The sequence below is a fragment of the Ammospiza nelsoni genome, chromosome 1, assembly GCF_027579445.1.
Source record: "Ammospiza nelsoni isolate bAmmNel1 chromosome 1, bAmmNel1.pri, whole genome shotgun sequence".
Lineage (NCBI taxonomy): Eukaryota > Metazoa > Chordata > Aves > Passeriformes > Passerellidae > Ammospiza > Ammospiza nelsoni.
In genome coordinates, this window is record NC_080633.1 from 128,833,945 (window position 1) to 128,894,056 (window position 60,112).

The window sequence follows — 60,112 nt, forward strand, 5'->3', positions numbered from 1 at the left end:
GGAGAATTGATGAGGAAAAAAGAGCAAGGATGGCAAAAAGGAAGTGCATTTAGCAGGAAGTAAAATGAAACTGAAGTGACTATACCTAACCGATCAGTAAAAACATAATAATGTTGCAAAGAAAAGTACAGGAGGAAAAAAAATCATATGCTGATATTGTCAGTGCCTGATAATTCTTGCTGAAGCTGCCTCAGTAACTTCATGTGCCAACCTAAAGCATCAGACAGAAGAATAACTGCCTGTAACAGCAATCTTGATTTGGTTCAAGGTGAAGCATGTGTGCTTTCTTTTATCTTCACCTGCCTTCAAATACAAAAGAAAGATGCCGTCAACATCTGTGCCAGCATTAAAAATTATTCCTAGTAATAAACTTCTATTAGTCATCTTCAGATAACAGTACAGAGAAAAATCCAAACAAAAATGCAGCCATGATTAGAATTTCATGTACATAAAGTTATGACTGTGATTTACAACATACTTTTCAGGCACAGGAGTAATGATATTCTCCCAAAACATCAAAGAGATTAAGAAAGCTCTCAGCAGAGACCAAAAAGAGTAGCAAAAAAATGCCAAAAATTAATAAGACTTTTTATTTGGCTAGGAAAGAAGTTTGTAGATGTGGTGGACCTTCTAAGGGCATTGTGTGAGTAGATGTTGGTGACATCCTGAGTGTTTTATCAGGACTACTAACATATTTTCTTCCCTGGACTTGGAAGATACAGCTCATCTCATATGCAGGCAAACTGTTCTTGCAGTTCTGTTGTTTTTTTTCTTTAGATGATCATTTTGGTATCTCACCATTAATTTGCCAAGCTCATTTAGTACTGTACTGAGGCAAGGCTATTTTGCATATTAGTCTTCACTCTGCATCTTTAAGAAGGATGTTGGAATTAAGCCCCTGATGCCAGGGGTAGATGCTCTGCTCTCTGTCATGAATGATCAACCTGGGTACATGGTAAAGCGCAGCCACTTGTTTGTGGAGTAGGCTGAAAGAAGTTTTGCCAACAGAGATATTTGAGTTGTTTGGAATTGCATTTATTCTTAAAAGATAATTAGTGTTGTCTTCTTTTTTATGCAACTAAAATCTATGGAAAGAGAATCATATCACACCCCTGTTTCAGCTGTAATTACTGTGGAAGGGTTAGAAGTCCCTGCATGTTCATAGGTTTTGTGTGGTGTCTGTTCATAAAAGCAGTAATGCCTCTCTCAGAAGCTACAGACCAGACCTCCTGAGCATCCCTTCAGTGCACCCTTGTTAATAATTAAAAATAAATAAGAAATGGGATAGAGTGCATGAAATAAAGACTACCTGAGGTTTCACTGAAATAGTTAGCCAGACTTGTGAGTAAAAAGAAACCTAAAAGATTGTTGACCAAGCTGCTGTGAGTGCTTTACATATTTTTATAAAACTATAGGCTGTGTATTCTTCTTCCATGAAATGCTAATTTTGTGTGCAAATTCATGGCTTTGGAGAGATGAACACTCATACGTTCAAACAGTGAGTAAAGGCCAATGTACTGAAGACCGATCCATTAAGAACTGTTAAATGCAATGATGCCACCTCAGGGTGTTTCTGGACCACAACTTCCCAGACTTGGAAAGAATTCATGCTTGGCTGGTTTCCCTTCCTTCTTTCATGACAATTATTGATGCTGAATTTTCATCCCAATGCTCACCCTTGAACAAACATCTCCTCCTTTTCAAATGAGACATCCCCCAACATATTTCTCTTCCTTCCCAAATAGATGGGGATTTGGAAACAAATGCAGGAGAAATCACAGAACAATAAATGAAGGAAAGTGACATCAAGTTGTGACAGAAAAAGTTACTGTGTACTAGGAAACATTTCTTCACAGAAAGGCTTGTCAGGCACTGTAACAGGCAAGTAATTGACTCTCCATTCCTGGAGGTATTTAAAGGATTTGTAGATGTGGCATGTGGGCACGTGGTTTAGTAGTGGACTTGGCAATGCTATATTTACAGTTGAACTCAATGATTTTAAGGGTGTTTTCCTACCAAAATGATTTCATGATTCTATAAAAAATTGAGATGAATGAGAAGAATAGCATAGAGTGCTCTCCATAGCAATGACCACTTGTGGAGCAAGAACTCCGGTCTGACTCAACACGTCTGCTTTCAAGGTGTAGTTGTAAAGCCTTACCAAAGTAAGTTTTGCTTTCCTCAGGAATGGCAATACTTTGTTATTCCAAAAATATGGTTCTAGTGGAACAGGGTCAATAAGCACTTCTCATGGTCTGCAACAGGCATGGCAAAATTAAAGCAAAAAATCAAAATTGCGCTGTGAATCCCAATTGCTTTTGGCAACAGCTAATTATGCAGCAGGAAAACAGGAACTGTTATCGAACAGGAAGTGTCACAAGGAATTTATATGGGATCCATAATTTTGCATGTACAGTTGTGCTTTTTGTGCTCCCACGGTAATTTTTCGGTCTCACTGCTGAAATGCAGATTTGGAGGTCAGAAGCACAGCAGCCGCCAGCTGCCAGAGTACCCCTGTGCTTTACAGACTGCGCTTGGATTCAGGCAGTTTTAGTCAGGGCGGAGAGCCAGGGCACTCAAACACGCACTGGGGTGTCCCGTGTGGGCCGGGGATCGGGGCTGCTCAGCCGCCGGCACATTCACTCTCCCTCCTCCGGATGCGGCCCCAGCCCCCGCGGCTGGCGGCGGCTGCCTCGCTGGGACGGGGCGGGCCGAAACTCGGCGGCGGCTGTCCCGACGGGGTGGGCGGGGAGGGAGGAGGTGCCGAAGGAGGAGCCGGAGGAGCGGGCAGGGCGGCGCTAAGCCGAGCGCCGCGGCTCGGGCCCGCCCCCGCCGTCTGGGGGCGAGGCTCCGCCCCGCTCGCCCGCCCGGCCCGCGGCTGCCGGGAGCGGCTCCATGCGCTCGTGCCGGCAGTGCGCAGCCGCGGCGGAGCCCAGCCGGGAGGAGGAAGCGGCGCGCGGGGAGGGAGGCCGAGGCCGGCGGCGGTGGCGGCTCATGGCTCGGCGGACGGGCGGGCGGCCGAGGCGTGCGGGCCGCTAGCGCTCCCCGAGGCGGCGGGCGAGGGGGCGAGGCGCCGCCGGCCCCTCCTGCGGCGGCGGCAGCTCCGGCTCCGTGTCGGGGGCGCGGCGGTGGCAGCTCCGGCTCCGCGCCGCCTCCCCGCGGGCAGGTGTTATGGCCCCTTGGGGGAGCGCAGAGGGCTCCCCGGCTTGGAGGTCAGCGCAACTCCTGCTCCTCGTCGTCTCCTGCTGCGGTAGGTACCGGGCAGTGACGCCGCCCGTCCGCCGCCGGCTCGCGGGCCGGGAGGCGGCCGCGGGGGAGGGGGAACAAAGCGGCCTTTCTCCCGGCCGGCCGGCCGCGGCGGGGTCCCTGGAGCCGCTCAGGACCGCCGGCACGGCCGGCTGCTGACCCCGTACTTCCCTTCTCTGCCCCCAGCCCCGTCTCCTCCTTCGAACTCGACTGCTCCAAAATACGCTCCGGGGGTTTTTGTTTGTTTTGTTTGGGGTTTTTTGTGTGTTGTTAATTTATTTAATTATTTATTATTTGTGGGGATGGACGGAAATCTCCTCTGGGAAGTCCTTTAAACTGCGGCCGGGATTCTGGGATTTGGCCCAGCTGCCCTGGGCTTGCTCTCCCGCAGATGTGCGGTGCCGGGAACTCCGGAGTTGGCGCGGGGCCGCACAAACAAGCCAGCCCCAAATCCTCTGAGTCACGAGTAATCGCTGCCTGTGGATAATAGGGATGGGTGCTTGGGAGATGTTCCACGTCCGGCCGGGGCGGACGAGGCCTGGTGTCGGGGGCAGGGCGGCCCCTCCGGGCCGCGGAGTCGGGGGCTGGCACTGGTGATGAGTTTGTGACACATCAGCACAGGCCCGCAAGACCTTCCAGGGACCTTTGCTTCTGCTCAGCCTATCCGCAGTTCATAACCGAAGAGGATTTCATTCCTGGATATAAACCCATCTTTAAAGCAGAACTGCTAATGAAAAATATTAGTATAAATGTACTGAGGTTGGTTTTTACAGTGTAAAGGTGGCCCAGTAACACATGACGGATCAAAAACACAGATGCTTGACAAAGAGAGTCGTCTCATGTTTTCTCAGGGAGTTGTGTTTGTTTTATGAAGTGGAGCATAGGTTGTGTCCATGGGCCTCCAGCAGGAGAAGCAGCCTTTGGCACAGAGCTGGGCATGTGCCTTGCCCTGAGGAGGACAGCAGCAAGGGCCCTGCTTCAGCAGTTCCTGAAGTGGATGCCTTTGCCCTAAACAAACGATTGAACATCAGAAATTGGAATCTCTTTCACTGTTAAAAAAGCAAGCTTGTATTTGGAACGTCAAGATATTTCAGATTTGCCTTTGCAAAGTGTTATGTCCAGGACATGCCTGTGCTGTAAAAATCAGTCCAAACTCTAAAAATGTAGATGTACTACATAATCTTGTAGGATTGTTTCCCATTTCATATTTACATGAGCAGAAGAGTAAGGAAGGTTTCTTCAGACAGAGCTACAGCTATGCCAGTACCTGTAACCAAATAGATAAACTGGTAGAGTTTAATTTTTGAGTGGGTATATTTGCATGAACAAAGTGGGGTACTGACTAGTCTTAAATGCATATTAAGTAAAGCAAAAGAATTTCATGTCAAAAGGTAAACTACAAACACAACTGAAAGGGAGTTAGCTAATGGTGGAGGAGGAAGTGGTAGCAAAAATCTCAAGTTTCGATATATTAAGCTGTTCTTCTGTTTGCATACTTAATGTACTTAAAAAATTAATTCCTGTGAAAAGATTTTTTAACAAACTCAGTGTTCTGGTTTTATTATATTCATCACAGAATTGAAATTAAAAGTCAAAATTATAAGTGTGATATTCCTCATCAGCCTGACCTAAGTAAAAAGTTTCGAACTGTGATACTGTAACTTAGGTGTTAGTCAGCATTTCCCTTACAAAAACTTAAATCACAAACATAATCTTTGGTTAGAGAAAAACCAGCCAAATTAAATTTTTTCTGGATAACGCTATTCACAGACCTTTAATCAAGACTTTTGAAAGTTCAGCCAAGCAGGCTTCATAAGTTTCTTCTGCCTTGCTAAGAAACACATCACCATCCATTAGTGCCCCTGCCAGGAAGGAGAAGGTGCTTCTGGTTTTGATCAGCATACTGTGTCACTTCATCCTCATGAGGAATTAGTTTCTCTTAACAGGTTTTGTTTAAAATGTCCTAAATTCTTCACTGCTCAAAGGAAAGGAGCTTTAACGTCCCTAGGCTATAGTATCTGAAACAAAAGCAAGCATTTATTGTGTAGCTTTCTCTAGCTTTCACTTTTATTTCAGCCATTTATTTATTTTGAGAGAAAAAAGTGAGACTGGGAGCTATGTCCTATTAAGCTTTTTGACTTCCTGTACAACTGCTTTTTGCTCTTCGAAACTGATTTAGTATTGACATGAATTTGATCCAGACTGCTGTCAGCATAGCTCTGGACTGTAATGTTGATGCTGAGCAGAGCCTTGCAGGTATCATTATGTTAAGGCTTTGAATGCAGTAGGCAGTACCCAAGGTAAATTCATGCCTGGGAAAGCAATGGTGCATCACTTCAGTTGCCTTCCATTATGTAGTTGCACAGCTAAAATGTCTAGAATTTTCTGCTAATTAAAATACTAAATTCACCAAGGTTGTTATGTGGGCATTGAGCTCTCCAGAGAATGTTTCTGTTTCCCTGTAGTTGGTGAATTTTTCAAACCTTCTTTCTGATGATGACTGTAATTATAAAAATTTGAGAAGGAGGAATACTGATGAGTGAAATATTGGAATAGCACTGACTAACAAGAATTACAGCTTGTTAGGGCATTGGGCAACAGTATTTTTTTGGTTTATATTTCCTGCCTTCCTGTTGGCCTTGAGAGTTTTATATCCAAGAAGTAATTGATTTTATGTGTCTCTATATAATCCTGGCCTAGCTTTTACTGGGACAAATATTAAGGCATTTCTGCTTATCTCAAAGGCCATAACAGTTATCTGAGTTTAAAATAGAACCATATGTTGTGCAAGTAATTATTTTAGGGGAAAAAGTACTGCTTTAGAAATCAGTCCTGTTCTTGAGGGAAGTATTTTTCAAACCAAAGTTCCATGATTGATTAGCTGTAAATTAAGTAAATCTTGGAATCATAGAATCATGTAGGTTAGAATAGACCTTCAAGATCATAGAATCCAACTGCAAATCCAGCACTGCCAAGTCCATCACTAAACCACGTCCCTGAATGACACATCTACATGTGTTTGAAGTCCCTCCAGGCATGCTCATCTTATTTCTTTTTTTTGCTGTAACACGAGCTTCAGTTAGAGAATTGAATTTGTAATGTTACCACTTTGTTTGATTTTTATTTAATTCTTGACAGGATGGTGGTTCATATCTGATTGTACTGTGATGGGGCACTTTCAGGACCAGTTTGTGAGGGATTGGTGTTCAGAGCAGAGGCTGAGTTATGAAAACTCTCTTAGCTGGTATAGTGCAGAAGTTAGGACATGCCTTCCTTTGGAATTGAGTCTGGAAACATGGATATTTGGCTTCTTCAGCTTTCTGGAAATTCAAACTTTATATAGTCTTGACTATATTTGTCACCCAGATATATTAATTTGAATTTCTGTCACAGTGAGCAGAAGACTACGGGCAATTTCTATAAAGTTTTGTACAGTTGGTAGCAGTCAGTGCAGCGGTACAGTAGATGAATCTCCCTGCTTCTGACTTCCAGGTGTGAATGTTAGTCAAAAAAATATTTACAGTAGTAGGACAGGGACACTAAAAGAGTTCCAAGGTAGAAATGGCATCAGAGAAGGTCAGTCTTAATTATCCTTATCTCTAGGTTGGTCTTTGGTTTGGTGGGTTCCCTTGGAAGCACTAATGACTGAACATTAGTAGAGATCATAAAGGAATTATTCCCCAAAATTGTGATTGAAACAATGTTTTATGTTAGACTACTGAGACTACAGTGCTACTGATATTATTTTACCCTGTTTAAGAAAAACACCTATATCAGCTTTAAAACATTTAATTTTGGATTAGAACCATTCCAGGTTTCTGTACTACAGATGTTGCTGAAAGGGATAACTATACTGTGTATATAACTCATACTTCATTTGGTTCTTAGGGAAGACCAAATTCTTCTTAGGAAGAAGTAGAATTGTCATAAAAGTTCACTTGTCAGGACCCAAACTTTACTTGCGTGTCAGTTTGTTAATGATGGTGTGAATGAGGAAGAATAAATAGTTTTTTGAGTTCATTCACCTTGTTTGAAATAACAGCCTGAATCATGTAAGCAATTAAAGTCTGCCAGCCAGTTTATTCAACTTTCTAAAGAAGTTGAACTCTAAAGCCAGAACAGACTGTCCTAAAGGAATCACTTGACTTAATAAATTATTATATCTTAAACTCTTGACTTTCAGTCTTTAGTGATATTTTGTGATATACTGAACAGATATTTTGCTAAGCTGTAAATCTTATTATTGGCAAAACCACTGCATTTAATTTATTAGAACAGTTTTGTAGGCTTTTAAGAGAACATGTCCTAATTTTAACACTGTAGAAATTTATGTTGTCTAATAAGTTAATCATATGTCAACTTGTTCAAGTATGTACACATTCAACTGACTGTTCAGAGCCAATATTGCATCTATAGTCAAAATGTCTGTGAGGTCATGTGGATAATATTTAAAGCAACTTTCAATCAAGAGGAGAAAAAACCCCCATATCCTAAACAACTTCATAGCAAAAAGTTTGAAAATTGAATATAAGGTAGTCGGTGTAATTGTTATTATGCAGTAAATGAGAATACTGTCAGCCAGAGAAAGAGCAGAGGTGTACTTGTAACCAGAATCATGACAGAAGCCATCTGACTCCATTCCTGTCATCAGAGCAGAGCATGTAATGAGGATGGCTTTTTCATCTGTTCTGTCACTGCTAGGAGAGGAAGAGCTCTACTGCATTGGTGTTGGAAGGACCCTACAGGTGAACTTATTTGATTCATTTACTTCAGTCACTGCTGTTTTAATATCAAATAGATGTAAATTGTGTCAGTATTATTTTCAACTAAGCACTAAATATTTATTGTTTTGTACTTGGTCTGGCTAAAACTTAAAATTATTATCAGTGTTGTGATTTGTTAGCAGATCTCAAATTTTTAAACTTTGTGCCTTTGGTATATTAGGTACGTTCCTTCACACAAAATATACCTTTGACCAAATTCTTCAAGTTTCCCAAGGTGTAGACATTATTTCCATACTTACTAAGTATAATTCACTAATTTCCTTACAGGTTTTTGAAAAATTCATGGGTACTGTTTGTACTGTGTAAATAGTGTGGTTTTGTTTACTTAGATGTCTCTGCATTTTCTAGTTTTAGTGTTCCATTTATACTGTCCCAGATAGTTAATGATTATGTTAAAATACTGGAACAGCTGAGATATCTAGCTAGGCAGTAATTGAGAGAGTGTGATTTGTTGACACCCTGGGATGTTTTTAGCTTGTATGCATTTCAGAATTACTAGCTGTGGTGTTTTTGCAGTGCCAGTTATTACTTGAGGTGTTTGTTGGTTGACAAAATTGAGCCTCCATAGTTTACGTGGTTTTAAGAAAACACTGAGTACCAGTGCATTGGGTACTAAAAAATTTGGTTGTAGATTTGAGTTCCTGTGTTTATCCCCTCAGTAGAAATAAATGCTCAGACTGGTTTATAGGAGGCTGTATGATACCATACTCTGAAGTATTGCAAAGTATTTGTGTTGTTCTGTGTTACTTTTTTGTTCCCTATAGTTGATTTTTTGATGCAGTTGTTACTTCACTGATGATTCATTATGCAAAGCTTTACAATTACTTTGAAATATACGCTATTGATTCTTGTGAGTATCTAAGTTAAAACTACTGAATTCAGCATAATTGGCAGATCAGTGCAAACGCTTCAAAAACGCCCTAAGTTGTGGTTTGGACTTGTTTCTCTGAACAGCTGCTTTAAATTAGGACATACTGTTAACTTTTGATACATTGTAATCATGGTAGTGGTGTCTTCTTATCAAGGCTAGCATATTTAATAGCTATGTACTAGATTTTTTTTTTCCTGCTATTCTATTTGACACTGAATTTTAGGTTATGAGGGAATTTCAGTATATCTTTCTCAGCTATTTAGTGAGGAGCAACTTTTTGTAACCAGTCAGGAAGTTAGCAAGCAAAATTAGAGCCTCCCCAAAATTAAGAAAGCTTACAAGTAGAGCATGTTTCAAAGGGGGGAAGGGAGTCACACAAAACAGTTTGGTTTAGTACCTTGAAGAATCAAGGTGGTCTCTCACTTAAGCATCTTGTGAGTTTTGGTACTTACAGGACTTTCCCAGGTACATTTATTTGGTCACGGAATTTTTTGTTGTGCAAGAAAGCTCAATGTGGTTACACTCAGTAAATCATAGATTCCGCAAAGCAATGAAAGTGAACTCTCCTGGACACTGTTTCTCTGTGAGGGGAAAGTACATTTGAACTATATACATTGAAACTGCATGTTTCACCCATGTGATTGTGTGTGATTCATGACTACCCTTTGCTTAACCTTGCAGGTGTTTCCTCTGCGAAGTGGAAGCCCCTGGGACTGGCTGTGGGTAACCAGAGCAGACATGCAAAGTCAGTTGTAGCCATATAACAGTAGAGTGATCCTCTAACAAGCAGTGTGAGCGCACTTTGGCACGTAGTAAAAGTGTCTGTAATGAAGTTCCTTGTATTTAAAAGTTAAGAAAAAATTAGTCTGCTAGAGAGTCCTGTATCTTGGTTTTATTACTCCAGCTTTGTATGCATGTATTGGGAGATAGAGATAAGTCCCTCTGTAAGTACAGAAGGATTGTGAGAATGTGGAAAAAATAATGTTTTCTTCTAATTTATATCTAGTGTTACTAGAAATAATTTTGTTCTAGTCAATAGTGTATCTTGAAAATTTAATGATCCTACTCATTTAAGGAGCTGCTTCTTTAGAAAGAACTTTTCAATAACTGAAGGCAAGCAGTGTACCACAGAAAATTGAAATCTTGTTTGATGTGCCTTGTAGTGAGAAGGCACACACATTCATATGCTCTGACTTCTAGATTTTAGCTGTATAAGAATTTTAATAAGACTTTGCTTAATATCTTTTTTCCTATACTTCACAAAGTGTATTATCATTCAATGAATTAGTATTCTCTGGTAGGGTGTTTTCCTTCCAGAAAATTGTATGGAATAGCTCAAATAAAAGCTTCCATTAGGGATATTGTAGTAACTAGGGCTGAGATAATGAATACATCACATGCAGTAAACAAATCCATATATATGTGCTTCTCTTATCACATAGATTTAAGTGGAGAATTTAACCTTCCCTTTCTTTATTTCCTGCACATAGAGTTCAACAGAGTAATTTTCAAACAAAGATTCATTTTAGAGTCCTAATTAAGGTGGGTTTTTTGTTTGTAATGTTGTTGTATTTACTTATAGTAAATACAACAATATTACAAACAAAGAAAGCACCTTCATTTTACCAAAGAATTGCATTTTTCCATTTGCTGTGTTCTAGATAAGTGCTTAGGGAGAGTGCAGAGGAATTTAACTCAAAATGTGTGTTTAAACAACTTTGAAATATTTGTAGCTGGAGTTGAGAGAAGACATATTTCATTTTTTCCAATTTTTAGTTTTTTAAAGGTATGGAGGAAGAACATATGTCCTTTCCATGATCTAAACATCAGTTAAAGTTACCTGAGAGAGATGTCTACTCCTAAGTCAGGAAGATGAATGACATCAGACACATGACTCTTGATCACAGCAACTTGCAGCTGGAAGCATTGACGGGGATGGATTTGGGTGATTGTATAATTAGCAGAAATAGCTTCGTTGTCAGGGCACCTCCCATTTGTCATGTTTCCTATCTAAAGGTACTGAACAACCAGTCAGTTCCATGGCTAAAGTTCAACTGGTGTCTGTGGTTGGAGAGATTCATGATGACAGAAGAGCTGGCATGGCAAGGGAGGGAAAGATTGGGGTATCTTGTTAAGGCACATTCACAGCTAAAGGTGGCAGAAATGTTTTTCAGAGTGGAATAGGAGGCCAAGATGTCTACAAGAACAGCTGTTTTTTAAGAGGTTGGGCAAATAGAGGGAAGGAAAGGAACCATTCTTTTATTTTGAGGGTATTATGGTGCCTGAGTGAGCATCTAATCAGTCTAAAAGCTTACTCTTATGGGCAAGGAAAGAAAAGGTTTTGAATGCAGAAAGAGCTTGGAAATTGCTTGAGATCTTGATCTCTGGCTGTCCAAGTATTCTCAGGCAGAGGGGTATTACAGGAACATTAGATTCCTGCATTTGACCTGTACTTTAGCAAATAAGTGAATAAACAACTAGTAGAGATCTTTGAACATTTTGTAATTCAGCAAATGGTTTTTGCCAATATTTTTAAACTTCCATTTTTGTGATCCCTTTTCTGGCTGATACTGGCATTTGGCATTTCTGCACTCCAGCAGCTTTACTGGAGGATGTGCCTGGGAGCTGCATGTTTATAGAGTCCAGTTACTAATAACCTACCTCCCTGTTGTTGCTCATCCAGCTAATGCTGTTTCCAGTGCCTGTTGCCTAGGTGTCGTGTAGTTTGTCTCACTTCAATTCCAGATTTTAAATTGTCTGTTGTGTCTGTCATCTATGCATACAGTAACAAAGCCTCAGTGGATTCACAGTTCTCATGCACATGACAATCCAATATACCACAGCTGAGAGATAATGTTACTAACCTCTTTTTAGGTACTCAATATTAGCTTTCCAGTTTTCCTCATCTGTTGTGGAAATGTGGGATAGTACAGAGGCTGTTTGCCTTTACACTGTAGATGAGTAAGGCCTGAGGGAAAGAACTATGCCTTTGTTGTCTTGCCATACTGAGGAGCAGAGTCCACTTTCCCCACTGTCAGTTGGAATTGCAAAGCTTGTGTGTAGAGCTGTAGTGGGCTGATTCTGACTGAGTACCAGGCACCCACAAAAGCCACTCTTTAGCTCCCTTCTTCAACTGGACAGGGTCATAGACCAAACAGACTTGAGTTAGAGATATTAACTGCATTTAACAAAATTAGAGCAGGAAAATGAGAAGTAAAAACAGACCTTAAAACACCATCCCCCACCCTTCCCTCTTTATTAGCTCTGCCTCGTCTCAACCAGTGGCACAGGGAGGCAGGGAATAGGGCTTAGGTCAGTTCATCCCAGTTCATGCCTGCTGCTGCTCAGGGAGAGGAGTCCTCCTTCTGCCTCAGGGTAGGGCTCCTTGCACGAGAGACAGTTCTCCATGAACTTCTCCACTTCTCCACAGGCAATAGTGGGAACTGCTGCATCATGGGCCATTCTTCATTAGGATGCAGTCCTTAAAGAGCTGCCTTCTCCAGTGTGAGCTTCTCTCTTCATGGGGTTGCAGATCCCTGCCAGGAGCCTGCTCCAGCATGGGCCTCTCATGGTGTCACAGACTCCTCTGAACATCCACCTGCTGCAGTGTGGGTCTCCTCCACCAGTGCAGGTGGATCTCTGCATCCCTGTGCTCCTCCATGGGCTGCAGGGGCACAGCTGCCTCACCACGGGCTGGCTGCACCGTGATCTGCTGAGGAATCTCCCGGCTCTCCTGGACACAGTGGAAGCTTCCAGCAGATCTTGTGGAAAGCCAACTTCTGTAACCAACCCCCTGTTACCAAAACTTGGCCATGTAAACCCAATATAGGTGCTTTCAAGGTTCATGAAGAGTTTTCCTGGAATAAGCTATCCTAATCGTGCAGATTAGTAGGAGCAGCAGTGCAACTGTCCTACACAGTGATGACATCCTTGAAGTCAAATCTGCCCAGAGAGTAACGTTAAAGTCATTGCTGGGGAGTTGAGAGACATCCCTCACTCCTACAGAACAGAAAGTTTTATTGGTGCTTGATAGTGACTTTTTTTGAATTAATATCTTGAAATATTCAGCTGTACATCAGTCTTAACATTTTAAGTAACAGCATGGGAGCCAGGAATATGTATGTGAAAATTAGGTTAATAGGTCTGTGTTTGACTTCCTTTCACTAGTTTTCTGAAACCATCTGTATTTTGAAGCTTTGCAAAGGAGGTCTAGCTGAAGTCTGAGATAGCAGTTTAAGTGTTGGTCATGAAGGAATTCGGCATAAAATATAAAAGCTTTCAGAAATGATTGATGATTAAAATAAAGCTGAGTTTAAGTTTTTAATCTGAAGTCTTACTGACCATACTGCCCACTTGAGAGCCAATAAAGTGCTTAAAGTATCTAATTTGAAATAAACGTGCAGTTTCTCAGGCACGTGTGTTGCTCAGCTAAAATGATCACATCAAACAATTTTTTTGAGGGAGATGAGTTACTGTGGTTGCAAGGTCTGAACTAGCTTTAAACTTGTTTGAATGTGGTGTATAAATTACTGAACATAAGGATCATGGCGTTAGATTCTTACTAAGCAACTCCTTTAAGCCTGTACAGAAATACATTGTACTTTGATGTATTTTTGAAGGGTCCTGATGATACTTAAATTTATTTAGACAGGTAATCAGAGTTTGATTTGCACTTTAGAGTTCCATTGTCCTGGGAGTGCTTTTCTCCCAGATCTGGAAATCTGCTCTTAAACAGGAATGATATGTACTTAAATTAGCAATATACTTCATTATATAAAGGCAGATAAATAGGAATTTGAACATGTAGGCATTATGTCTGACATTGATCTTGTACTTGTCACCATACTGTGTCACATTTTTTGCTATTTTAAAATACAGTGCCTCCCTTTAAAAAGGCTGTAGGGGCAAGTGCTGAATTTTGTTATCAGGTTGGCTTTTAATAGAGTGAAATGTATGTAAAATGAAAGTATTTTTTACCCTTTATTTTACAGCTGAATTAATGCATTGAAACCTCCTCTCCCAGCTACATTTCCTAAAAAGGAAAGCCATAGCTGTTGGAACCTTAGAACTGTTCAGATGCAGAATAAAGTATCACCTGTTGTGGCATTCAAAAAACCCAAAGCATTTGTGACACCTATACAGTGGTGAGGACAAAGGCCAACAGAAATGTCATCTGCGTGGCTGCCTTTAGGCACAGTAAGCCTAACCAGTTACCTTCTGGGGACTGAACCAGCTCAAGTACTTTGAATGAATACACAAATGTCTTGAGAAATCACATTGTCTTGGTGCCCTAACACTGATTATGGCAGATTCCATCTAAAAGTTACCATGTAATGTCAGTGCTGAGCCTCTGAGTACTTCTGTAGATGATCCAGAAAGAAAAGGGGGTAAATAGTCAAGTCGATAACAATCAGAGTGAAGTATGAACAGTGTAAGAATTTGCAAGTATGCTGTCTTCACAACATCTGCTTTATCACAAATAAGCCTTACTCTTCCGTTTTGTAATCTCTATCAACTTGAAATTTCTCCCTAATTTTAGAAAGTTGTATATGTATCTACCATCAATAACAGATAAAGAATTAAAAATTCTGGTACAATGAAATATTCCATGTTTTCTTTATACTTGTTTCCCAGAACTGAACCTCTTCTTGAGATACCCTTTTTGTTTCTCAAAGAGCCAACACACAGCAAAGCCAATGCCCTTAAACTGTGATTTACTATTGTTATTCATTAGACAAAGTTACCAGTAAGGAATTGTAAGGGATGTAATCTGCTTTCATCAATGCAAAAGTGTAACAATTCTTTTCATGTGCATTGAAAACACTCTACATCCAAAAGAATACAACTGCCTGTCAAGTTTGGTAAATGGTATTAACATAAGAAAGTAATGTATTTTTCAGTTAGCTCTTTTTCCAAAGCATTCTTCATCTCTTTCTTCAAAAAAACACTCTTTTTTTTTTCTTTTTTTTTTTTAGTCTAACACAGGTTGAATGTGTCCCAACAAATGGCTGTTGTTTCTTTCCCTAGCTGGCTGTTAACTTCTCATGTGATCTCTCTTTATAAAGGAGTATGTATGTACCTAGTGGTGACTTGCTGGTACTGAGCTTTCTTCTCAAAAACAGGCTTACTCCAAAAGCATGCTATAAACTTCACTTACATGTGAATTTACTGTGCTCCAAGATGTGACAGAGTTGGTAGCAAACCTTCAGTAAATATTTTTGGTTTGATATATTCTTTGCATAATCTTCTAAAAGCCCTTTACTGTCTAAATAATTAAGATAGACTAATACTGACAGTATTCCTGTAAAGTATGTTGAGCACGGTAGAAATGAAGCACAAAAAATAAGTAGCTGTTTCATGGTTGTGTGTGCATAGAGTTTGTTACTCCACATTTCTGATCCTGTACTGATTCTGTGCGAGTGAACCAGGGAATCTTGATTTGGTGTAATTTAAGGCAGAGTCAGTGTGGGAAAATACAGGCTTATTAAAGGAATGCGAGGCAACGGGAGCATGACTTAATGATCTGAACTCCTCTGCAGAGAAGTCTCAATTCTCAGTGTAGGAAGATTAGTCTGGCCCTTAGAGGGAAGATAGAGAATGAAGAGTTGTCCTATATTATTTAAATGCCAACAGCATCCTTCTGGGAAATACCCAGTTGCTGAGTTTTGTTATGGAAGTGGAAATAGGTTACTTTCAGAGCAGTGTCTGTTGTACTTTATTTAAAACTCCAGCTCTTATCCTTGTCTGGTTTTACAGTTGTTACTAACAACTGATTTCTTCTCATCTGCTTGTTAGAAACACAGTCTATTGTATAGTTCAGCTGTGTTTAAGTGAGTGGATGCAGAGTGCTTTAAGAGTTCTAGTGATGATCTGCTGCTGCCGCTTAAAGAGCTCCTTCAGACCACATACATTTTCTTGGAAGCAGAGGTAGAACTTTATCATGGATTAGTGTATTCTTTGTGGAATTTGTTACACTTAATAACAAATCAACAATGAATCCCTATATGTTGGAATACATATAGAAATGTTTTGCCAAACGTAGAAATAGTCCAAAGTGTTTGGAAGTTGTGGGGAGTGTGCAGATATGCACAGCTGAGTGATCCACAGGAAGTGAAGCTTGAATGGATAGTTAAATTGTTGGGTAACAGTGAATATACTCTAATTAAACAACTGAAGTGTCTCTTGCAGGATGAGGTGAACTGGATGGATAAAGGAGCAAGCAGTTATTATGTAACTTGACATTCAGTCGTCTGGTGTTTATCAGAATTCTGCGTGTCAGGGTTATCCACAGAGAGAGTTAATTTTTTTTTTTTTATATTATCCCATATATTTTAATAAGTTCTTTTTAGGAAGCTGGATTGCAGAAAGAAATGGTTGTTTTAAAATACCCTTAGGAAGTTAATGACTTGTGTAAACAAGTAGTGAGAATGTTTTTTGATCAAGAAAAGCATAGATCTGAACAGCTTGTGTCAAAGAGGTGAGGCGTACTAGGTGTAGGGATAGCATACTGGAAGGTAATTATAAATATGAATGTAAGGGTATGTGGTGATAAGCATTTTGGAAATACCTGTTAGATGGCATTCTCTTCTCCAAGGTGTTCATTCCTCTTACTGTGTTTAAACCTCACTTCCTATTTGTGCTTTTGTCGTTGGAAGCCTGCCCTAGAGCAAATGTGTGCGTGTTTGTTTGCGTGTGTGTGTGTGTGTTTGTTATTCCTGGCTGCCTGCTTCCCCCCCGCCCCGAGGAACTGATGGTTTGGTACGGTTTTTCAGAACACTGCAGAATGGTGCTCTTTGGTTTTCCCAGTGCTCATCCCCAGTAGGCAAGTTTCTTTGAGCCTCCTTTCCTAGTTCTGCTGGTGGGATAGGCATGTGGGTGAGCCTGAGAACAGGAGTATTAGAAATGGGCAGCCTCGTGCTGGCCTTGTTGAAGCTGAGGGAGATGATATGGTTCCAAGTATGGCTGTGTTTCAGTGAAAGGAGGAAGCTTATTTCTTTGTCATTCATCTCCATAGGCTTTTCCGTGAAAAAGGGAGAGTGGGCCAATTCACACCTCTGTAAACCTATTTCAGCTATCTGACTCCTGAAAACCTCTTTGCTCTTTTGAATTGCAGTGAAATTGCCTCTAAAACATGATGGTTCAGTGTGCAATGTACCACCATATTTGAGTTAATTTGACTCTGAGATAAACATGTAACATGAATTTTATAGATGTTTCCAGTTCTTTGCAAAGCACTTTGATAGAAATTATGGTTCTGCTGCCCAGGACTACATGGATGTAGTTGACAGACAGATGGGAATATCTGTGCATATTTAAGAAGGAAATCTGGATGTAGTTCAAATTTCATGTTACAGAAAAGAATGAAAGATTCTTGAAGGCTTAGAGCTACTGTAATATAATAAAATTTGGGGGTTTGTGGCCAATAAAATGTGAGACTTTCGCTTACCAACTACTGAGAGTAGGCACAGAAAGTGCCTTTAGGGTCATACAAACAAGCCTTCATTTGTAAGCGGTGGCATCTGTGAGTAATTGTGATCCTTAAGTTTCTGTGACAAATACTTGCTATGTAAAAAGCCAAAACCAGAATCCATATAGCAAATTACTTGTATGTCTACTTTAACACAGTTAGAGATTTTCAGGGGTAATTTGTGAGTCTCAGGAATGTAGTTTGATAATGGAAAATTACGTACTTAAGTGTTTTGAAACAGTCTTTGTTGTGTTCTCTTCAACCAATGTTAGGTATACTATGGCTGTCTTGAGCTTGAGCAGTACTCTACTGAACTGCAGTAGAATACAGCTCAAACTGTCTATCTAGTCAGATGCTTATCTAGCTCTACAGAAAGGATTTTATTTTTCTTTATTTTGCAGTTGTGGAGTCGTACTATCCAACACTCATGTTTGTAGTGACTAATAATAGAAGATTATATTTATCTTTTCTAACTACTGGGAACCCCCATGGCAAGAGGCTGTGGTACCCTACAGTCCTGTGCAATAAGAGAAACAGTATTCTGGCAGCCAGAAGTGCACTTGTTTCTAGTGCGTGTAAAGGTGGTAATGTTAACTGTGCTTATCTTAGAATTACTGTATTGGAAGTGTTTTCACGTACTCTCTCTTGTCTCTGTTACTACCTCCAGGACAATCAATGTAATTCAGGATTTCCAAACGTTTCATGAAAGGGACAAGCCTTTCGCTTTGGTGCTCAGAATTTTGTACTTTTTTCTCAGTGACTTGGGAGAGAGTGGGAAGGTGTAGCGCAATGAGGGGATGGTTGTTAGTACAGGATAGCTGTGTGTCAGTTCTGTTTCACTTGGTTTTACTCTGCTGTTGTTCTGTATTTCTTTAGTCCCAATAGCTTTATCACTTATGAACATTACTCAAAGCTAGTCATTCTTTCCTTTGTGCTTCCCATCACCTGGGTAGTTCTGTCCATGGGAAACACAAAGTCATCATATGTGCTTTCTTTAACCCCACCTATCTCTGCTGTGCTTCCTGTAAAGCACAGTGATTTGATTATGTTTTGGAACATGGTGGGCTGAGATTTCCAGTTTTTACAGAGCAATGAGGGCTGTGGAGCAAGAGTTGTTTTTCTTGTTTGTGCAGTTCCTGACACAATAAAGCTATAATAATGAGAAAAGCTTATTTGTACTGTTACAGGAAAAATAGCCATGCAGTGATATGTTACTCTATCATGAGCCAAGTAAAGAAGACTCCAAATTTATCACAAATATATTTTGAAAATTTATTTCTAAGATACTCTGTGGTGTTTGAAATAAAACAAGTGTACTCATGCTCATGTGTGAGGTACAGCACCAGCATTATTCTTGCAGGACAAGAATCACAGGATTTATAGCAAATAGCATGGAAGGGAAGGAGGAAGAAAGGAAAAGATCTTTTCAAAGAGAGGGAGAGAATTTGGGTCTTAGTGATATGCATCTATTTGTCTATTGATTTAAAATTTTTTTGAATACATATAGACAGTTTCTAGACTTAAAAAATTATCCATGAGGCTCTCAGGACTTTCCTATTTGGAATCAATGACTTGAATTAATGCAGTAGCTGTAGTGGAGTTTTCTCAAACAAGAATATAGATCTTGCATAAAACACTGGAGACAAAATAATTTTTACTAAATCATAAATTTTATTGGCCATTTCCCTTATCATGTTTGCTTTGATGGATCAAGTCTATTTGAACAAAAGAATCTAAAAATATCAATGGTGCCCTGCACAGAATACTTTCATGGGTGCTGAGTGTATCCATTTAAGTATGTGCACACATGTTAATGTTAGGAGTATGCTTTAGCAATTTCAAGATCTGATTCTTATTTAAAGAAGCTACTAATCTGGGTAAAATCATGTCTTGCAGGCCATCTATCTTCTATTAATGTCTTGTCTTTTTTTACTCGTTGCGATTCACAGTAGGTTTTGAGGAATGCAGTATGTTATGACCATCAAGTTGTAGCAAGTTCATCTCTAATTCTTCCTGAGTCCTGAGGATATTTAATAAGCAGCACTGTTTAGACAACTCTAGAAAGTTAATGCAGCTAATTAATAACCTTTCCTATCGTAGCAATTGAAATTTCCCAGCTGACATTGTTAGAGCAAGAACTGTGTCAATTCAATGGCTTTTCCGTAGCGAGAACAGAAGCTCCTGTGGTTACCTTTAAACTCAGTGACATCTCCACTTCTGTCTGCTGTAACCAGAGTAGATCAAATAGCTCGTAATAAATAATGAAAATAATTTTGCACAAGGTTGTTTGGATGCGATTAACAAAAAGTATGTTTCACACATGTTGAAGAGACAGGGAAAAAAGGTGCATTGCCTTAGATGCAATGCACCCCCTTTCCCCCTTTGGTTGTGCTTTTTCACACTGGGTGCACAATGGGTACAGGGTTACACTGTGCAATGTTACTTCTACATTTTAATTAGTTCAGTGAAGCATTAACAAGGGACCAAGAGTATGTCTTGTGTTACTGGAAGGTAGCTGGGCAGACAGCGTGACACTTGGTTTAAGTTCAGTTTCAGTGTGAATAGGTGCGTGGGGTCTAAAAACTCCAGGTACCACACTATGCATAAACAAGTCTGCACAAGTCTTTGCAAGGTCTGTAATTTCAGTGAACTTTTTCATACATTAAAGGAAACGAGTTTTTTTAAGAACTTTACAGTGCTTTTTAATTCTATCAGTAAGAAAACAAAACACATTAAAAAGTATAAAAAGTTGTCAAAATCAAAGTTCTATTTCTAGTAATAATAGGAAGAAGGAAAGAAAACAGTTTTATCTTTCAAATGAGGATATTTTTCTTAGATGCAATAAACATGCAGTGTTTTTATGATTTTTATATTTGATATATGTGCAAAATGTGCTGTAAATATACTGTTGCTTCATTGCCCTTCCTAGTAAACTGCTTGCTTTCAAGTCACTTATGTCACTACATTCATCTGGGATGTGTTGCAGTTAATTCTAACTTAGTGTTACTGTCATAAAGGTGGAGTTAAAGCTCAACAGCACTATACTACTGATTCCAGTATTCCCTGGTTTGCTCAGGCCAATGTTCCAAAAAGAATATAGCAGATCTGGAAATTACGGTTTGATTTCTCAATCCCCTATTTTTGCCTCTATCAAAACTATGAAATTTTCTCCTTGATCTCTGTCTGGATTGTGATATCTTCGACTTTCTGCTGAATAAAGGCTTGAAATAAATTGATGTTGTAACTTTATTTTATTAATCCAGTTAGCATTCTGGATATTGAAACCTTTATTCTCTAGATGTATCTTAGGCCTTTTTTTTTTTTTGGCACATGACATGTAGGCTCACTAGTAAATGTGCAGCAGTAGAGCAGTGTTTTCCTTCTTTTCAAAAACCCTTGTGATTCTCCCCCACCCTCCAATATCAAGTACTCCTACACTATTTCAGTCTTTTTTGGAAAAAAAAAAAATCAGTTGTAAATCTGAGTCATGCTGTAGTCTGGAACCAGAAGCTTGGATGTTTTGTGGGTTCCTGGTAGAGATTCATGGAGTAATAGGAGATTATATTTTCAACCTTATAAGTTTTTGATAGTTGCAGTTATTATTTATGAATAATGATTTAATTTCTTCTGTTAGCATTTTTTCAGGATGGCACAGGCCCAAATTGTGAGAGGAAAAGAGGATAACCAGCAGTATTTTATTTCAAGAATATAGGACCTGATGATAGCATCTAACTTGGGACAGAGTAGTGAAATTTTCTTTTTGTTTGTATATGGTTATGGGGTTTTGATTTTAATTTTTTAAAATACAATGCACCAGCTTTACATAGCTTGTGTGCTAGCATTTGTTCCTGTACTTACAAAGAGTCAAGACGAGAAATAATTTAGCATGATGTAAAAACAAAACCAATTTTTTTCACTGCAGCCGTAATTTAAAGAAACCAGTAGGGAAAAGTACGAAGCATGTGAAGAGTATGAATCAAATTTGCATTGCTCTTCTTTCTACTGTATAAGCACTGCGCAGCCCACACATCAAAATTTTCCCCTAGTCTGGCACTTCTCAAGTGTGACGTAGTTTAAATTCTGAAATGGGGTTTTAGAAAAGGATAGCTATAGCCATTGAACACATGCAAGTGGGCTAAGCAGTTCTTTCATAACTGTGTTTTAATACTTTCAATAGCTGTTTAAAATAGCTAGAAACTTGGGGTTTTTCTATTTTTTTAAGTAATATAGCAGTGGAAGTTTCCAAATAGGAGGGTGAAGTGTTAGATTCAAATTAGTGATAGGGTCTAATCAGTTAAGAATAGGCTTCTAACCCTCATAATGGACATAGCTCATTTAAGGATGGGTAGGCAGTATGGTCTCTCTTGCTTCCCCTGCTAGCTTGGATCTATCCCTTCTCCTCTGATTTCCTCACTTTTTTCATTGAGATTTAGTTGTAATTTAGGTGACTGAATTCACCCTTTGAATTGTTTGATTTTGGTTTAGTAATCTGGTTTTTTTTCTACTCTGTCTGATGCCAAGTTAGATTACCACCTGAGAACATGTACAACCTTCAGGCAGTGGTCAGTCAGGTAACCTCCCTTATACCTGGCAGGGCAGAAGTAGGGTAGGGTGTGACATGAATAGAACTACTTATGTACTTTAAATCAGGAATCTTGTTGAAGCTGAGCCAGTGTCTCTGCTAGATTTTCAATTTCCACTGCTTGCTGCCAAGTATATTAGAGCTGCCTATAAATAGTTTGTGGAATTTTTGACTGAGAATAAAAAATAATGTCAGGTTCTTTTCAGTCCCTGCCTTTTAAAACAACAACTGAGCAGCTTTAACTATTTTGTTTTGGGTTTTTTTTTTTTTTTTTGTTCTGAAACTTTCACACAAAAATCCCTCAGTCAAATCAGTTTAGCTGCTACTTTAAAAGTATGTATTTTAATGGTAGCAGACTCAAAATATAAAGAAGAGTGGAAAGTGACTAAGACACAATAATGTGTATCATTTGTAGACTGCAGCATCTTCCAAACGTTTGCTTGATGTTTCCTGATGGTGCTTTGGGCTCTGTTTTGAGACTCAAGCATCATCTGGATGGCAGCATGTATGTGAAATTTGTATTATGCTAACATCACAGATGATAGGGAATTTTATACAATTTTTTATGTGTGTTGCAATGGCATTCACAACTGGTGTAATATTGGTGAATAATGTATGCAATGCCTAGTGAATCCAGAATGAGAAGTTGTATAGCTTACACTGAATGGCTGTAGAGGCTGAGCTTATTCCTGAAATTGAGGTGGAGCCTCCCTGCAGCTGTGGTGAGTAGAGGACATGCTTGGGGTTTGTCTTGGTGCATCCCACAGCCTGGCAAGAGGGGATTTGAGGAGCAAAAGAAGTTATGCTGAAGACACAAGTTTGTGCTATATATGTTTCTAAAGGGTTTTTCTTGGACTAGGTCTAGTGTGGCCCAGAAACCTCAGTATCCATTACAAATAGGAGCATATTCTCTAAAAGAAATCCAGTTTACTGATTCCAGGGCCCCAGTGTAATGTGCATGAAAGAACAGGAAGTGGAGCAGATCAGGACATTCAGAAACATGTCCCTTACCTGAAACAAAATACTAATGTAGACAGATCCCACGTTCACGCCATAAAACTATCAGAAATAAAGAATGTATTATGTTTTGGTAGAGAAGCTAATAGATTTGTAATTTGTAAATTCAAAGCATTTACTGATGTACAAACTTAAATTTTTAGAGTATGGATTGTAATACTCAATTTTTGAAGAAAGAATGAAGACTTTTTTTAGATTTGGAGGTAATTACAATGCTAAGAAACGTGAAAGTAGGAGAACATTTGTCTTTGTAGATTTTTAGTTCAGTGTTACAAATTATGAAATATCATCATAGAATGGCCTGTGCTATTAAAGGACCATCTATTTCACCTGCTGTAGGCAGGGACTTTCCACTAGACCAGGTTGCTTTAGGCCCCATCCAACATGACCTTGAACACTTCCAGGGATGGGGCATTTTTATGGGGAGAATACATCTCTGTTCTTCACCAGCCTCACAGCAAAGAATTTCCTCCTGGTATCCAAACTAAGCCGGCTCTCTTTTGGTGTAGTCATTCCCCTTGTCCTGTCACTGCAGGCCCTCTCCAGCTCTCCTATAGGCCAACTTTAGGCACTGAAGTAACCACAGCTCTCACTCAGCCTTTCCTCACAGGAGAGGTGCTCCAGCCCTCTGATCACCTTTGTGGCCCTATTTATGGCAATAAAAGTAGATGTGATGTTCATTCAAGTGCTGATTAACTTTTGAGCTTAGGCTTTTTAGAGCAAATGTGGATTTGGAAGCTTCATGACTATTTTATTCACCAAAAAAATAAATTTAAGACCTGTTTTTCAAAAGTGTCATGCAACTACATGTTGTTCAAAAAGTTCCTCGGAGAAAAGGAAAGGACAAGGTGAGAGAGTGATTAATAGAAGACAGTGTTAGAAAAGTTTTGAATGTACAGTGCAGACTTTCAGCAGCACCATTCCTATTATTTTATACCCAAGAATAATTGTCTAAGCACGAAATGGTGGATACTGGTTGTTGCAAAAGGTAAAAAAAAAAGTCTAAAACCTGCATAAAAGTATTCCATTGCAGAATTGATCCTTTAGTTTTTGTCTTAGTTTACTGAATAAAGTTGCATCACAGTTGGTCTAAAATGAAAATGGTGCCACGTAAAATAATAGCATTGAGTATTGTAAGCAAATTCTGTGCTTTATCTGCTTTTACATTGAAATTGTATGTGCTTATTTCTGGATTGTGTATTGTTAAACATTTAAATAAGCACTGTTTCAGTATTGTTTCATCTGTTAGTCATTTTTATTCTTAATTAGAGAAATTACCTATGTCACTGTAGTGTTTGCATGTACAACACTTTCTCATTTTTCTGAACATTGGCTTTCACTCTTAGAAATTTTAGATATATTAACTGTATCCTCTTTGTGGCAAGTGTTCTTCTGTTACTGGAACCTGCAATAAAGGTTGTCACTGTTGCTCTGCATGCCTTCAGTAGAAAATCCTGACTGATGCCTATATGGCAGTGTTTCTGTGTATTGCATGTGTAATTTTATATTAAAATAAATGGTTGTTTAATCCATCCCTCACATAAAGGATACTTGGCATCGTGCTCCACATTTGAAATTGATTTACAAATCATCACCTGAAATTCTGATAGCTCCAGTACTTAATCCTAAGGAAATAAGGGGAAAAAAAAGTAAACCTAACTAGTTAATGCCAAACGGTTCATTTAAAAATAAATAATATAAAATTCATCAGTAACTCTTCTAGAGATTCTTCAGCTACACTGGAGATTATTGATCCATTAATTCCTGAAAGTACTATCCCTTCAGTATCATCCCTTCTCATGATACTTTTTAAATTGCTTTCTGTCATGAGTTGCATGTTGCCCTTTGTCAAGGAAATAAGCAGCAGCTGGGTGTAGGACAAAAACTAATGGTCAAAGTGTAATACACAATGTAAAAAGTCAGTGAAGACAGGAAAATATGAGATTACTGTGATTTGTGAATCTTATTCCAAGTAGTTGATCCAAATACATATTGGTGCACAAGCTAATTTTATTTCATGCATATATCTAATGGAAGGGATGTAGTGATTGCAAACTAAACTGTCAGAAGGCAGAAAATAGTAAAATGGTGGTACCTGTAAAAGCTGGGACTGGTATTGTAGAAATTTGGGAATGATACTGCTAATTTGCATTTTTACTGGATTTGGAGATACTACAAATAGTTGCCTGACTTCAGTGGACTGTATGTTCTGAGCTGTGCTCCACCTTAGTTTGAAGCATTCTTGGTAGCAATAACTCCGTGTTTCACAGACTGTTCTGGGGATGGGGGGTAAGTTTCAAACTGTTAGACTGTTCTTTTTTTTTTTCCCTTTTGCTCCACTGTTTTCTTCACTTTCAGTTCTTTCACTCATGTAAATTGAAGTGCACATGTGCTCTTCCTGTCTTCTCAAGAAGAGAAAATTTAAATTTCTGTAGTTTGATTTAGCAGTGGTTGGAGAACACATGGTGCACAGATAGAAAAGAAACTACAGGAGAAACTTAATTTTATAGACTCTGAGTTATAAATGAGGGAAAAACACATCTAGTCCTTTTTGCATGCTCATGTCCATCTGAGATTACAGAAAGTATTTCTTTCATTTGGTACTTTCAGTATACTGAATACTGATCCTTCTGCAGTACAGGAGAGCTTGGCAGCAGTATGGCCATATACCTATGCATGTGTAGCTTTTGGCTGTGGATACAGCTTTAAATTCCTTCAGCTGATGCATTTTATTCTAAATGCACATTAATTTAACAAATATAAGGAAAGTGTTCAAGAGATGAGGTTGTAAATGATGGGTCAAAAGACTGAAAAGGCTCCTAACTGATTGGGTTTTTTTGGTTCATTAAATGCAGGTGGCCCACGAGTAAGTAATTCAATAAAGTATTTTGGGTTACATACTGAACTAAGGCTTTTATCATAGAATGGTTTGTGTTGGAAGGAACCTTTGTAGATCATGTAGTTTATCTGAAGAGTAGTAGTACTTGTTTTTCTGTTGGTCTTCCACATGCCCTGCTCTGAGCTGTAACATCATAACCATGGATTAACCTTAGGCGTGGTAGGCAGGCAGTGGCCTTTGCCACTTCTCTCCCGCAGGCTTGGCAGAGGAGCCTGACTGAGGCTCAGCAGGACACATGGCATCTTCAGTGAAAGCTTGTTTCTGTTTCTGCTCAGCTGTGCTTAGGTGTTTGCAGGAAATGGGCCACTGGCTGGGACTGTCATAAAATGTGCTATCAAAAAGGGTCATTCCAAGAAGGCATCATAGATTTTCCAGCTTCAGTATCTGTAGATGAAGAAGGTTATTTTTATTTTTTGTACTCAGTAGTCAAAGTACCATTGCTAAGTGGTTTTTTAGGGAGGTGATATGGGAGGCAGCACCAGTTTGTTCTTGAAAGCATATAGTGACCTTATTTTGGTCAATAAGAAGCATAACTTAGTGAAGAATAATGCAGGGTAACTTCAGGACAAGGGACAGTTTTGTAAGGTACAGGGTGAGAAGAAATTTTGGGGTAGGATGAAGAAAGGATGTTTGGTCGTGAAATACATTGTCTAAAGTAAGGCAAGTTGAACACATATGATAAAGGGTGTTTAGAAACACATAATATACAGGAACTGTTGTTGATCTCTTGCCCTTGATAATTGTGATTCAAGAAAAATACCCTGTCCAGACTGCCTGTGTAGCATTCATTAAGAGGTACCACTGTACCTTTTAACTCAAGGTAGTTTAGAAAAAGCTCTCTCTTCATAGCTGTTCAGTTACAGCGCTTCTTCAATTTGTACAGCTCTATTTATAGGGGGTTGTAATTTGGCTGTTGAGGATAATGGCACAGGCTTAATCTTGATACAGAAGAATTTAGCTTCAACAGAGATAGGTCTATTTAATTCAGTCTCAAGATACATGATGTTATTTCAAACTGAAGTTACAGAGTTTGATTTTACAATCACGGCGGACAAAGTTGCATGTACCAGATCTTTGTGTGTGCTTTTGCACTATTTATCATTTCAGTGTATTATATTAGTATTACTAATTTTAGCCAATCTGAAATCAAAACTGCTTCATTTAAGAGTCATTATTTACTGTCTCAAATACATCAGCATTTAGGTAAACTTGTTCTTTGTTCAAATCCTTCAAGTTCACCTATATATATGTATTTATATATCTGGAGAGCAGAAGGTTGCCTTGTTTAATCTGAATATTTTGACTAAGGAACACAACTATAGGAGGGTGGAGGTTAGTGGGCGTCTGTTTGGTTATGCTTTTTGTAAATGCATGAATTTGGATACAAATCAAAGGAGTGGCTCATATCAGGAGTGTTGGCTTAGTTTTATGCTCTGAAGAAATATCTACATAATCCTTTGAGTCTGATACTCATCCCATTTTGAGAGAGCTGTGCTGCATAGGCTGTGGGGAAAGATGGATGCAGGGGTGTTACACCCTAAAATGAAGGCTGCTGCATTGTGGTTAACCTCCAGAGTGAGGCTCAGCATCACTGCTACTGTCTGGGTTTCAAATATATAGAACTTGGCAGGTGATTTTTCCAAACATGTCATTTTTTTCTAGTGTGAAAGCATTCTTTTCCTTTGCTCTTTAGTTGAAGTGTTTGCTGCTGCCACATTTTCTTTGCTGCCAGCCCACTCCCCAGGCCTGTATTTAATCTCCTACCTGTGATGAAATTCCGAAGTAGTTAATGAGTCAAATACCTTCCAAGGCTATGGGTGTTATCTTCTGCATAGTTCTGTTCACCTCTCCAGATTACATGTAGGAGTCTTGGACCACGAGATTGGGAACTGATGTTTTGACAGTGCCAGGATTTTCTGGGTGGGGTATGAGGTGTTTGCCATAGTTTCATCTGGATTTGTAGGGGAGAAATTCCCCAACTGCTAGAAAACCTGAAGGCAGACCTAGTGTAATCTTACGTGCTTCTGTGGTCAGTCAACTGTGAGACATGAATCAAAAGGAATTAATTCAAGTGTCTGTGAAGCTACTTGTCTGTCTCTGCCTGCTCCTTAGATGAGGTGACATTGCAGCCCAGAGGATTTGAGTGGAACAGAAAAAAGTGGTGGAGGTCAAAAGGTCTGGCTTTGTGCTGTGAAGGTAAAATAAAATTTTATGGATACATCTGTTAGAATGGGTGAACAACTTTGAACATAACCATTCTTCCTTTGAACATTTGGGAGATTTTTAAATTTGTTGAAGACAGAAAGGCACCTCAAATGTTGGAGGTTGTTCCATGCTGTAAAACATTCTATCAAGAGTCCAACTCATTTAGTGACAAGTTGGTTGTGTTTTTTCGTATTGCAGTCAAGCAGTCTTCAGAGATATTACCATGAATGGTGGCAACAAACTCATGTGCACCTCAGTAGAAAGCCATTAAAAGCACTTTCCATACTTTTGCTTAACCTATAGGCCACCAGTAGTTTAAAATTTCATATTCTGTTTATGAATTTATTTTGTTTTGTTTAGAAAAAGTATATTAAATGCTTGATTTTATCTTGATCCTTATCCACTTGAATTTTTTTAATTTACGTGCAGTTGCTGACCATATCTTAAGCTGCAGGGCTAAAGTTGACATATATTTCTGTTTTGTATTTGTACTGTGTTTATAAAAGGATGTGAAGAAAGTGGGTATAGTCCTGGTTACACAAGTGATGGAAGATGTTGATTTTAAAGAAAACAATCCTAGTTTTTCACAGGCAGCACAGAAGGCAGGATCTTTTTGGTGTGTAGCTTCCAGTGCTGTGCTGTCAAGACTCCTATAACTGATATGGACCAATCTAGTGCTGAGTTTTGTTAGGTAACAACTGCTTCAGTTTAAAACTTGAGGTTGAAATGGGCATAAATAGCAAATATTTCTTTAGGACATAAAGAAATATAAAAACTTACTGGTGGCCTAAGAAATTTTATTTTATATTTTCATATTCTGCTGTGTTAAGTAGATTAACAAGAATTTCAAAGATAATTATGTTCCCATGTCTTAATGGAAGTTACTGATCTGTTACCTGATATATTGGTCTTCTAGAAGGCTAACTTTAAAAGGAACCATGTGATTATTTGTTGAGATCATACAAGGATCACCGCCTAAAAATTTCATGATGTTGTCAGCAGTTAGTAACATTTAAATGGCATATGAACACACTGTTTCAATGATAGTTTTCAATAAAAGAGGAAGTAATAATCTGAGAGATTCCTCATCTTTAATGTAATGAAAGTTTAGTGGTAGTTTATTTTTTAAAAAATACCAAAGACCTTTTTTTGATACTGTAGTACTTGGATCTGAGTTTAAGCTTTTCATCATCACACATTAGTGCCACTTCTGACTAATCATTGAAGTTAGTTTGACAATAAATATGACAACTTTTTATCTCAAGAGATTAATTGTTTGATTGTAAAGCATATTTAGATGGAAAATATTCAAGTGTTCTCTCTAGGTATTCAAGATTAAATTCTTCCTTTGAACATTTGGGAGATTTAAGTTTTCTTAACCCATTAATTCTGAGTCAACACACAGAGGATTTCGATGCAAGTTCCCATTTTAGTATGCTTCTCATTATTACTGATTTATAGTTTTTGTCAGTCTTTGATACATATATACTTTGTCTTGTTTTCCATCACATCAGTATTATGTCAGTCTTTTCATGTTTCATTGTATTTTTATCAGAACTGACTTCATTAGTATTCTGGGGTTTTTGTTTTACTGGTCTTTGCGTACAGGCAGTTTGTCAGGAATTCATATTCTGGGAGCATCAGTGATGTGCTCAAAAACTGACTGTCTTCAATGTAATTACTTCTGGGTTATTAATATTTCTAGATGTTTGTGAGTTCCTTCTTTTTTTGTCATGATGCTCATTTTCAGTGTTCAATAACAACAGCAGATATAACTGTATGTGCTAATGCCCCTTTTTAAAAGTAAAAAGGTGAATAATCCCTGGTGTACTTGAAAGATAAAATGTCAGCAAGTTATTTTTAGGCTAGACAAGAGGTTCTGAAATGTGTTAATGTTTTCTTTATGCTGATGGAAATAATGGAAAACAAAACAATCAGAAATATGCTTCTGTGGAATTAGTTCCAAGTAAAATCATTTTCCAGCAAAGATGTTTATTTTGTAAATTGAGAGCTAAGTGTTACTGTACACACAAAATTAGAGTGGCAGCATCCTTTGGCATGTCATTGATATGCAAAGCAGAGAAATTATTTGGAGAACAGTTTTTTAAAACTTAGATGTATATTTTACTTTGAAAATAGTTTATTGAAAAATAGTTGCTCACCAACAGTATTTGAAATAGCATTTGTTTTAAAAATACTTCAGTGTTTTGAACATTGAGGAGAATTGTTGCAGTGTGGAATTTTTTTTAATAACTGAGGCAAAGCAATTTGGTATGTAAATATATGCAGTGAAATTAGTACTTTGAAAATGAAGTGGGAAACATGCCACTTTGAAGAACCAAGGAATTTAGTTTTTAAAAATAAAAAAATTAACTTACTATCTTTCTACAAATTATGATCATCAGGTTTCTAACTGTATTGTGTCTCTAAGAAGCTAAAAATTATGGCTGTCTGTATTTGGTGTCAACCCTGGGAGCAATTTCTTAAACATCCTATGTGTAATCACTGGGGAGCACTGGGGTATACTCTTTCTTGGTCTGCTTGTAACAGTCTTTAAATTGGTATAAAAGGAATTTGTGTTTTCTTCATATATTTAAGGTTCTTGTTCCCAGACATAGTACCCTGACATTGCAGTGCTGGTAGAACAACTGACATCACATACATGAAAATCTGTGTGACATGGCAAATCTTAAGGACTACAAAACTTTGAAGGATTAAGAGTTGTGGGTTTTTTGCTTAAGTGAAGTATTTTACATTTTAGATTCACTGCCTATGTTCAAAGGAACTTATGTATCAGAGTAGCTGTTTACTCCTGATATTTCTGAAAGATTTTACTAAAAATTTGTTGTAAATGTTAAAAGAAAAGATAATGAATAAAGGAGGGGAGAAATGCACACAAATACAATTTGATGTGTCGCATCCTGTACCAGGACTGCCACCTGCCAGCAAATATGTTGGCTTTACCAGGCTTTTTTTGCTTTGGAGAGTAGAAAGTAGTATGGTGTTAGGAGGGATACCCTTTTTTGGTCTCTTACTCTCGATGACCATATTGGTCTTGTTCTTCTTTGCAAGTCTACTTTGTTTTAATGAACATTGCGGGGGAGTTACTCTCAAAGCTAGCTGGTTCCCTGCTGTATCTGAACTGTCTTTCTGGACAAAGGGTGTAGGCTGCAATTTTTCTGAAATAGATGGGTATAGTCCCCTGGATGTCTTATTTGCATAGCATTTACTAGCAAATCTTGCTCTAGAAGGAGATGAGGAAGATGCATGGAAAGAGACCTTTCGTGAAAATAAAATAGCACTTGATGCAAAATACAAAGTCTACCATGTGACATGCATAAGGTTTCTCAAAAATGACAGTATCAGTCTCTGCTTTTTCCTTAACTTTCTAGTACATCTAATTGTTCCTAGTAAACTAACAATGCTTGGGTGGGGGTATTTTTTAATGTATGGTAACTTTCTCTCTAGTTTTTCTCTTTAATTTATGATAAAACTTATGTTGGACCTTTCATGTTTAATATTAATTAAAAGAACTTCAGGTTTGTTCATTCTGTTCTGTAAAAAGGTATCTGAAGAATTTTTACAAATTTTATCTTGGAAATTAGCTTATTCATTATGTTTAATTTTAGGAAATGGTGCTCTTGCAGAACATTCTGAAAATGTGCATATTTCAGGAGTTTCAACGGGTAAGTCATTTTTTGTAATGTTTAAATTTCATGCATGACTTAAATAGTAAATATTGAAAGCCACCTGGTATCTTATGAAGAGATATTTGGCTATAAAAATTATTACTGCCTTTTGCAGCATGTAATAAGGAATGAAGCAACTGGAACATGGAAAAATTCTCATAAGATAAAACTGATACCTGCATGCTCATGAACAGATTATGCCTTTCTAAGTGGACTGCTTAATTATTTTTCCATACAAACATTGAACTAAGAGAAAAGTTGGTTTAAGTTGAATTGATATTTTCTTTCCACAGTGAAGTTTTTGTGAAATGAAATTTACTGAAATGTAATTTTGGACACTGCTACTATCAAATAACGTAAATCCAAGAGTTATGCATTTCACCTGATTAGATTTAACTGAAATGACTGTACACTTGGCTGCACAGTTTCTTTAATACAAGAAAAAAATTTAGAACTCATGAAACTGAGAAACTGATGAGATGCTGGGAGCAGAGGGGGTATAAAAGCAGCTCAAAGGTTTCTATGTTCCCTTCCAATAAGTGAGTTTTAGGCCTTTTCTGGGCAGCAGCTGCAGCCATGTCTGGTGTGTGTTAGTGATGGGACTGTGTGGCCATTGAGGCATTGGCGTGCACTCTTTGTTCTTCAGATGCTGTGCAGTGTCAGCCGCTGCTGGGCGTGGTTTATCATACAGATACCCAGAATATGTGCAAACAGGGAAATAAAGGCTCCTCAGCAGGTAGCAGAATACAAGCCTGATTCTTTCCCTAGGAAAACTGCCTCTAATCCCTAGAATTCAAACTGATTTTCATACCTCCTTCTCCTAAAATAGGAGTCAAAATGCAAAGTTGTCCTTTTTGAGAACAACTTGTACATCTCACTGTAGTTATCCTTGCAGTATTGCTTTAAACATTACGTTGCTACTTCTGCTTCTATGGTTGAGTTTTTGGATAAATTTATGGTCAGTGGGTGGTCTCTGTTACACCTACTGCTTTCTGTTTGCCTTTTATTGTTCAGCACTCAAGGACTGTTAAAAGTCTGTTTATAGAAGATCTTTCTTACCCATTCTTGTGCTGCATCATGAAGAATGCTGTTGCCTTTTAGTAGTACTGGTTAACCAAGGATCCTGTGTACTGCATTTATGGCACACTGTAAATAATAAATGCCTACATAGCTAACTTGCTCCTCTTTGAGCAATTATTGCTGGAATTGGAATGGATGAGAGACGCTAAATCAACTTAAAATCTCGCTATGCAGCGTTCAGAGTATGTTTTAACAACCCCTCACACCTTTGTTGACTGCAATGGTTGTGTCAAAAGTCACAATACAGGCAGAAAAGCAGCTGCTGGGAAAGGGGTGAATGGAATTTTTGACTCTGCTTCCAGTACTTTGGCCAGCATGCTTGAATAGGCAGTGCCAAGAAGAGCAGAACACAGCGTACTTTGTACGCAAGATAACAGCAGCTGGTAGATAGAACTTTAACTACTGAGAAGAAAGATCCATTTAGAAATAAATAATAATAATAATAATAACAAAAAACCCAAAACAAAACACCAAAAAAAACCCAAACCAAAACAAAAAAGGTATCTCTGATATTCTTGTGTTTTTAAATAGCTTTCCAGATGGGAAAAGTACTGTACTACTAAGTTTCTTTCTTAATACAAAGTGCAACTTCTTCACTGGGGAATTTTGAGGTAATGGGGAAGGGGTGATCTGTTAAGAGCAACCTCAAGAAAGCATATAGACTGACCCAGTAGCATTTTCCTTACTGCTCTTTGTATGTACATCTTAAATTTTAAGTTCATAGCCCAAGTATAAAAGAAGGTGATGAATAAAATTAATTTTCTAGTTCCTTTTAAATAAATTGGGTCTCCCAAATGTATTTTCTAACTTGCAGGTTATATGTTTCATTAAGCATACCTGGACAACTTTATATTTAGCAGAACAATTTTAAGTTGAGTTTCTGTAAAATAGAACAAAAGACATCTGGCTTTTAATCTTTCTAAATCCAGCTTTCATCTGATGTTGAAACCAAGCAAGCGATTGTCTTGGACAGTTGTACAAAGACAGGATTTAAAATGAAACTTTTGTCTTGATGGTAGATTTCCTGTCATGCTGCTGCTGTAAGACTATATGACCTACCTTACTAAATTACATTTTAATAGCACAGACCTTTGTGGCCTTCAGTATTTATGCTTCTGCTGGATATTACATTGCCAAGTTACAGGTACCTCTCTATGTATGAGCATGCTTTTTCTGCCAGCAGCAATTAGTGGAATGTTGTCTCTTTGCATATAAGTGATCACTACAGAGCTCAGAAATATTTTCATGTCTGTCTTTGAGGTATGTTGAGCCATAATTGTCATGATTGCAAAACCAAGTCCCCATCTCCCCAACCCCTCACTCTACATTTTAAAGAACTGCAGCACTGTCATAAATAAATAAAATGATTTCTTTTTACTGCAAATGTCTCTGTATTGCAGAGCAAAGGGCATTTTAAATTAAAGCCTTTTGGCTTGACCTGGAGGCAAAGATTCCCATGCCTTCTTCCCCTGTAGTGCTTCACATAAGACTTTCAGTGGCTCCTGAGAGTTACAATGCAATAATTATCCTCTCTGTTCACGGTTTAGACTTTATCACAACATTATTCTCTTTTTACTCTAAGCTGTTTTAAACACCTTCAGATCATTTATCCAGCTGCATTCATGTCCTTACCATGTCCAATATAATGCATACCTTATCATCCTGTGGTTCACATTGAAAGCTAATTCTTTTATCTTTTCAACTAATCTCCTGGCATTACTGTGAAGATAAATCCCTAATCTCCCTCTCCCTGCTTTTCTGAAGTGACTTTTTTCCTTGACATGTTGTTCACTCTTAGTACAGGTACTTTACTTCTCAAGATCTTGCTACAGAATTTTTGCATAGGTTTCTTAATTATTTTCTTATAACTTGCTAGTTGAATTTGGTACAGTAAACTTTTAATTGGCTCTTTTCTGTTTACCAGTCAACATCCTGTAGTTTACAATAATGTTCTGTAATCTGGGATGGTAAAAAAATTTCAGGAAGAGGGAAATTAGAAGAATTGTTTTGTCTGTTTTTAAAAAGTCTACAGGAAAATCCATATACACTAGAAAATTATGTGCAAGCTCTTTTCACTATTATTTTACACTGTAATATGTGAAACATCCTCAGTCCTAATTGCAGTATTACAATTTACTGAACAGTTATATCAGAGTAACAAGCAGAATTGCAAATAGATTTTTAATAGAATAAAGGTTATCAAAGCAAAGAGTTTGAAACAGGTAGGAGATGAATGAACAGAATTGTGCCAAAGAATACTAGGGCATTGAAGGGAATGTAAGCAGACACAACACTCACGTAGAAATGGTTGTGCAGGAGGAATTTGTTCTTCCCTCCAGATATTACAGCCACCAGCATGAGATTTGAAAACATCTTGGGCATGCATCACTGGGTGTCTTTGCTTCTTTGTGATGCAACCTTCTCAATTTCTTTTGTGCTTCTGCCTTGATTGCAGACTCACTTCCATTTATCCTGACTCGTCTAATTTTCATTCTCTGTTCTCTTATGTATTTTTAATACCTTAAATAAATTATTCTAAACCTAATCAGTTTACCTGTAGTTTTAAGTTGTCCTAGACACAACTAACCTGTATGACAAATGCTTGTAGGGCTGCTAGCAATTGAGATTAAAAGTCCAAGTTTTCCTCAGCTTAAAGTAAGGATGTTTGCCTCTATTGATGCATTTCTGTTTTACTGCCAGTTGGAATTTTTTTAATCCCATATCCTTTGTGATGTTGCTTGCATTCTGCATGTTTACAAATACGTGAATAAAATGTATTTTACACTCTAGTCTACTATGGTGTAGGAGAAACATCCTTGTTAGGCAGAGAGTCAGGAACTGATTTTAAAGGCTTGCTATTATATTTACGAAATATATTCCCTTTAAAGCTGTTCTATTTCAAAAGGTTATCCTTGATTTAAAAAATTTATCTGAGAAATCATTCTCTCTCAAAAAGACTGCACTTCTGAAGTGCAGTTTCTGCAGTTATCTTGACCTTTATACACTTTTTAAGCAAACAGATTTCTGTTGTCTCTGGAGTAATAAGTAAGAGATTTTTAGTGCATGAATATATATCAAGTATGCAAATGTGTTTAGCTTGTCTAGCCAACTTGAAATTAAGAAAGCTGTAATTCGCTTTTCAAGTCCCTTCCCTTTTTTTGACTCCCCACTTTGTCACATGAATACTTTCTTCAGTGTTTTCTCCTCTACAGCACTTGTACAGTTTTGTTCACCCTGTGTTACTGTGCCTGTGGTCATTCTTGCTTCCTTGTGCCCTCCATAGTCTGCTTCTCTCTCCCCATGTTGGGTGCTGTTGCAAATGATCATGTTTTGCTCTCAGCTCAGTAGTGTGAGCTTTACTGGAAACAGAGAAAAAGACATCTTAATAAAAGCATGTAGAAATTACAGGGACAAGGTTGTTTCTGCAAAGGATAAAAAAATCCTGAGTTTGAGTAAAACTGGAAGCTTTCATGTTCTCTGGAAATACTACCTTGGTTATACAGGATTTCCATGTGAAATTTCTTCCATTCACACTTGTGTAGAAATACTGTTTGTAGTGCTGTAGGGTTTAGCATGTAAATATCTGTAAAACTGAATAAGCTCATGTTGAATGGATTTTTTAAAATGTATTTTAGTGCAAAGTTTCCTTTGTCAGTTAAACTTAATAGCTTTTTTAGAAGTTCTCAGTTACAAAATTTTGTCCGTCAGTTTGGAAATATCTGATAGCATGAGTATGTTGTAGTGTAAACTTTACTTCTAGGCAACTTCTTTGAAGTTGGGGACTATTTCAGTAGTAACCAAGTAGTATATGGATTTGTTGCCAGCATTTTCAAACTTGGTATAAAATGTCTTACGCATTCTTTTTTGCATGTTTTTGTTCTGTATGTTTTTTGGTTTTGTTAAAACTGCTATTTTACTTTTAACAACTGAATAACCAGCTTTTCTTTCAAGTCCTTACATTTATTGCCTGAACAAATGTTAAGTATCAAAAGATCCTTACACAGGAGCTGTGTTCCAAATTATCATGGTGTTAGAGCACCACCTATAGGGTTTGCTCAAAAATTAAAAAGAAAGAATGATGGCATATTCAAATTAAATAATATCTTTCTGTATTTTGTGACTTTCATCCCAAGATATTAGGGCAGCTCCTGTGTCCTACAGTTAAGGTATGTTAATACTTAACTGTGAAGCATGACTAAAGCTCTAAAAACATGTGAAAGCATGTGAAAAAATATTTAAAGCATTTTTCTCTGACAGATATACAGGAAAATAGAAAATTTCCTGAGTTTTTGCTGTGGTATTTAAATTAATTTAGAAAATTCAGACATAACTCAGCATTTTTGTCTTTTAGTCCTTCTAAAATATATTTTAAAGTGTATTTGTTATTCCATATAGAAATTCTTTAATAATAATTTTATATTATAACTTACTATAATTTCAGGTCCCTATAGTACTGCAAAATTATTTTAAAAGCTTGATTCTGTATACAAATAAAAAAAAGTAACCTGTCCACAAATTACATTAATGCAACTTTTCCACTGTTATAAATGCAGTTCATTCTTCATCATATTTGTTTATTCATCACTTCTGATTGAATATTTTAATCAGATAGGAATTCTAAAAGGTTTTGATGATCAGACAATAATGGAAGTGCTTCCTTATTGGTAATAGTTCTTGTGTTCAAACTGCTGTGTGTAACTTACTGGGCTACCAGTAACTTTGACAGCTTGGCAGATTTTGGACTATCAGTGACAAAATTGAAAAAACACAGAGGGTAGTTATTTTTAATGTGTTTTCTCTCCATTCAGACTTCCTCATAATTTGAAGCTCTGCAGTGAGAGTATTCCAGCCTTTCTATTTATGTGAAGGTTGTGTATATGCTCTATGACAGGTGTTGGATATGAGGCTGTTAAGAGGGGGGCAAAACAGGAAAAAAAAAATCCACAAAGTATGTACTTGAAATAAAATCAGAAGAATTAAGAACACTCCAGCTGTAGAAGGAGCAGCAGCTGAGTTAAGGCCAGTGCAGGAAGCTACACCTATAATAAATTAAGAGTACAAATGACTGAGCTATTTCAGTTGCATATAATTAGACATATAAATGTAAGCTTTCTAGTCCATTATCAGAAATGTAGTTGTGCAGGTCTGTCTGCTACAGTAAGTGCTCTTTTCCTTTCGAGCATTTCGAATCGTGTATGGAGATCATTTCCATGCCAAGAGCTGGAAGGGGGAAGATGTTTAATTGATGGTCAAACACCGGGTCTGCCTAAGAGAGGAAATCCCAGCTGCTTGATTATTTAGCTTTAATTTGTTTTTCACCTTCTAATACACTTGTCAGTAAAAGGTGTTAATGCATGGTTAAATTGAACTGAATCTTTATAAAGACTAAAAATAAATTTAAAAATAAAAAAATCTTTAACCTAATAAAGTTATAAAAGTCCATATAGAATAATCTTTTTTAATCTGTAATAGTAATTGACATAAGTGCAAACTGCTGCACTGGCAGCATTGGAAAACATCTTTTGGCCGACGTGTTCCATTACAAACTCCTTTAGAAGCTGTGGGTCTTTTAACTGGTATGCCATCTAACTCACTCTGTTCTCCCTGATTAGGTGATGATTGGTTGGACGGGGTTTTTTGTCCTACTGGCTTTTTTAAAAAATGAATTAATCAAGATGCTTTCAATATATATGTCTTTTTTAGCTTGTGGAGATATTCCAGAACAAATTCGATCACCAAGCGGGACAATCACAAGTCCAGGGTGGCCCTCAGAGTATCCTGCCCGAATTAACTGTAGCTGGTACATCCATGCCAACCCAGGGGAGATCATTACTATAAGGTAACAGTGCTTCCACTGTGGGTGGAAGAAGTACTAACCAGACATTTTTAGCTGCCACTTGTACACATACCAGTTTTGTCTTCCTTCCTGTAAGTGAAGGATTTCAGTTCTGTTGGGGTTTTGCCTTTTATCTGATTTGCCTGCACACAGTCATGTAGCATTTGTTTTTAGCTGGACAATCACTAGAAAAAATTTTGGTGTGCTCATTTAATTGCATTTTTTCTGTGTGTCTGAAACATAGGAATTTTTCATTAAAAAGTATGTAAGTAAATGTGACTAAATGCTGTAATGCTTCATTGCTCTGAGGTTTCTTGATGTGTTTAAAAATGTTAGAGACAAATAGCAAGTCAATAGATAGCAGCTTAGGAAAGGCTGAGTTTTAATGCAGGGAGTTCCTCACAGTTTCACATATCTTGTAACTTTTCTAGAGTAGTAATGTAAAAAACTTGTGGATTCAAGTTCTCATCAGTTCATTTCTGACTACTGATTTCTTTTAGCATCAACATACAAATTAGTAGTGCTTCATAGACTTGATTATGAAACTGCATTACCTGCATATTTTTTTCAGTTTCCAGTTCAGACTTGCTGACCTAAGAAACTGCTCTTCATTATGAAGTATTTACTTTGACATCAGTTACTTGTTTAAATTCTGCCTCTTAATTTAAACAGTCTTTCTACTAAATATTTGACTGGCATAAATGCAATGTAAAGTAGGTAAAACTGTTCAGCTACTAGAATGCTTTCTAAACTTTTCATACTGTTTATTTTTAATAAAACTATTTTTTTCTTTCATGTTGTTTTCTTCCACTCATACATCCCACATTTCAGTTCTGATAGTGCTCTGTTGTCTGTACACACCTGTTTTGCAGTTCCTCACACATCATTACCATGGCAGCTTGTCTTGACCGAGTGCTGCCATACCATGGCAGTCCATGACATAATGCTGGGATAGCCAAGTAGTGCAGCTGGGAGAAAGACTAATCTGAAAACATAATTTTGAACAATTTAGATGTATTTATAATGTCAAATTATGGTACTGCCATAAGTGTAGCATTAGCTAAAATTCTGGTGAAAATTGAGTTAAAATCACTTAGTAGTGTATGAAAGTCATTAAATGGGACACATAAGGACAATTTCATTACCAGAATTTTAGATTAAGAGAGTGTGTTTTTGTAGCAAAATTGCATTTCTTTAAGTGGTGGGTGCAATATTTCGTTAGACAGATCCTTGCTGACCTCATAATATAAAAGTATCAGCACAAGGTTAAACCCTATCTCTACATGGGTGGAGAGAAGCTACTCTTTTTATTTCAGAAGAAGAAGTATTTATTTCAAAAAGAACTTCAAGCTGATTTTCATTTAGCGTTTTGTTTCTGTTATATTCAGTTCAGTAGCAATTTTGACCTTTTCTCTTTTTCAGCTTTCAAGATTTTGATGTTCAGGGATCTCGACGATGCAGCTCAGATTGGTTAACAATTGGAAGCTACAAGAACGTTGAAGGCTATAGAGCATGTGGCTCTTCCATTCCCTCACCATACATCTCTTCACAGGATCATGTTTGGATAAGGTTTCATTCAGATGATAGCATCTCCAGAAAAGGCTTCAGATTAGCCTACTTTGCTGGTATGTTTCAAATGATACCTTGTATAATTTTGTGGTTTCACTTTTTCTTTCCTGTTCCAAGAATTACTTTCTCCATTACTTCCTCTAGAATTAACAGAATGCAGTACTGACTGTGGGTCTTTCCTGTAGTCACCTCAAGGTCTATTGAAATCAGAGAAAATACAGATTAGGTAATGTATTTTGATCCCATGCACAATGTGAATATTCAAAGTAGGAGTAACAATAAGCACATTGAATAATATTTGGGAAGAAAAGGTTAGCCAGTAGTAGTAGTAGTAGGCACCTGGAAGTTCTTTAAACATAGTAAGATTTGAAATATTTTCACCAGACAAAAAATTAATTTATTGAAGTAGTTGGGTAAACTTCTGAGTATCATAAATACAGTGAGAGAGGAAATAAATAAATGGCAGGATTTTTTTGTTTTGACATTTCTCACAGAATTTGCATCATTTTCCCATCTCCAGAAGGCATACTATCTTTTAAAAAATAAGCCTAAAAAAACTCCTCCCCATTGATAGATTCCAACCAAGTGCAGACATGGTTCTGTACATGCAAAATTTTTATTGTGTAATTACAGGATGTGATAAGAACTAGTTATCAGTAGTAATAGTTTGAGACTGTTTTGTGAGCCATTCTTGTTCTATTAAAGATTGCCAAGAGAGAGGAGGAAGCCAGTCATGGATCAAGACTAGTTCCGAACTTTTCCTGGCTTTAAGAGATACTACAGTTTTATGTAATAGCATGGCTATGGTGTTCTACATCATGATAATCCCAAATACTGGATTAGATTGCTCTTGGTTTTCACAATGATTTCATGTTACCTTACTCCCTCCAGTGTGCCTATATCCACTCACTGGCCTGCTCCAGATTTCTGTGCACACCGACTTCTGCCTCCTCCATAAAACAATTCATACTTGTAAACATATCCAGTGGTGCCCACCATCAAAACTGTTTCAACAACATTCAGTAAATCTACCCCTGATCTCCTCTAGTCTAAGCTCCTGGTTTTTACTCTCCACTCTTCTTACCTTGTAGCTTCTTCCACTGTGTCAGTCTCTCACAAACAAGTTTCCAAGCAGGCTTATCCCTCTCTATCACCTGTTCTCAAGTCTACAAAAAAGCTCCTGCTGTGGTTCAGCTCCTTGCGCTTTAGCAGGTCTTGGGGCAGTAATGCAGCCTTGCATTTGATGCTGGCCCAGCTTTCAGGGCAGTGTTCTACCTGGGTTTTGTGCACTGTCTCACCAAAAACATGTCAGGGAGCAGGGGAGAAGCCACTGACCAGTCAGACATCCTGTGCCACTGTTTCTGCCAGTGGCCCAGGGGAACACTGCTACCTGTGTCAGGCATCAGCTTCTGCCCTTTTCACCTCCCTCTTGAAGCAGGTGCAGAGGAAAGGCAGCATTACTTCCTGAGGGGTTTGGAGAAGGAAAGATACCTTGGATAAAAGTGTGGAATGGGTAGGGGAGGTAAGCCATGGGCTTTGTAGAATTTTTCCTCTTCCTCTTTCCAAATCTTTTCCTCTCTTTTTCTCTGATCTTGAGACAATTTCATTATGTAACCCCTCTTGAAAGAAGCTCTAACGTTTTCAGTAACAAGCAGTTTTTTTCTATTAATTGATTTCTTTTATTTTGTAGACTAAAGTACTTAAGACTTTAATCCTATGTTTATAAATGTCTTTTTCTAAATAAATAAGTTTTATTTTGGGGACATTTGTTAATTTTTTTAGCAAACAAGCCTTGCTGAAACTTTGGCTTGAGTTTGCTCCCTATGTTTGATACAATACTTAGGAAGTATTTCACAATTGAGGTGTAAGTATAGTGTCTCAGTGATCAGAGTGGTCTTTTGATGTTTTAAACTAACCTGTACATGGGTGAAGAGTTGACAGTCGCTTTAATAATCATCTGCTCATTTCTGCTTTTGTGTGTCAAAAAAGGCTCCTGAAATGCTAGTGCATTTGCTGTGCATTCAACTGTGCCATTATGTTTGGTTTTTCTCATCAGCATCATGCAGTAGTGCTCAGATTAATACCTCAATAGATTATTTAATTCAGTGTTTTTAAGGCTACTCTCAAAGTTGGCAAGTAATCGTAGAAAAAGGGGGGAAAAAGTAATACATCAGTTACTTGGATGCAAGTTAGGCCTATCTGTGCTGGAATGATCAAAACACTACAGATTCCAAGTACAAAAGTGATCATAAGGGAGCCCCATGTTTAAAATCTGATGTGGAAGACAGGTTTTGTGAATTGTTTGAATTAATTCTTGTTTAAAGAAAATAATAGGTAAATATTCATATTTAATTTAAAACAAATCAGTAATAGGAAAGAAAAAAACTTTGAAGGTAGGAAGGGTACTGGACTAGAAAGTAAATTTTGGGCCACTTTTATTTGTCTTTCTTCCCTCTGTCTTCCTCCAACTACTTACTTATCAGCCTTTTAAATTATGGGAGTTGAAATGAGACAGTTTCCTAATGGTGATGTAGAGTGGAAAATAAAGTTAGTAAAAGTACAGGGGTTAACAGAGGCCACTGTAAATGCAGGGAAGAATTGTGTTAGTCCTTTGGCTACAACTGTATATGGGTGCTGCTAATCATCTTGTGCTATCCTGAAGTCTTTTGTGGTACAGCTCCCAAAGTTAGTCTTATTTAGTACGTCTCTTATCTTTTTAAGACTCTAATTTTTGATTCATAGGTAAATTTTCTTCATGTAATGATTGCAGGATTGGTGATTAAAAATGCTAAACCGAGATCAAGTATCCCTGCTCTTTTCTGGGATGTTCAAAAGCTTGTTGAAGGAAGAGCTTGGGTTGAAATTGTATCTGTTTTGTTACTGCAATATTCCCATCCCAATATTTATAACTCCGTGTTACAGCTTTCTTCTCAACTTCTTCCAGGTTCTGCAATGCATAAGGACTGAGCTAGATTATAATCAGTACTTGAAGGTTGAACATGAGGTTCAATGAACTTCTCCTAGATCTAGGCATCCTCTCCTAGACATCTTATTCTGCTACCTCCTACCTACTATTCTATTACCTCCAGCTATGGAGCTTAGTCAATCAATTTAGGTAGGACTAGTCTGGCAGGTCAGTTCTACAGGTTCTAAATTCAAGGTCAAGGTTCCAACTTTAACATACTAATATTGTCTACCATATGTATGTCTGAATGTACTATAAATACTTACATATCTGTAACAGAACAAGAAAATGGTATCCTTTATACTGCATCTGTTCTTTGGATTTTTTTGGTGTGAAATGAACATATTCTGAAAATTAGTCACTGACAACACGTACATTTTGCTCTCCTTTCATTCTTCAGTCTCTGAAAGCAAATTTGTAGACTTAAACATTCTTCAGCAGTACATAAAACATTTATCACTCTTGATGATTTCATTTTACCGTGCATTCACTTTTTAAAAGCCTAAGCATTTGTGAAATTTTAAAACTGTGTTGTACTTCTCTAAAGAAAAAATATTTTAAGCTAGTGTATTTATTTTCAATGCTTTCTAAGTATTAAAGAAAGGAAAAAAAGAGAACAAAAGTGTGATATGACTTGACCTATCACAGCAGATTAGTTCCAGCAAGAAAAACTCAAGCTAGCTGTGAAAACTTTTATCATGTTGTATAGCAAAGCACTGGAACTTTAAAAATACTTGATTGGAGAAGGCCCTGAAGAGCCTAATCAAACACCAGTTGACCCTGTTTTGAGCAGATGATTTTATTAGATGGCCTCCATTCCAATCTGAATTGTTCTCTTGTAAAAAAAGATAAAACAGGCTTCTCCTGGGGGCATTAGGATTTCAGTAAGTTTATCATGCTGCCTTTCCTGTTTGCTTATTAAAACTTTAGGTAAAGCGTTCCTTAGAATGAATGTATCTTTGTCTAGTTTATTTTCTGAATTACTGTTGTGTAGGACCATCTGCATTGCAGACTTGTTTTAAATATTTTGACCATGACAGTTTGTTTTATAGCAAATTTTACAGTCTGTACTGTGGTTTGTAGAAATAACTGATTGAAAATTATGCAGCAGTGTTTGACTCAGCTGAATTGTTGCGGAGTTGAAATAACTTGGATTCCAGGTATGCTTCTGTATTCAACATGGCTGGAACTTTAATAAGTAAAGGCATGCCTGTGTTTTTGCATTTGCTGCACTTCCATCTTAGTTGCTGCAGGAGAGACAGGAACAAACAGTGGGAACAGGAGAGGGCAGAGGTTTCTTTTTGTGGTTGGTGATAATATGTAATCTTCGGCTGTCAGCTTCTCTCTTGCCTTAGATCCTTTGGTACAAAGTAGGAACCTCCAAAAGTAGGAGACAGTCTCTCTGCTTTTCTGGGAAAGAATTTGAGGTGATAACCAGTACTGCAGCACAAAATGTTTCTGTATTTTGAGTGATAAATGAGAGAGTGTTTTTCTAACTTATGTTTAGCATATTTGAAGTCAGATTTCTCAATAGCTATAAATGAGCATTGTTTTCTTGCTTGGGTTAAAGTTATTTGACTGAAATCAGCTAAGGATAAAGTCCATGCTGATGTGTTGATGGAATTTGACTTGAAAAACCTGTTTTGTCTTGAAATTTGCTAAAAGTTGCCATGGTTTTAAGGCACTTCAGACATTTGCTTTGCCCTTCTAGAGTACCTGGTGCAGCAAATAAACACAACACAAACCATAAAGGGCTAAACTCTAAGGAAATACTTTTTTTAACTTACAGGGAAATCTGATGAACCAAGTTGTGATTGTGACCAGTTTCACTGTGCTAATGGGAAGTGTATTCCAGAAAGTTGGAAATGTAACAATATGGATGAATGTGGAGACAACTCGGACGAGGAAATCTGTGCCAAAGCTAATCCTCCGACAGCTGCTTCCTTTCAGCCTTGTGCACCCGATCAGTTCCAGTGTCTTTCCCGCTTCACCAAGCTTTACACTTGCCTTCCAGAATCTTTAAAATGTGATGGTAACATTGATTGTCTTGACCTGGGAGATGAAATAGACTGTGATGTGCCAACATGTGGACAGTGGTTAAAATACTTTTATGGTACTTTCAGTTCTCCCAACTATCCTGACTTCTACCCACCTGGCAGCAACTGCACCTGGCTGATAGACACTGGTGATCATCGCAAAGTAATTTTGCGATTTACCGATTTTAAACTTGATGGTACAGGTTACGGAGACTATGTCAAAATATATGATGGATTGGAGGAGAATCCACGGAGACTGTTGCGGGTACTGACAGCATTTGACTCTCATGCTCCCCTCACAGTTGTTTCATCCTCAGGACAGATAAGAGTGCATTTTTGTGCTGACAAAGTGAATGCTGCAAGAGGGTTCAATGCAACATATCAAGTTGATGGCTTCTGTTTGCCCTGGGAAATCCCATGCGGAGGGAATTGGGGGTGCTACACAGAGCAGCAACGCTGCGACGGCTACTGGCACTGTCCAAATGGAAGGGATGAAACCAACTGCACCATGTGCCAAAGAGATGAGTTTCCCTGCTCTCGAAATGGTGTTTGCTACCCTCGTTCAGATCGCTGCAACTACCAGAATCATTGCCCTAATGGTTCAGATGAAAAGAATTGTTTCTTCTGTCAGCCAGGCAATTTTCACTGTAAAAACAACCGCTGTGTGTTTGAGAGCTGGGTTTGTGATTCTCAAGATGACTGTGGCGATGGCAGTGACGAAGAGAATTGCCCGGTCATTGTGCCCACTAGAGTGATAACTGCAGCTGTCATCGGGAGTCTTATTTGTGGATTGCTGCTTGTCATTGCACTGGGATGTACTTGTAAATTGTACTCACTCAGGATGTTTGAGCGAAGGTAAGTAGAACTCAACTTTATTAAATATTTTGGTGTTTTCTTCTGTTTGTACTTGAAGCAGTTTTGTTGCCATACGGATATTGTTGCACGTGATTTGTAAAGACATTGCTCCTTTTTCTTTGATAGTAAAAAGAGGTTTGTTAATCATAGACTTTATCAGATTGGAAGGGACCCATAAGGAATATCAAGTCCAACTCCATACTTCTTGCAGGACATCTGAAGCTAAACCTTGCTAAGACCAATGGCTGAGCATTGTTCAGATGCTCCTTGAACTCTGAAGGCTGGGGAGCCAATTTTCTGGGGAGCCTGTTCCAGGGACTGACTGCTCCCCCAGTGAAGAAAAGGGCATAGAAGTATCCTGATCACTTCGCTATAGAGGGTTAAAGCTCCAGATGGTGTTACCAGAAAGGAAGTTTGGGGAAACTGCAGTTAATTAATTTGCAATTTGTATCACAGTTCTGTATATAACATCATGTTTCTTCTCTTGTAGGCTGGTTCATACCAGGATTACATATCCTTCAATCTTTTCCAATAATACAAGTGTTACTTGTGGTGCTTTTTATATTTAGCTCATGGGTTTGGGCTGGTTTGTTTATTTTGAAGAAATTTATTGTTGGGTTTGTGTTTTTGCTCTCATTTCAGCTGGACAGACTCACAGGAATGACTTTATATTCTTTGCCAATTAAATTTCAATTAAATTAGCAAAACTTCATCTTCTGAAGTTTTTATTTCAGATTATAATAGTCTGATGTACTTTCATTCATTCATATATATATATATATATATATATAAATCAGTGTCTTATGTATTCGGAAATTTCTCTTCTCTTTGAAAGGTCATTTGAAACTCATTTGTCAAGGGTTGAGGCTGAGCTGTTAAGAAGAGAAGCTCCTCCATCCTATGGACAATTAATTGCCCAGGGTTTAATTCCACCAGTTGAAGATTTCCCTGTTTGTTCCCCAAATCAGGTAAGATTTTAAACTAGCAGGCAGACTCCTTAAATTTTAGGGAGACTGAAATAAAAATATTTTAACTTTCATCTGCTTCCTTTTCCTCTTTAGCATTTCCTTTTTCTCCTTTCAAGTCAATAGTGTTATACAAATGATTAGCCCTTGAACAAAATCAGTGGCATAGTAACACCACAGTTTCTTCTGCAGGCTTTCTTTTGTTGCCAATGCCAGTAATGCACACTATAGAACCCCCTCTTGCATGAAAAGTAATAAATTGGTAGATCTAATTGTATGTTCTGTGTTACTGTTGTGAAAGTAAAGATTGCAAGATGGCACTTTGCAGTTTGGGAAAGACCTAGACTTCTAATGTGGAATGGTAGTTCACATGCACAGTGTGTAGGTATGTTCATGCTTGCTGTGCATAACAAGATGATGGGGAAAGACAGGATGTCATATCATATAAAATTACCATGAATGAGTAATAAAGCAAAAGCTAGTAAATGGCAGTCAATAGTTTCTGGTCACCCAGATTCAGAGATGGATGATTAGTGAATTTCTTATTTGGTTGATAAATGAGTTTCTCTCAAAAAGCTTTTCAAGGAGTTAAAAAATGTCTTACAGTTATAAAGCTCTTGTGAGAAATAGAAGTCTTAGTCTGGGAATCCTGGTGTGTTCTGTTAGAGTTGACATTAATTATGTTGTGTTGCTGTTAATACAGCAAAGTTTATGGTAAGAAAAAATTGCATTACTATTACATGTTCTTTCATGCTCACATGTTCACAAGCAGCTGCGATCTGCCACAAAAGATTAGAGGAAAAGAGGAAAATAAATTGCAATTTGCATGAGAAGCTTTAAAGAAACATTGTAAAGATTTTTTGGATAGCTAAATTAGCACTGAACTTCATTAATGAATCTAATAATTGTCTGTAGTGAACACTGTAGAATCCCTTGTTCTTTTTCAGTAGATGACTGTGGTTATAATAAAGATCAGTATGTTCCTGTTTCAACCCAGTTCTGTACTTTTACAAAATTGTCTTGCTATCCTCTTTGCCAAAAAAATTAACCTTCACCAGTTTATGATGGATCTGTGTTCACAAGTCTCTTGAGGTAGGGTTAGTTTAGCGAAGTCTCTAGAGACAGTGCAGTTGTCATGCCCAGATGTGTAAGTCCTCTAGTACAGATAACTTGGAACAAACCAGTGCTTCCTGAAGAAGCACTGTCTGAAGGATGGTGGAAGAGAGATGAAGGTGACAGCATGAGAACACTTAATTTCAGTTTTCATAAATTAAGGGAAGTACATGCATGTATGTTAAGGGTTTAATCAGGGAATGACTCTTCTGAAGAATATTCTATTTTTTTTTGCCATAATCTTAATGTAAAGTCATGAATATGGACTTTATCCTCTAATTAAACACATTTGTGAATATTTTTAGAATGATGGGCACATGGAAGACCTAATTAGCTGAGGCAGTGTTTTCTCTAAGTTTGAGTCAGGGATCTCCAAGATAAAGGAGTTTGTGTTCTTATGTTTATGTTACCGTACAGTTGAGTAGTTGTACAGGATTTTAAACAGGAAAATTCAGGTATGCATTCTTCTGTAGCTGGATAACTAGAAAATGTATACTGAATTTGGGAAATTTATAGTTTAGAACACAAAAGGTAATTTTATTTAAACAGAACCATTAAAGCATTTTGAAACTGGAATTAACTGATTACATCAGAAAGGGAGGAAAAAAATCAAACTATAAGCCTCTGCTGGAGAAGATACTTAATTTAGTCCCTTTGAGGAAGCCCTATGGTAGTGGATAAAGAAGGTGGCCACCTTTGTTAAATCTTTCTGGAACTTTGTTTACAAATCCTAAAATGAGACACATTTCTCTGTGCTGTACTGTAAAATCCACAGTGACTATCTTTTTGGTAAGACGGTAACAGATTTTGTGTGCCTGCTCTACTGGCTCTGTGGTTGTATTTTTCTTTAATCTGTGTTCCATATCCAGACTATAGTGCCTTGTTTTCACATTGTCTTTATTTAGAGATCCTTTTTTAGGGCAGAAATATACCTTTGAAGTATTGAAGTCATTGCTCTTTTATTGCCTTTGCATATGTATTTCCACTTAATCTGCCTGTTTATGTTTTTCCTCTAGAGCATCTAGACTTTTGTCATGACTTTTTTAAATAGCCTTTTTAAATAGCCTTTTGCTACATATACCAGATCCTTATAAAGAAGGATGCAACATTTTGTAATATTTAAGATTCTGCATTTAACTTCGTTAAATGCTGTTTTGCATAATAATAGTTATACCAGCAGACTGTCAGTGCTTGATTGTTGCTTGTCTTCTTATTTAGGCTTCAGTTCTGGAAAACCTCAGGCTGGCAGTACGATCTCAGCTTGGATTTACCTCAATCAGACTTCCTATTGCTGGCAGATCAAGTAACATTTGGAATCGAATTTTTAATTTTGCAAGGTCACGTCATTCTGGATCGTTGGCATTGGTCTCGGCAGATGGAGATGATGTTGCCAGCCAAAGTACTAGTAGAGAAGGTGAAAGAAATAATACTCACAGAAGTTTGTTTTCAGTTGAATCTGATGATACAGACACAGAAAATGAAAGAAGAGACACAGCAGGAGCAGTTGGTGGTGTTGCTGCCACCTTGCCTCAAAAAGTCCCTCCTGCAACAGCAATAGAAGCACCAGTGGGAGCGTGTGGGAGTTCCTCTGCTCAGAGCAGCAGCACGGATGGTGGAAGAGAAGTGACAAGTGTAGAGCCCCCAAGCACAAGTCCCGCACGCCACCAGCTCTCGAGCGCACTAAGCCGTATGACTCAAGGCTTGCGCTGGGTACGCTTTACTTTAGGGAGATCAAGCTCAGTGAATCAGAACCAAAGTCCTTTGAGACAGCTTGATAATGGGGTAAGTGGAAGAGAAGAGGATGATGATGTTGAAATGTTAATTCCAGTCTCTGATGTAGCATCAGACTTTGACATGAATGACTGTTCAAGACCTCTACTTGATCTCAGCTCAGATCAAGGACCAGGGCTTAGACAGCCTTACAGTGCAGCACATCACAGTGTAAGGTCATGCAGTCGAGATGGCCCCTGTGAGAGCTGTGGCATCGTACACACTGCCCAGATACCCGACACTTGCTTAGAGGCAACAGTGAAAAACGAAACTAGTGACGATGAGGCATTATTACTCTGCTAGGTACGGATTGTTTAGGAAAGATTGTGTACAAGTTGGAGCAATATCTGTCATTGTTTTGTACTTCACAGTTAAAATTAGTTTTTAGTTTTAAAAAATCCAGGACAACATTATGTTAAAGCTGTTTTAGCCTGTGTGGTTGATTAAACTTTTCTTATACTGGATGACGTTATGGAACTATAAGAGTGAACATTTTAATGGCTCTGAATACACAATGTGTGTATCCAGTATAATTGGATTACTCTTTAAACTGAAGTTTTCCCCATTAGTTTCAAATTTAGTTTATCCTGGTACTGTAGTTCAAACCCAAAACACGGCTGCTCAAGACTTAGTGGCTGCCTGTTTAACCCCATATTAACAGGTGAATTTGTACAGAATTATTTTCCTTTAGGAACTGACTCTGTTGTATTATTACCAACATACTTGTAACTTAATATACTAAATATGGTAAGGATTGTTACTGTAAAATATGTACTTTTCTTTGAGTTTATTCAACACTTTGTCTAAATATTCTTGAATTTCATCGTAATGTGAACTTACTTAAAGGGAGGAGAAACTTTCTCCAGGAGTATTCTTTTTCTTTCAGAAGTACAAAATGCAATGATATATGAAATTTAGGCATAATAGATAAAGTGATGGCAAAAGCTTTTTTAGCACTGACTTTCCTAAACTGCAATCTAATATGGTACAAGCCAAATAGTATGTAAAATCCCCAGTCATTAGTCTTTTTGATTTGAAGTAAAAAAGGGCCGAAGATATTACAATATGTGTTAGTTCTTTAAATATCCAATATGTACAAATACACTACAGAATAAGTTCCAACTGGTAATAGATCTTTCCCTAACACTGTAGGTTATAAAGCTTGTTTGGTCTCAAGGGATTTGCACTAAAATCATATTAAGGTCTCTAATGAGCTTAGTGCACAAGCACTATCACTTTAAGTACTATTATTGTCTAATATTGCAATGGCTATATATTTCCATGGCTCTTTTCTTGGGGTGTTGCATTTTTGTTGCAATTGAATTTGCTTTACTAATTCCCTATTTATTCATTGTATTTAAAAACTGGTTTACTCGGTTGCAGACTGGTTGTTTAAAATAAACCAAAAGAAAACCCTTTTAGTGTATTTTTTATGATATTACATGTTGGAGCAAAACAGATCAGTGAGGAAAAAAGCTCGTAACTTCCAATTTTGTGATAAGCAGGTTAATACGTGGCTACTAGTGTGACAACAAGAAACTACACCTTTTAAAAACAAAACTGTCAACTACTGTTTTATTTATTCTTTGCCAGTCTGTTTTTAGTAGGCTTAAAGATCCAGTATGAAATGTATTTGTGTGTGATTGTATGCTATTTATTAAATTTTAAATACTTTGTTGAATGTCATTTTAAAGCATGTTTAAAGTCTTGTGCATTTCTGTCGTGTTATGCTGTCGGGCAGAACTGACTAAAATTTTAATATGTATCAAAATTAAATTGAATTTTTGTTATGTTTTTGAGGTACTTTTAAAGATAAATCCAAGGTCTGTCTGGCTTTTTATTTTTTTTAAATCCTCATCTCTGAAGTACAAATCACATGCAGAAGGAACAAACAATTGAATGGATTCCAAAGTGTATATCTCTTCTCCCTCTTCTCTTCATTCACAGACACTGGGATGAGAAAAATAAACAATTTTACCATCTGGTTGATTTTTTTCATGCGAGTTAGCAGGTAAATTCTGAGTTCAGGATGCAATGACGTCGATTTGTGCTTTTGAGGAACCTTATGTGCAATACAATTGTAAAAGATTTTATTATAACAACCCATGCGGTTTCAAGTTTCAGAACAGATCACATCACACTGGTACCAGATCAGGTACAAGTTGGCCCATAATTACACGTACTCAAGTAAAAGTCATCAATGGCCATCTTTATTCACATTGAATAATATCTAAATCTGTGGATAATCTCTAGTCTGATTTCAGTAGCATTGCTTATAGAGCAGGCAGCTTTGCAATAGGAACATGGTAACATACCCTGAAGTATATGTGAGCAGTATGTCCTGGTATAAAATACTGGGTTTTTAAACCTTCCTGATTAATTGTCATTAGAAAGTGGTTGTGGAAATGCTTGTCCCTGAGGCAGATAAATTTTAAAGAAAGAGTCTTCACAGAATACCTTCAGTGTTTAACACACATAGTGATCTAAATTTGTTCCATTAGATGCCCCAAATAGCATGTACCTATGGACTCCATATTGCAGATGTAAAAAGAACACAATGTTTAATTTGTTTTAAAGGAAAAATGCTACACATTTAACTGAGAAGTTGGATTTGATTGATAATTTGAAAATTGTAAATAAAATTCATATTTGTATGAGGTGAATTTGTTGCAGTGATTTTTTTTCTTAGTGATATTAAAGGGAGTGATTGATTTTTCTTTTGAGTAATGCATGAGTGATTGGTTGCATTTGTTTTGTTTGGTTTTATTGAGGGTTTCGATAAGACATTATTACCCTGTCTCTTTTTATGCTGGAGAGCTTGAATTAGTATTTTGTTTAATTCATTCTTGATTTAGGTGTGCTACAATACTAGGGCAGTTTGAAAAAAATGTCAGAAATATTTACTGTAGAATTATCTTGTTTTCTGTAATAAATCACTTTCATCTGCCAGCTTTAAAGAATCTAGGTTATTGTGAGGCAAGTTTTCTCCTCGTGTAAAGTTATTTAAACATGGAAAGAGTTTGTCACCATTCTTTTTCACATACCACACTTTTTTGTCATTTGAAACATTAGGGAGGGCTGACTGAGCTTCAGATGGTGCAAGGGCTTGTTTTGTTTCCAGAGTTCATTTTCAGTACAAGTTCAGCAAGTGTTGCTGATAACTCTTCTTTCAAAACAGAGTTCCTGGAGCGGATGCTGGAATTAGTTACTGTATTATGTGTTCACTTTCTGTCTGAATGTCAAAGCATGAACTTGTGCCAAAGCTTGGATTCAGTTCAGGGAAATCAAGTTCAGGTTGGGACACAAATACTGTTTCAGTGAAGTTTATACATTAAATACTCACTGCAGATCAAATCATGCCTTTTTCTGTTGGGATGAGGTTTTGCTTCCTTTCTGAAAAGTGAGTGTTTTATTGTCCTATATACATCTCCAGATATTCAGCTGTGTAGGTTGTCCTGAGGAAATGCTGCACATTTCCCATAAATCTTGGTTTAATTCAAAAGTTTTAATCCTCCTCCAGTTGTGATGAAGCTTTCTGTGAAGTCTTTTGTCAGTTTGTGGGGTTTTTTTGACTGTATCTCTTTTCTTCCCCCCCTTGTGAGTTTCTGAAAATAAGCAGTTGGTAACTGAATTCCTCCAGGACATCAGCTATAAGTCAATTGCCCAGAATGGGGTGTGTTCTGAAAGGACAAGGGAGAAGACTGTCTTGTCTCTTTGCCATGTCACTAAAAGTATATAGAGGTAAGCATACTGATATTTAAAACTCTTTCCCTTCCATCCTCCACTGGGATTTCACTAGTTAGCTTTTGCTTCCAAGTGATGTCCATAGTTGCACTTGGACTTGATACAGATAAGTTCTATAGCACAACATTCAGGTCAATATGTCTAGTTGAGGTTTCTGTTCATGTGCTGTACCCACTATCTGGTGAGTAGTAACCTGGGGGAAGAGAATGTGGGATTCACTAAACTGAAGTATTATCTAAGAATTCAGATGGACAAGACTCCCCAGTCATCAATGGAGGGAAAAAGAGACATTGCTCTGAGCAGTGCCAGTGATTCCTAATCACATTTTGAGAAAAGGCATTTACAGTAAACAAAATTTAGCTAATCTCTGTGAATATCTGAGCACAAATTAGTGTGATATTTTTACATGCAAACTGAAAAAATTTAGCAGATGAGTTTGATTTCTAGCATTAATTCTTCCTTGTGACCAAGTTACGTCCTTTTATCAAAGAACTAAATAAAAGACTCAAATGTAAGTGAAGTTTTTGCAAGATTGAGGGATTTTTTTCAGATCACAGTTACTTTTTATGCTGTTTGTGCAGGAAAGAAATGGGTCGAAAAGGCAGGAAGCAAAAACAAATTATAATAAGTCGAGTCACTAGATTTTGAATTTGAATTTTAGAAAGGTTGTAATAAAACAGACAAGACACTCTAAAGGAATATATTACATTGCACAATATATTGCACAAAGGTTTGTTGGCTTTTTTTTGAGACACAAAATTGCAGGAGACCTTCCCAAAAATAAGTCATAGTGGGTAGGACATGTCAAATCAGGAGATAAGAGAAAGAAGGAAGGAGTTATGGTGTAGTGTGGACTTCCTTACAAATAATAAAGGTTTGTTATGCAAAATGTGAAGGACAAAGAAATAAACTTGCTTTAAGGAATAAGGACATGATCCCTGAAATAAGCATACATTGTACATGTTATCTAAGAGGCAGGTGTCTGAATTCAGAGCAGAAATCTCAATTTCAGCAGAACATGATGACTTGTGGTGTTACAGAGGTTTAGTAGTGCATTTGTACCTTTGCAATGAAATAATCGTGTCTGAGGGTGTACCAACAGAACTGAAGAAATAGATTTATCTGCTTCTCCAGGTTTATAAAATTGAGGAAAAACAACTGGTAAAATACATTGGTTTAATCTGTTGTCTTTCCTGTGGTTAGTTAAGAACCACCTTGAACAGTCACAGTTGGAGGAAGAAGTTTTGGTGCACCAAAGGAAAAAGAGGAGCAATATACAGGATAGTGAGGAGTGTCATAAACTGACAGCATATTTCTGCAGTGGCATGGCAAGGAACAGAGATGTTATGTGTTGCTTTCTCTCATCTACTCTGTTAGCCAGCAATTTTAGTTCTGACTTTGTGTTCCTTCAACAGATGCTGAGTTTGAGAGTTGGAGAAAATACAACTAATATTTTGCAGTGGTTTTTTTTGACAATGCATGAGTAAAGATAACAGTTTCCAAAGATAGCTGTGCTTTTGTGGTTATGTTTCTTGGAGTTTGGAAAAATCCCACCTAAGAATTTAGTTTCTTTGACTGAGGTTGTGCACCAGGAAGTAACTGACAGGTATGATGAGTTTGTTTTTTTATTCCCATAGTACTGTGAGATTTAGAACTTCAATGCCTGAGTTGAACTGTCTCACACATATTTAGAAAGTGGGCATTTCATTGGACCCTTATGAGCCAATGAATAGTGAAAAGAGCAAAGAGCACTTTGAGAGAGAGTATGAGGGTTTCTTAGTTGCTCCTCTGCTGGATTCCTGGTCATTCCTTTTTCTTTTTTGGTTGTACTCTCTGTGATTCACCATTTGTGTTGATCAAAGGGGAGGAGGCACTTGGCCTTAGGAGAATGAGAGAACAGTCACTACTTACTGTCTCTCTAAAACATAGAATGGTCTTCAGCACACACACACCTTTGGCTGCCTTCCCTTGTGTCACATGTGTGGGACCCAAGGCTGGGTGCTAATGGGCTTCATCACTGCTGATGTATTTGGGGAAACACTGGCATTAGGATCTTGGATGTAGCCTAGTATTCAGGAGAGCATATTTCTAGTTCAGGTCATGTGGAACTAGAGGATTGGATTCCTTTCTTAATGTTTTTTAGCCTTGTTTGGTTATAGAAAACCATGGGGAATGCTTGCTAGTTTTGGAAAGCTTTTGCAACTGAAGAGGGCTTGGGAGCTTAGGTTTTGAAACCTCACCACTTGTTTGTGTCTGAAAATCCATCTCATGAAAATAGCCAGCAGACTCTTCTGAAAACTTGTGAGGTTTTGACAAGGGCACCTGACTCGTCTCACAATTATGAAGACTTTACAGGTGCCATTACATTTAGACTGTCTGGTTTTATTGAATATGTTAAATTCCCACTGCAGAGAAGAGTGTGAAAGTAAATGCCAGGTAAACAGGCATTATGGATTTTTTAAGAGGAATTGCAAAGAAATGCTTACTGAGTATTCAGTCCTTCTGATTTGCTGAATATGGCAAAAGACAACAATTCTTTCCTTTCTGCAAAGCCAGAGTGCACCTCAAACTCACCATTTCTCCAAAACCTAGTGCTTTATCCATCATTACTGAAAGCTTTGGTACTGGTTTTGTTAATTTTCTCACATTGCAAATGTTCATGATCTGCTCGTTCTTCCTTGGAGGAAAGTCGTCAAAAATAAGTAATGCTATTAATGGCACATCTTCATTAGCTGAGCTGTCTTTCTGCTGCTCATTATCAACCTCTACCTTCCTTCACAAAATGTCTCTGTTTGTTCAAAAGCCTATTTGTCTGCTGCCCCTGCATTTTGAGATACATTTCAGCTTCACCAACTTTAATTTGAAGATTAACGCCAGTAAGAGTCCTGGAGTTAAGAAAAAGCTGAAGACTGTGTGGTGGTAGTAGAGCTTTACAGCACTAGGGTATTGTAAGAAGAATGTGAAAATGAAAGCAAATGGAAGATAAGAGTAAGGGGTGATAATTAAAGGAGAAGTTAAAAATAAATAGTATTTTATGCAGGCAGGTAGCAGTTAAAGGTTCCAGGATGAAGTGGGTGAAAGTATGTGTCTCAGAGGACTTTAAACTGATGGTTTCTGCATTATAATGACTTTTAGATGTCCTCAAGGTTTGCTGGATGTTCCAAACTTCAGTCCTCTGTTTCTTGCAAGCATCCCTGAATTTCCTAAATTATTTTCATTTGGTAAATCATGAATGTGGATTCTGTTTCCTTCAGAGTTGTTTAAATGGAATCAGTTTATCATTAGGCTACTGAGAAACCTCTTATGATTGTATTTCTGTGATAGCTACACTATACACTCCATTTTTAGATTTCTAGGATTATTTGCTTTACTAGACACAACAAATGCATTAGCATATGGTTCAGCTTCAGATTTGTGAGCTTGGGAAGACATTCTGCAATGGCTCTCAAATTGTTGAGCTACTGTGCAACATTTTAGGATCCGTAAATGTTTCCTAACGGGAAACTTCTCTGCAGGGTTGTGGTTTTAGCCCAGCTGGTATTTGATCACTGCACAGCCACTCACTCAATCAGCTTGGAAGGGAGATAGTGTGAAAACTTGTGGGTTTGAGATAATGACAGTTTAATAGGTAAAGCAAAAGCTGCACTTGTGAGCAAAGCAAAACTAATCCATCCCTCACTTTGGAGGAGCAGGCAGATGTTTCTGGAGATGTTCCATCTCCAGAAAAGCAGATCTCCACCATCCACTAAGGGTGACTTGGGAAGACAAATGCTATATATGCCGAATGTCCCTCTCCTTCCTTCTTCTCTCTCTCCAGCTTTATATGCTGAGCATGACACCATATGGCTGGGGGTGTTCTTGTGGTCAGCTGGGGTCACCTGTCATGGCTTTGTCCCCTTCCAGCTTCTTGTGCACCCCCAGCCTCTTCACTGGGGGGGGCACTGTGAGATGCAGAAAAGCCCTTGACATAGTGCAAGTGCTGCTCAGCAATAATGAGAACTTTGCTTTGTTACCAGCAGTGCGTTCAGCACAGATGCAAAACACAGAGCGATACCAGGTACGATGACAGAGTTGAACTCTCTTCCAGCCCACACCACTACAACAGAGCAGAGTCAAACATTGATTATTGGGCAAGGATTTGTTTGAATCTCTGCAAAGAGAAGGATAAAACAGTAAAATGTTTTGTGGGTAAGTAAATACTCCAAAGTCAATTAGGAACCAGAAGCCCTGTTGGAGTGATTCAGTGATTCCTAAAAATGTAGGGCCAGTTGTCTTCTCTGAGTATTTTAAGTATTATTTCTGCTCCACCAGTGGTATTTCAGGCTATTTTTTCAAGGGACAGCTGAGCTGTGAAATATTTACCAAATATACACAAATGTAACTGATGTGAGATTATCTTTTTGGTCCAAATGGTTTAAATAAAAGAGCTGCTTAGACAGAATCTTGTTATATACCAATATGTTATTTAATGTGTTCAAAACCACCTGTGGGATAAATTCAGTTTTCCTAGGCACAGCATTGCAAGATGTTATGTTCCTGGTTTGTGGGCAGTTCTGCAATTTTGAGCTGGGCATGAAATTACAGATAGGAAGGTTTGGGCATTTAAGAGTAGAATCCACAAAGTCTAAATTACCCAGGAGGAAATCAGAGGAGAGGAAACAGAGTTCAAGCCTGTTCTTGTTCAAAAGCAGATGTAAATACTCTTGAGCTGTGCTACTCTTCATGCATTTATGTATGAAAGTTGTATCAGTTTTTTCCTGTGCAACACACACAAAAAGGGAACTGGATAAGGGAACTGGATATCCCAGTGCACACTACAATCTGCTGTGATGTGGCTGATCTGCCTTCAGATCTCCCTCTGCCCAATTTGGCAGAAGGATTTGAGCAGAAAAGTTTTGGGCCACTAGCCCAAAAGCATACTCAGAGATGACGGTCTAGGTCTGTCATGTCAAAACTCCTTTCACAGAAAATACTAAGTAATCATTGGCCAGGGAGAAATTAGAAGACAGTGACTATTTTAGGTTGGCAGTTTAGGCACTGAAGTGATGCTGAAAAGTCTCTTTGCCAATAAATACTGTAAAGCCTGTTGATGCTCTTCTACATGAAATCATTAAATAGCCATTGGATAGGCATAGGAACTTAACTGCTGTATACCACATGATCAGATGAACCTCTGACTTTGCTACCCCCTCTCCTCACTTCACAAAGGTCACTTAATTTATGCAAAGTGAAGCTGCTTTTCCAAATGAGTTTTGACATGTTTTGTTGCTATGTCAGGTCATAAATCCCATTAAGTCTCTGTTCCATTGCAGAAAGGTGAGATGTAAGACAAGATACTTTGGGATGAGCAGATAGAAAATTAAATGTATGGTAATTCTCTCTTACCCATCATAAGGGAAGGAACAAAGGTGACATGCTGATGGGAAGGTGAGATTTTCCATATCTTGTGTCCATTGTCTAAATGGCTTTTTGGTATCCTATGTGTGCACCCTCTCACAGCCCACAGAGACAATGTTCTCTCTTGCTAAATCATCACCACTAAACTGGAAGAGGTGAGGGGATGAAGATGCAAGTGCTCAGCAGATTTAGGGACACATTTGAGCTGTGCCATGTCACTGCTGAGTTTGCCAATCCAGGGTTTTGGGAGAAGTGGGAAAATGCCATAGAAACGAGTGCCTCTGAGATGGTACAGAGCAGGTCTTTAACTCATTTTTCAGTTGTCTTACTTCCCCACCTCTTTTTACAGGTGTATATTCTGAACCACACAAGCCACCTCCTGCCAAGGTCACACCAGCCTTGTGTGAAACCCGCCACAGAGGATCCTGACTTTCCCCTGGCCCTCAGGAAGGACTCCTCTGGGGCAGGGATGTTTGAGGGCCAGCACAGCCAGGCTGGCAGTGGTCGTGGGGGCAGCAGTGTGGGGTGTGGCAAGCACAGGCTGAGCCTGCTGGGTGGCACAGCAGGGCCATGGGGCAGGTGGAGCATCAGGTACTGAAATGGGATTTTGGATGCTGACACACACACCCCAGCTTCCCCCTCAGGCTGGTGCGCTGTCTATGTTGCATCATTGCAGTAGCAGCAGAGAGCCATGTTTGGATCCTGAGGGTGGTGTGCCCCAAATCCTTTGAGAAACAGTCTGGGAGCAGTGTGGACCCCCCCATCTCCACTGAGAAGGATGCAACACCTGGGTCACCAGAGCACGGCACTCTGCCTTTCCCTCTGCACAGGCTGGACCCATGGGCTCCCCAGACATGGCTGCAGGAAGCTCAGGTCACCCCTGGGCTCTCTGGCTGCTTCTGTGGAGAGCTCAGGTCACCCTTCGTTTTCTCAAATGTGGCTGCAAAGAGCTTGGTTTGGTTTTGGGCATCACAAGATGATAAAATAGCCACATTTTCAAAGCAGCTCAGCTAGCTGCAAAC

General features: G+C 38.1%; 1 protein-coding gene across 2 annotated transcripts; it reads left to right on the forward strand.

The window, feature by feature from the left end:
- The first annotated feature begins 3,022 nt into the window (after positions 1–3,022).
- Positions 3,023–52,612, forward strand: LRP12 (LDL receptor related protein 12). 2 transcript variants are annotated; one of them, XM_059467138.1, is made up of 7 exons: positions 3,023–3,250; positions 31,701–31,757; positions 38,544–38,679; positions 40,099–40,301; positions 45,000–46,101; positions 46,937–47,069; positions 49,398–52,612. In XM_059467138.1, exons 1-7 carry the CDS (start codon positions 3,172–3,174, stop codon positions 50,250–50,252), a joined length of 2,565 nt encoding a protein of 854 aa, XP_059323121.1. In that variant the 5' UTR covers positions 3,023–3,171; the 3' UTR covers positions 50,253–52,612. The 2 variants fall into 2 exon arrangements, with proteins under 2 accessions (XP_059323121.1, XP_059323113.1); XM_059467130.1 differs by lacking the exon at positions 3,023–3,250 and having other exon boundaries at positions 31,556–31,757.
- The last annotated feature ends 7,500 nt before the right edge of the window (positions 52,613–60,112 follow it).

Excerpts from the sequence above, each read along its gene's own strand:
- LRP12 (XM_059467130.1), top strand. The coding sequence starts at position 31,556 with ATGATAAAACTTATGTTGGACCTTTCATGTTTAATATTAATTAAAAGA. Across the intron at positions 31,758-38,543 it reads TATTTCAGGAGTTTCAACGG|CTTGTGGAGATATTCCAGAA; the intron begins GTAAGTCATTTT and ends TGTCTTTTTTAG. Across the intron at positions 46,102-46,936 it reads CTCAGGATGTTTGAGCGAAG|GTCATTTGAAACTCATTTGT; the intron begins GTAAGTAGAACT and ends TCTCTTTGAAAG.